At 42.5% G+C, this 72089-nt stretch overlaps 2 long non-coding RNA genes across 2 annotated transcripts; both read left to right on the forward strand.

Moving 5' to 3' along the window:
- The first annotated feature begins 30320 nt into the window (after positions 1-30320).
- On the forward strand, positions 30321-45803 carry LOC141081428 (uncharacterized). Its single transcript, XR_012230217.1, has 3 exons — positions 30321-30405; positions 34211-34300; positions 45724-45803. It is a non-coding gene; the product is annotated as an uncharacterized lncRNA (long non-coding RNA).
- Positions 45804-52295: 6492 nt separating this feature from the next.
- LOC141082362 (uncharacterized) lies at positions 52296-56448 on the forward strand. The gene is made up of 3 exons (XR_012230543.1): positions 52296-52332; positions 52790-52945; positions 56163-56448. It is a non-coding gene; the product is annotated as an uncharacterized lncRNA (long non-coding RNA).
- Positions 56449-72089: the final 15641 nt, after the last annotated feature.

The raw sequence follows: 72089 nt of genomic DNA on the forward strand, positions 1-72089 counted from the left end.
GCCGTTGAAATTTCCTGGGGCAGTGCAGAGCCCGAATGGCATATATGGAGACCCATTGGGGTGGTAAATGCTTTTTTCTCCTTGTCTGCCTCTGCCACGGGACCCTGCCAATACCCACTAGTGAGATCCAAGGTGGAAAAGTAGTTAGCAGTTTTAAGTGCAGCTAATGATTCCTCAATTCTAGGTAATGGGTAGGCATAATTTTCCTGTAATCAACACACATTCTCATGGTACCATCCTTTTTCTTTACAAAAACTATGGGAGCTGCCCATGGGCTACAACTGTCTCTGATAACTCCAGCTTCCTTCATCTCTCTCAACATACCTTTAGCACATTGGTGTTGTGTTGGGGGTATAGGCCGGTACCTTTCTTTAATGGGTGGATGATCTCCAGTGGGGATATGATGTTGAACCCCTTTTGCCTTCCCAAAATCTAGGGGGTGTTTACTGAATACCCGCTCATACGCTTTGGTCACCCTGTAAACCCCATTCTTTTGGTGTGAAGGTGTAGAGTCAGTCCCCACCTGCAGTTGCTGGCACCACTCCTCCAGCTGCTTTACAGAGCCGTTGTCCTCCACCTGGTCGGATGAGACCAAGGGCTCTGTTGCCTGCATTGCATTATTACTGACGGTGAGCAGCTTAGCAACTGTGGCATAACGGCATACCGAGGTATTGTGGCCTCCTCCTCCCCACAATTCAAGAGGTGTACAGGTACTCTCCCTTTACGTACCTCAACTACCTCTCTTGCTGTCAGGACAGTGGGCCTGCTATCAGAGTATACTGGCTCTACCAATGCCTGGTAATCTTTTCCTCTGAGGCCTATAGCTGCCCGAGACCAAATCAACATTTCACATCTGGGGGGTATTGCAATGGGGAAAGCATCACTCACACTGACGCTGCCAATTTCTCCGCCAGAGAGTTCTACCTGCTGTTGTTGCGTCATGGCCTTGATCTCCTTCTGCAGGACTCGTTGTTCACTGGAACCAGCAGTCTCAGCCACCTGTTGCAACAAGACAATAACCTCGGAAAGACAATTTTCAATTACATTTGTACCAAGAGTCATCATGGGATTACATTCTCGTCGATCAATGTCCACAACTATCAGACCTTGAGATTTTATCTCTACCTGACCCACTTTAACAGTAATCACTTTACATTCTATCTGCGGCAAAGACTGACCATTACTGGCAACTACTGTCAGTTCATCAGTTGGGCCACGGGTAAGTTCAGAGTCAGCCCAATACCGCTTGTAAAGGATATACGGCATAGTGATCACCTGAGAGCCAGTGTCCAGCAAAGCGTTCATGGGGATGCCGTCAATCACCACTGGAAGGACTGGTCTCCCTCCAACATACTTGGCTCCCCAGTTCCTTGGGCCTTGTGGTCCTACTCCTGGGGGTTGGCCCTCTGCCCCAGGGGTTACTCGTTTAAAGGACAGAAACTTGCTGTGGCAGCGACGACAGATGGGACGTCCATCCTGGTCATAGCGATCGTTGTTTCTTCCTCGGAGTGGCGGAATCCTCTTCTTCCAGAGCCACGGGACATCCTCTGGACTGGAAGCAAGCTGGATCTTCTCCTTGGAGGACACCTGCAGGGACTGCACAGTTTTAGTAAGTGCAGCCATACCTTTGGTCAACTCCTGGACCTGAAGACGCAGCTCTTCAGTTGGGTCTTTATCCAGAGTCTGTACATCAGCCTCCACAGGGATGGAAGGAAAAGATGTTGCTTCCTGGTGGTAGGTGATCGCTGGGTGCCTAGGGGGCGCTGGACGGTTGACAGTTGGTTCCTGCAGTACCCGGATAGCCCTGTCCTTGAAATCAGCAAGGTCCAGGTCAGGGTTTTGTAGGGTTATGATGTGCAGCTGCGCTCTGTGGGTACTAGATAGGAGTCCTACAATGAACTGCTCCTTTAACAGTTTGTCTTCCTCTTTCACACTTTCAGGATCAATTTGCTTGATGGCTCGCAGCGCCTCCTGCAGGTTAAGGGCATAGTCCCTTATACTGTCCTGCACTTTCTGTTTACATCCAAAGAACCTCATCTTGATTTCAGCTGCAGTGCGAGTGTCAAAGGTGCTCCTTAGCTTAGCCAGGATCTTCTTAACAGTCTCTTTGTCAGTGTCCTGCCAGGCTTTTACTTCTCTCTGTGCTGCACCTGTTAGCTGCCCAATAAGGATGTTCACCTTCTGGCTTTCAGATGTCAGGCTGCTCCCAGTATGTAAGGCATAGACAGCGGCATTATGGGGACCGCTGCAGCGGGCGCTATTTCTTGTGGTGCCCGGGATGCAGTACTGGCTGCGGGGTTCAGCGACACTGTGGGGTCTGTGGGGGCGTCCGCCATTGCATCGGCGCTTGCCTCAGAGATTCTCCTTCCCCCCTAGCTAAGGGTTGCCAGGCCCCGGGGTTGAGCGGCTCACCGGCTGTAGGCCTCAGCTCCTCCCTTCTCGCACGCTGTCCTCTCTTCCCGCGTGGCACTTCACTTCTTTGCGCTCTTCGGCAGGCTCCGCCCACAAAGGCCCGCCTCTGTGGTCTATTTACAAGGAATGGGTCACCCACTCCATCGTAGGGTATCAGCCTAGTCGCAGTGCAGGGTCAGTTTTCCCCCTCATACCCTAGTCCTGTAGTGCAGAACCGTAACACATACTTCTTCCACTTTCACAGAGAGTACCGTTCTTTCTCTCTGCAATGCCATTTTGTTCTGGGTTGTATGGAATGGTAGTCTGTAACACGATTCAGTCCTTTTTCAAAATGATTTGCACCTTACCACTTGTATATTCGGTTCCATTATCTGCATGCAGGTTTTTTGGCATTCTTCCAAATTTGTAAAACACTACAGCAAGATATTCTTCAAGTTTCTGTGGAACTTCATCCTTACTGTGAAGCAGGTAGGCAACTGTATATCTGGAGTAGTCATCAATAAATGTGAGAAAATATCTCTTCTTGCTAGGAGTTTGAACACACATTGGACCACATACATCTGTATGTATCAGATCCAGTGACTGTGTAGATCTAGTGGTGCTTATTTTAGGAAAGGATTTTCTGGACATTTTCCCTTTAAGACAGCTAGTTAGAATTTTGCATTGACTTATTATCTTTGATTTTGAACTAGAATTTTTTCTTGTTTGAGGACCAATATTACGGACAAAAAACTGGCACAGCAATGGGCTCCAATATGTCTCCACTTTATGCGACCTTATACGAACATCTTTATGGCAGATTTTGAAGAAACATATGTCTATACCAGACCTTGGCAAAGTGCAGCCTGCGGGCCACATCTGGCCCTCTGGCTGTCTAAGTCAGGCCCGCACACGAGACAGCCATGGGGCTGGAAACCAGATGTCCTTGGGCCGCACCGTACCCGCCCGCTGGCTCTCTCCATTGTCTCCCTAGGCACAGTCAGCATTAGTGAAGGGGGGCATCTGGCCACTTCCTCTGCCAATCAGCGTGTGAAACAGCTGATGCGATGATGTCATTTAATCGCATCAGCTGTATACCACCAGAGATTCGGAGGCAGAGAGAGGAGCAGAGCGCTGGGGAATGGGACCAAGGTCTGTGGGGTTTTTTTTTCATGTGTATGAACATGGGGGTGACAGACAGCACATGGGGATTCTATGGGGGTGACAGACAGCACATGGAGATTCTATGGGGGTGACATACAGCACATGGGGATTCTATAGGGGTGACAGACAGCACATGATGATTCTATGGGGGTGACATGCAGCACATGGGTATTCTATGGGGGTGACATGCAGCACATGGGGAATCTATGGGGTGACATGCAGCACATAGGGATTCTATGGGGATGGCATGCAGCACATGGGAATTCTATGGGGGTTACATGCAGCACATGGGGATTCTATAGGGGTGACATGCAGCACATGGGGAGGCTATGGGGGTGACATATAGCATATGGGGGGGCTATGGGGGCATCGTGCTTGCCATTGGGAGGCTATGGGGTATCATGCTGCACATGCGGAGGCTATGGGGGTGACATGCTGCACATGGAGAGGTTATGGGGGCCTCATTCAGTATATGGGGAGACTGTGGGGGCCTCATGCAGTATATGGGTAGGCTGTGTGGCGCCTCATGCAGTATATGGGGAGACTGTTTGGGGCTCATGCAGTATTTTCGGAGGCTGTGTGGGGCTCATGCAGTATATGGAGAGGCTGTGTGGGGCTTATTCAGTATATAGGGAGGCTGTGTTGGGCTCATGCTGTATATGGGAAGGCTGTGTGTGGCTCATGCAGTGTATAGGAAGGCTGTGGCTCATGCAATATATAGCAACGCTGTGGGGGGCTTATGCAGTATATGGGGAGGCTGTGGGGTCTCATGTAGTATATGGGGAGGCCGTAGGGGCCTCATGCAGTATAATGGGAGGCTGTAGGGGCTTCATGCAGTATATGGGGAGGCTCTAGTGGCCTCATGCAGTATATGGGGAGGCTGTGGGGAGTCTCATGCAGTATATGGGGAGACTGTGGAGTTATATATAGGGAGGCTGTGTGGGGCTCATGCAGTATATGGGGAGGCTGTGGGGACCTCATGCACTATATGAGAGGCTGTAGGGGCCTCATGCAGTATATGTGTCATGATTCAGGACGGGGTTTCGCTTTGGCCCGTCCTGGTCAGACAGGGCGTTAATTGTTTCTGCCTCTCTCTGGCAGAGGGCGGCTATTTAATGCTCACTGGACCTGTGTCAGTTATACTCCTGCCCTCGGCTGAGTTAAGTGACCTCTTGTATACGTGTGCCTTGTGCCTGATAACTTGTTGCTTGTTTGGTTGTGATTCGGTTCTGTCCCTGTTACGAGTTCTGCCTGACCCTCTTGTACTGCGCTACCTCTCGTGTATGACGCTCTGCTTGTGACTCGACTGCTCTCTGCTCGTCCCTTTGGTACCGCACCGCCCTCTTGTGTATGACCTTTGGCTTCGTCTGACCTCCCATCTGCTTGTCCCTCCTGTACCTCGTTCGCCCGTATTGTGTATGATCTCTGGTTTACCTGACTGAGTGTTCTTCCATCTTAGCAAGCAGGACGTTAAGCCCCGCCCCTTGTGGTCACATGACCGTAGGTCCCGTGCCTGCTTGCTAATACTTCAGCGTGCAGATCCTGTGATCGCTGGTCAACTTTTAACCCTTATAACTTCCTAACAAAAAAAAAATTTTGTTTCCAAAATTGTGCTGATGTAAAGTAGATATTTTATATTTTTTTCACAAATAAACTCAAAAATTATCGACCTAAATTTACCACTTACATGAAGCCCAATATGTCACGAAAAAACATTCTCAGAATCGCTACGATGCGTTGAAGCATTCCTGAGTTATTACCTCATAAAGGGATATTGGTCAGAATTGCAAAAAAAGGCTAGGTCATTAAGGTCAAAATAGGCTGAGTCATGAAGGGGTTAAAGGCAATTAAAATAAAATAAATTAAACAAAAAAATATATCTATACATGGTGGTACATGAACACTATATGGCAGTATTTGAGCACTATGTAACAGTATGTGAGCACTATATGGCAGCATGTAAGCACTATAACATGGTATATGAGTACTATATGGCAGTATATAAGCACTATATGGCAGTATATCAGCACTGTATGGCAGTATATGCTCTCTATATGACAGTATATAAGCACTTTATGGCAGTATATGTGCTCTATATGACAGTATATAAGCACTATATGGCAGTATATGGTGGTATGTGAGCACTATATGGTGGTATATGAGCACTATATGGCAGTATGTGGGCACTATATAACTATATAGCAGTATATGTGCTCTATATGGCAGTATATAAAGACTATATGGCAGTATATAAGCAGAATATGGCAGTATGTGAGCACTATATGGTGGTATATGAGTACTATATGACAGTTTATGAGCACTATATGGCAGTAGATGGGCACTATATGGCAGTATATGCGCCCTATATGACAGTATATAAGCACTATATGGCAGTATATAAGCACTACATGGCGGTATGTAAGCACTATATGGAGGTATATGAGCACTATATGGCAGTAAATGAGCACTATTTGCTGGTATATGAGCACTACACCATGTTCCAAATTATTATGCAAATTGGTTTTAAGTGTCATAGCTTTTTTTTTTTTTTGAATGAAACCCTTTGATGCTATTGTGTCTCAGGATTCTTTGGATCACTGAAATCAATCTCAGATACCTGTGATAACTACACTGGGTGCAGAATTATTAGGCAAATGAATATTTTGATCACATCATTCTTTTTATACATGTTGTCCTACTCCAAGCAGTACAGGCTTGAAAGCCAACTACCAATTATGTAAATCAGGTGATTTGCATCTTTGTAATGAGGAGTGGTGTGGTCTAATGACATCAAAACCCTATATAAGGTGTGCTTAATTATTAGGCAACTTCCTTTCCTTTGGCAAAATGGGTCAGAAGAGAGATTTGATGGACTCTGAAAAGTCAAAAATTGTGAGATGTCTTGCAGAGGGATGCAGCATTCTTGAAATTGCCAAACTTTTGAAGCGTGATCAACGAACAATCAAGCGTTTCATGGCATATATCAAACAAGGTCGCAAGAAGCGTGTTGATAAAAAAAAGGCGCAAAATAGTTGCCCATGAATTGAGGAAAATCAAGCGTGAAGCTTCCAAGATGCCATTTGCCACCAGTTTTGCTATATTTCAGAGCTGCAACGTTACTGGAGTATCAAAAAGCTCAAGGTGTGCCATACTCAGGGACATGGCCAAGGTAAGGAAGGCTGAAAAATGACCACCTTTCAACAAGAAACATAAGATAAAATGTCAAGACTGGGCCAAGAAATATCTTAAGACTGATGTTTCTAAGGTTTTATGGACTGATGAAATGAGAGCGACTCTTGATTGGCCAGATGGATGGGCCCGAGGCTGGATCAGTAAAGGGCAGAGAGCTCCACTCCGTCTCAGACACCAGCAAGGTGGAGGTGGGGTACTGGTATGGGCTGGTATCATCAAAGATGAACTTGTGGGACCTTTTCTGGTTGAGGATGGAGTGAAGCTCAACTCCCTGACCTACTGGCAGTTTCTGGAAGACACCTTCTTCAAAGCAGTGGTACAGGAAGAAGTCGGTATTGTTCAAGAAAAACATGATTTTCATGTCGGACAATGCTCCATCACATGCATCCAAATACTACACAGCGTGGCTGGCCAGTAAAGGTCTAAAAGAAGAAAAAATAATGACATGGCCCCCTTGTTCACCTGATCTGAACCCTATAGAGAACCTGTGGTCCCTCATAAAATGTGAGATCTACAGGGAGGGAAAACATTACACCTCTCGGAACAGTGTCAGGGAGGCTGTGGTGGCTGCGGCACGCAATGTTGATCATAACAGATCAAGCAACTGACAGAATCTATGGATGGAAGGCTTTTGAGTGTCATCGTAAAGAAAGGTGGCTATATTGGTCATTGATTTTTTTTGTTTTGTTTTTGAATATCAGAAATGTTTATTTCTAAATTTTGTGTTGCTCTATTGGTTTACCTGGTGAAAATAATCAAGTGAGAGGGGTATATATTTGGTTTTTATTAAGTTGCCTAATAAATCTGCACAGTAATCGTTACCTGCACAAACAGATATCCTCCTAAGATAGCCAAATCTAAAAAAAACCCACTCTAACATCCAAAAATATTAAGCTTTGATATCTATGAGCCTTTTGGGTTGATTGAGGACATAGTTGTTATTCAATAATAAAAAGAATCCTCTCAAGTACAACTTGCCTAATAATTCTGCACACGGTGTAGTTTGCCATGTGAACCCAGTAAAAGGAAAACTGGATGTTCCACACTATTAAGCAGGCCAGAGTTCTCAAGTAATATGGGAAAGAAAAAGGATCTCTCTGCTGCTGAAAAGCATCAAATAGTGCAATGCCTTGGTTAAGGGATAAAAACGTTAGATATTTCCCAAAAACTTAAGCGTGATCATCGTACTTTTAAGAGATTTGTGGCTGATTCTGAGCACAGACGTGTTCGTGCTGATAAAGGCAGAATGAGGAAGGTTTCTGCCAGGCAAGTTCATCGGATTAAGAGAGCAGCTGCTAAAAAGCCATTACAAACCAGCAAACAGATATTTGAAGCTGCTGGTGCCTCTGGAGTCCCTCGAACATCAAGGCGTAGGATCCTTCAAAGGCTTGCTGTGATGCATAAACCTACTATTTGGCCACCCCTAAACAGTGCTCACAAGCAGAAATGGTTGCAGTGGGCCCAGACATACTTGAAGACTAATTTTCAAACAGTCTTGTTTACTGATGAGTGTTGAGCAACCCTGGATGGTCCAGATGGATGGAGTAATGGATGGTTGGTGGATGGCCACCATGTCCCCACAAGGCTGCGACGTCAGCAAGGAGGTGGAAGAGTCATGTTTTGGGCCGGAATCATGGGGAAACAGCTGGTAGGGCCCTTTAAGGTTCCTGAAGGTGTGAAAATGACCTCTGCAAAGTATATAGAGATTCTGACTGACAACTTTCTTCCATGGTATAAAAAGCAGAAACGTGCCTTCAGGAGCAAAATCATCTTCATGCATGACAATGCACCGTCTCATGCAGCAAAGAATACCTCTGAGTAATTGGCTGCTATGGGCAAAAGGAGATAAACTTATGGTGTGGCCACCATCTTCCCCTGACCTCAACCCTATAGAGAACCTTTGGAAAATCATCAAGCAAAAGATCTATGAGGGAGGGAGGCAGTTCACATCAAAACAGCAGCTCAGGGAGGCTATTCTGATTTCATGCAAAGAAATTCAAGCAGAAACTCTCCAAAAACTCACAAGTTCAATGGATGCAAGAATTATGAAGGTGATATCAAAGAAGGGTTCCTATGTTAACATGTAACTTGACCTGTTAGGATGTTTTGGCGTTAAATAGCTTTTTCGTTCTGTGAATGTGACCTCCTAATGCTGCAAATTTCACAAATGAGCATTTTCAGTTCTTTAAAACATATCAAATGTTTAGAAATTCTACATTTTTAGTTTTTATTCATTTTGGAGCATATACTGTGATCATTGGGAGGTTTCTTCAATAAAATTCGATGTATACTCTAGTGGGTGATGACTTTTATTAGACTGAGGCCGGGGTCACACTGGCGACAAAAATGGACGAGTGCAATGCGATAAAAAACGCATTGCAATCGTCCCAATGTTAATCTATGGGGCAGCTCCCATCAGCCGATTTTTCCTTGGCTGTTTTCCTCTGTTCGAGACAATTGCAGCAAGCTGCGATTGTCACTGATTATCGGATCGGACTCACCAATGCAGATCTATGGGTGAGAGAAAAAATCAGATTACATACGGACTAGAAGTGTGACTTGCGAGAAAATTGCACCTGGTGTCCTTTAACAAAAGCCGGCAATTCATTTTGCAATACAGTAAAATCACACTGACATGTTTAATAATGATACGAAAGAATAGATATATACACAGTGCTTGAGAAAGGTCTGCACTCAAGACCGAAACGTCGCCATATGGGCTATTAACTAACACTTCTTTCTAAAATTTCATATGGTGTGCTGCCTCCATCTTTTTTTATTTCTATTTACAAGGATTGGTACATGCCTGGGATGCTTTGCACCCTATTTTTTCCTGTGCTGTTGTTTCTTATTTTATATATATATATATATATATATATACATATATATATATACAGTGGGGCAAAAAAGTATTTAGTCAGTCAGCAATAGTGCAAGTTCCACCACTTAAAAAGATGAGAGGCGTCTGTAATTTACATCATAGGTAGACCTCAACTATGGGAGACAAACTGAGAAAAAAAAATCCAGAAAATCACATTGTCTGTTTTTTTTTCATTTTATTTGCATATTATGGTGGAAAATAAGTATTTGGTCAGAAACAAAATTTCATCTCAATACTTTGTGATATATCCTTTGTTGGCAATGACAGAGGTCAAACGTTTTCTGTAAGTCTTCTCAAGGTTGCCACACACTGTTGTTGGTATGTTGGCCCATTCCTCCATGCAGATCTCCTCTAGAGCAGTGATGTTTTTGGCTTTTCGCTTGGCAACACGGACTTTCAACTCCCTCCAAAGGTTTTCTATAGGGTTGAGATCTGGAGACTGGCTAGGCCACTCCGGGACCTTGAAATGCTTCTTACGAAGCCACTCCTTCGTTGCCCTGGCGGTGTGCTTTGGATCATTGTCATGTTGAAAGACCCAGCCACGTTTCATCATCAATGTCCTTGCTGATGGAAGGAGGTTTGCACTCAAAATCTCACGATACATGGCCCCATTCATTCTTTCATGTACCCGGATCAGTCGTCCTGGCCCCTTTGCAGAGAAACAGCCCCAAAGCATGATGTTTCCACCACCATGCTTTACAGTAGGTATGGTGTTTGATGGATGCAACTCAGTATTCTTTTTCCTCCAAACACGACAAGTTGTGTTTCTACCAAACAGTTCCAGTTTGGTTTCATCAGACCATAGGACATTCTCCCAAAACTCCTCTGGATCATCCAAATGCTCTCTAGCAAACTTCAGACGGGCCCGGACATGTACAGGCTTAAGCAGTGGGACACGTCTGGCACTGCAGGATCTGAGTCCATGGTGGCGTAGTGTGTTACTTATGGTAGGCCTTGTTACATTGGTGGTTCTGGGATTTTTGCTCACCGTTCTTGTGATCATTCTGACCCCACGGGGTGGGATTTTGCGTGGAGCACCAGATCGAGGGAGATTATCAGTGGTCTTGTATGTCTTCCATTTTCTAATTATTGCTCCCACAGTTGATTTCTTCACTCCAAGCTGGTTGGCTATTGCAGATTCAGTCTTCCCAGCCTGGTGCAGGGCTACAATTTTGTTTCTGGTGTCCTTTGACAGCTCTTTGGTCTTCACCATAGTGGAGTTTGGAGTCAGACTGTTTGAGGGTGTGCACAGGTGTCTTTTTATACTGATAACAAGTTTAAACAGGTGCCATTACTACAGGTAATGAGTGGAGGAAAGAGGAGACTCTTAAAGAAGAAGTTACAGGTCTGTGAGAGCCAGAAATCTTGATTGCTTGTTTCTGACCAAATACTTATTTTCCACCATAATATGCAAATAAAATGAAAAAAAAACAGACAATGTGATTTTCTGGATTTTTTTATTCTCAGTTTGTCTCCCATAGTTGAGGTCCACCTATGATGTAAATTATAGACGCCTCTCATCTTTTTAAGTGGTGGAACTTGCACTATTGCTGACTGACTAAATACTTTTTTGCCCCACTGTATATATATACTGTATATATATATATATATATATATATATACTGTATATACATGTCATTGAGACACACATATACAGTATATATATTTACATTTCATAGAGTTCTACATAGTAGAATAGCCGTTAATTCAATTGCTGGCTTCTGCTAAATCATTCCAAAACCCGACATGAAATGACACATGGTTTACATACAGTAAACCATTTCATGTATTTTTTTATATGTCCCTGACTAATAATTAGATGAGGGTTTGTGTGCAAAATTTGGGACTTGCAGGTGTTCAATTAAGGGGTTAATTCATTGAAAAAAATTGCGTGGGCTCTCGCGGCAGTTTCTCACCAAGAGAGGAAAAGCCAGTAAGTGAGGGCAGATTTTAATAGCCTTGAGAGGGACCATTGTTTTTGGCCCCCCTGGCTACAAAAATCTGCCCCCAGCCACCCCAGAAAAGGCACATTTATAAGATGCGCCTTTTCTGACACTTATCCTCTCTCATCCCACTCCCGTGTAGGGGTGGGATATGGGGTAATATTAATGGGTTAATGTCACCTTGCTATTGGAAGGTGACATTAAGCCGGATTAATAATGGAGAGGTGTCAATACGACACCGATCCATTATTAACCCTAGACTAATAAAGGGTTAAAAATCACACAGACATTAATTAAAAAAATCTTTTAATGAAATAGACACCAAGTTTTTGACAAGATTTATTCCTCTGCTAATAAAAAAACCCCATCAACCTGTAACAAAAATAAAACAAAAAAGCATCACTATCCTTACCTCTCCGATGGTCAGTCAGGTCCCTCGCTGCAATCCATCAGAAGGGGTTAAGTGTTTTAGAACGGGACCGATGCTAATGTGACCAGCCCGCTCGAAACCACTGCCAGAATGAATTAGTTCCTCTCTGCGCAGCCTCCCTGGCTGCCTGGAGATGAACTAATGAGTGTGGGAAAGTTTCTGCATTTTCTCCCACGCTGTCAGTTCACCTCCGGTCAGCCAGTGGACTCCGCACAGCCTCACTGACATCACTGGCTGACCTGAGGTGAACTGATGAGCGTGGGAAAAAATGCAGAAACTTAACCCCTTAATTTAACACCTACATGTCCCAAATTTTGCACACAAACCCTCATCTAATTATTAGTCAGGGACATATAAAAAATACATGAAATGAAATGGTTTACTGTATGTAAACCATGTGTCATTTCATGTCGGGTTTTTTATTGATTTTACAGAAGCCGGCAATTGAATTAGCGGCTATTCTGATATGTAGAACTCTATGAAATATAAATATATATATATATGTGTCTCAATGACATGTGTATATATATATTTGTATTCTATGTGTCTATATCTATTCTTTCGTTTGTGTTTTAACCTGTCATTGGGCTCCATTATATGTCCATTTTGCAAGCCGCCGTCAAAATCTCGCCAGATAGATGTCATACGGATGTCAAAATCGCATCCTCGCATGAAAATCGGATGACAGACGGATCACTGTTAATGAAACATTTGTCCGATTGTGGTCCGTCAAAAACAGACCAATTTTTTTGACATTGTATGTGACTCCAGCCTGACTGTCATTTGCACTGACCACTTAGGAAAATCAGAGAAAAATATAATTTGCATAATAATTTGGAACATGGTGTATATTTCAGTATGTGGGCACTATATGACAGTATACTGTATAAGCACTATATTGCGGTATGTGAGCATTATATGGTGGCATATGAGCACTATATGCTGATATGGTGGTATGGCAAATGTAGAGGAAATATATATATATATATATATATATATACAGTATATATATATATATATATATATTAGCTGAAGAGCCTGGCGTTGCCTAGGCATAGTAACCAACTGTGGTTAGTTATAACAAATTATTATGATTATATTGCACATAAAAACATTTCACATAATATATTCAACACTACAGATTTGCAACACAAATTAGCTAAACGATTATCCAAGTATTGATATGCAAATTGCCTCTTCAGAGAGAAAGAGGACTTTTACTCTACAGCGCCACCTATTGGTAGTAGCGATCCTACAAGTCACAATCAACCCTTTAACGAGTCTTGTAATATGACTTCGGATAAAAGCCAAATCAGAATCTCAATTTGCAGACACGGTGTTTGGAGCTATTGGCTCTCGTCAGTGCAAAGTATGAGATCTGATTTGGCTAGGTGAGAGGCTCTGGAGTATTGATTGAGTATCCCAGTATTGATAGTATTTTATTTTCAACTCATTCAAGATTTTTGGTTTTTCCTTTCGGTGCAAAGATGAACAGATTTTTGGCAGTTCCAACTCTTGAACAGACCACGTATAGTTGATCATGAGAAAAGCATGGAGATTGCAAATCAATCCCTACTACTTTCAAGGACTGTCCCTGAGCATTGTTAATGGACATTGCAAATAGCAGTTGAACTGGAAAATAGAGGCGTTTAAAATCAAAAAACAAATCAGATGGAATGAGTGGAATTCTTGGAATGAAAATGTCCTCTCCTTTGGCACATCCTGTTTCTGAGCTGTGTATCTAACCCTATCCTGTGTGATAATGTCTGCTGAGCTGTGTACCTAATCCTCTCCTGTGTGATACTTTCTGCTGAGCTGTGTATCTAATCCTATCATGTGTTACTGACTGCTCAGCCATGTATCTAATCCTATCCTGTGTGATACTGACTGCTGAGCAGTGTATCAAATCCTATCCTGTGTGATACCGTCTGCTGAGCCGTGTATCTAACCCTATCCTGTGTGATACTGACTGCTGAGCCGTGTACCTAATCCTATCATGTGTGTTAATTACTGCTCAGCCGTGTATCTAATCCTATCCTGTGTGATACTGACTGCTGAGCCGTGTATCTAATCCTATCCTGTGTGATACTGACTGCAGAGCCATGTATCTAATCCTATTCTGTGTGATACTGTCTGCTGAGCCATGTATCTAATCCTAATCTGTGTGATACTGTGTGCTGAGCTGTGTATCTAATCCTATCCTGTGTGATACTGACTGCTGAGCCATGTATCTAATCCTCTCCTGTGTGATACTGACTGCTGAGCCGTGTATCTAATCCTATCCTGTGTGATACTGATTGCTGAGCCATGTATCTAATCCTATCCTGTGTGATACTGACTGCTGAGCCGTGTATCTTTTCCTATCCTGTGTGATACCGTCTGCTGAGCCGTGTATCTAACCCTATCCTTTGTGATACTGACTGCTGAGCCATGTACCTAATCCTATCCTGTGTGTTAATTACTGCTCAGCCGTGTATCTAATCCTATCCTGTGTGATACTGACTGCAGAGCCATGTATCTAATCCTATTCTGTGTGATACTGTCTGCTGAGCCATGTATCTAATCCTAATCTGTGTGATACTGTGTGCTGAGCCATGTATCTAATCCTATCCTGTGTGATACTGACTGCTGAGCTGTGTATCTAATCCTATCCTGTGTGATACTGTCTGCTGAGCCGTGCATATTTTCCTATCCTGTGTGATACTGACTGCTGAGCTGTGTATCTAGTCCTATCCTGTGTGATACTGACTGGTGAGCTGTCTATCTAATCCTATCCTGTGTGATAGCGTCTGCTGAGCCGTGTATCTAACCCTATCCTGTGTGATACTGACTGCTGAGCCGTGTATCTAATCCTATTCTGTGTGATACTGTCTGCTGAGCCGTGTATCTAATACTATTCTGTGTGATACTGTGGGCTGAGCTGTGTATCTAATCCTATCCTGTGTGATACTGTCTGCTGAGCCGTGTATCTATTCCTATCCTGTGTGATACTGACTGCTGAGCCATGTGTCTAATCCTCTCCTGTGTGATACTGACTGCTGAGCTGTGTATCTAATCCTATCCTGTGTAATACTGACTGCTGAATCATGTATCTAATCCTATCCTGTGTGATACTGGGCTCCCCCTGCAGTCTGTGTCAGAGTGTGGTCTGTGTTGGCACGGTAATAAATTGTGTTATTTCCAGCTTTACAGAAGGATGGTAACACCATAGAAATGATAAGAATAATTGGCCAAATTGTTTGGTGAATTGGAATGCGTGGGGTTAAAATTTCGCCTCACCACATAGCCTATGACGCTTTCGGGGTCCAGACATGTGACTGTGCAAAATTTTGTGGCTGTAGCTGCGACGGTGCAGATGCCAATCTCGGACATACACAGATACATATATACAAACATACACACGCACACACATTCAGCTTTATATATTATATATATATACTAGCTGAAGAGCCCGGCGCTGCCCGGGCATAGTAACTAACTGTGGTTAGTTATAACAAATTATAATTATCCTCCATCCCATAGTCCCATGCCCATATACCCATCATACATATCCACCATCCCATAGGCCCGTGCCCATATACCCATCAGACATATCCTCCATCCCATAGTCCCATGCCCATATACCCATCATACATATTCTCCATCCCATAGTCCCATGCCCATATACCCATCATACATATTCTCCATCCCATAGTCGTGTGCCCATATACCCATCACACATCCTTCATCTCACAGTCCCATGCCCATATACCCATCATTCATATCCTCCATCCCATAGTCCCGTGCCCATATACCCATCATACATATCCGCCATCCCATAGTCCCGTGCCCATATACCTGTCATACATATCCTCCATCCCATAGTCCAGTGCCCATATACCCATCACACATCCTCCATCCCATAGTCCCGTGCCCATATACCCATCATACATATCCACCAACCCATAGGCCCATGCCCATATACCCGTCATACATATCCTCCATCCCACAGTCAAGTGCCCATATACCTATCACACATCCTCCATCCCATAGTCAACCATTATGACATCATAATGAGCGGCGGGGCTTGATGACATCAGCGTCGCCATGGCAACCATTGTGACATCATAATGAGGGGCGGGGCTTGATACGCACACACTGTTTCCCCATTATGTAAATAGGGGCATTATGACATCATAATGATGGGCGGGGCTTGACACGCACACACTTTTTTCCCAGTATGTAGATAGGGGCAAAATTGTTTGGTGAATTGGAACGCGCGGGGTTAAAATTTCACCTCACAACATAGCTTAGGACGCTCTCGGGGTCCAGACGTGTGACTGTGCCAAATTTTGTGGCTGTAGCTGCGACGGTGCGGATGCCTATCCCGGACATACACACACATACACCCATACATACATACATACACACTTTGAGCTTTATATATTAGATATAAATATTCACTTATATTTGTTTTTTTGTGTATTCTATGAGTCTATTCACACAGGACTCAATTTGTCAGTAGGTTTTATTGGCCATTACCATATCTGAGCTATTTCCTCCAAATAGCCCTTTGATCTCACAGAACTTTCACACCACTTATGTGATCTTACCTAATTAAGGATTCTCTCTTCTAGCTCAGTATTTGTTTATTGAAATGTCCGTGTATCACACCAGCATGTGCTTTAAACTGTATATAAATAAGGATTCTTCAAATATTTTGTTATATCAGCCTGATGAAGAGACGTAAGTTGTCTCGAAAGCTTGCTTTGTACCATCTTCTACAATTATTTGTTAGCCATTAAAAGGTATCATATCCACAAGATTCCTATTTTGTTTCTCTCACTGAGAGCACTTTATATATTTTTCTGTGTATAAACATTATATTTGAACATGGTATGCAGTGATATTATGGTCTTAAAAGAAGAGGTTGGACAATTATTTTTTTTTAATTAAGATATCTTTATTTAGCTTGCAAATCGCAGACAAATCCGCATAGAAAACTGCATGAAAATCCGTATCAAATCCGCATTAAAAACGCATCAAAAAAGCGCGGATTTTCTACTGCGTTTTCTGCCAAGATAGGAAGAATCCGCGCAGATTTTTACAAAGGCAAATCCACAATGTGTGCACATACCCAAAGAGTGAAAAATGTAAAGGTGTCTGAATACTTTCCATTCCCACTGTGTGTATATGGATATATATATATATATATATGCACATATATACCCTAATACCGTCACTTCCAAATCTACAATAACAAAATTAACTACTAGCTGTCACCATCAATCGTTTACACAGGCTGATGGGACACCCGTTACAAGTAGCATAGTGGCTTCAGGGGTGCGGTTTACAGAGCAAGAGAAACAGAGGTATTCAATTTTATTTAATCCGAAAAGGTAAGCAGTGCTTATAAAAATATATGTAAAGATGATACAAAATGGGAACAAAACAGTACGGTATACACAATTACATGACATAAAAGGGATAACAAAAGAAAATTACTAAACCTGTGTCATGGAAATGGCTCAGAGCTTAGTGGAGGGAGGTACTACTTAGTAAAATGGACATAACCACAGCAAGTTGCACCATCCAGGATTGACAAATGACAAAACCAAAATTCTGCTATTTATTAGATCAAGGTTACACTCACATACCTCCCCTTTGTAATCTCATGTGGAGGCTGGTTGTGGGATATGTTAGGTACTTTAGAATTTTATGAGATCCCCAACTTAAGCGGGAATCACACATAGCAATCTCGCTAGCGAGATCGCTGCTGAGTCACAACTTTTGTGACACAATAGCGATATCACCAGCGAGATCGCTGTGTGTGACAGCGATCAGCGACCGGCCGCCCTGCCAGTATCGCTGATCGCTGCAAGAAACCTCTGGACATATTTTTCATCGCTGGTCTCCCGCTGGCCAGCACGCATCGCTGCGTGTGACAGGCGGGAGACCAGTGATCAGCTGTAAAAAATAATAATAAAAAAAAAAATATTGTTATTCTCACCTTCCGACGTCCCGCGCAGCCATTCTGCCTCTCTCCACGCTCCCGGTCCCAGTGATCCTTTGCACGAATGACCGCGAGATGTTGCGCTGCCGCGAGACCATGGCATTCTCGCTGTCATTCTCGCAAAGGATTACTGGGACCAGAGCATGGAGAGAGGCAGAATGGCTGCACGGGACGTCGGAAGGTGAGAATAACAATATTTTTTATTTTAATTCTATTTTTTTACAGGGATATGGCATCAGCGCTAACGAACACAGCGATGCCGGGCGCTCGGCATCGCTGTGCTGATCGCTGGTGAAGCTGTCTGTTTGACAGCTCACCAGCGATCACATAGCGACTTACCAGCGATCCTGACACATTGATATCGTTGTCGGGATCGCTGGTAAGTCGCTATGTGTGACTCCAGCTTTACTGAATAACTTTGCCCATGGAGGTGCCAAGCAGTAGATTTTGTCATCATGTTTTTTGATCGCAATTTTACCTGTAAATAGAGATGAAACATGGCGTGGATAGCACCATCCATCTGACCAATATTAAGTTGGAGGGATTTTGCTGGCTTTACAGTGATGTGAGTTAATGCGTTATGTTCATTTCTTCGCTATGATGCAAAAAATATATCTCCCAGAAATATTGGATCAATGCAAATCCTAATATTCATCATTGACCACTGGCTCCAAAAGGTCTGTGATTCATGCTTTGATCAGAGGAATTGTATGCCTGTTAAGTGTACTTCCCTGCCTCTTGGTGTCTTTTTACCATAGCAAATCTCCTGTTGCAATTATCTGGTCACTGCAGGAGGCCCTTTCTTCAATGGAGGGTGGTGTCAGCTCTCTCAGTTCCCTAGTTATAATTAATTTCTCTCTTGCCTAGTTATAATTAATCCCATATGTTCAATGAGACGGCAATATACCATATGTTCAATGAGATGGCATTGCTTCATTATACACTGCTCAACAAAATAAAGGGAACACTTAAACAACAGAATATAACTCCAAGTAAATCAAACTTCTGTGAAATCAAACTGTCCACTTAGGAAGCAACACTGATTGACAATCAATTTAACATCCTGTTGTGCAAATGGAATAGACAACAGATGGAAATTATTGCCAATTATCAAGACACCCATAAAGGAGTGGTTCTGCAGGTGAGGACCACAGACCACATCTCAGTACCATTGCTTTCTGGCTGATGTTTTGGGCACTTTTGAATGTTGGTTGTGCTTTCACACTCGTGGTAGCATGAGTGGACTCTACAACCCACACAAGTGGCTCAGATAGTGCAGCTCATCCAGGATGGCACATCAATGTGAGCTGTGGCAAGAAGGTTTGCTGTGTCTGCCAGCGTAGTGTCCAGAGGCTGGAGGCGCTACCAGTACACCAGGAGACATGGAGGGGGCCGTAGGAGGGCAACAACCCAGCAGCAGGACCACTACCTCAGCCTCTGTGCAAGCAGGAACAGGAGGAGCACTGCCAGAACCCTGCAAAATGACCTCCAGGAGGCCACAAATGTGCATGTGTCTGAACAAACGGTTAGAAACCAACTCAATGAGGATGGTCTGAGTGCCGGACATCCACAGATCGGGGTTGTGCTCACAGCCCAACACCGTGCAGGACGCTTGGCATTTGTCACAGAACACCAGGATTGGCAAATTTGCCACTGGCGCTCTGTGCTCTTCACAGTTAAAAGCAGGTTCACACTGAGCACATGTGACAGAGTCTGGAGATGCCATGGAGAGTGATCTGCTGCCTGCAACATCCTTCAGCATGACCGGTTTGGCAGTGGGTCAGTAATGGTGTGGGGTGGCATTTCTTTGGAGGGCCGCACAGCGCTCAATGTGCTCGCCAGAGGTAGCCTGACTGCCTTTAGGTACTGAGATGAGAACCTCAGACCCCTTGTGAGACCATATGCTGGTGCGGTTGGCCCTGGGTTCCTCCTAATGCAGGACAATGCCAGACCTCATGTGGCTTGAGTGTGTCAGCAGTTCCTGTAAGATGAAGGCATTGAAGCTATGGACTGGCCCGCCCATTCCCCAGACCTGAATTGAGCACCACAGACTGCCAGGATTTGGCGGATGCTTTAGTCCAGGTCTTGGAAGAGATCCCTCAGGAGAACATCTGCCGCCTCATCAGGCCATGCCCAGGCATTGTAGGGAGGTCATACAGGCACGTGGAGAGGCCACACACACTATTGAGCATAATTTCCTTGTCTTGAAGCATTCCCACTGAAGTTGGATCAATCTGTAATGTGATTTTCCACTTTGATATTGAGTATCATTCCAAATCCGATCTTCATGGGATATTAATTTGAATTTATATTGATCATTTTTATGATTTATTGTTCTCAACGCATTCCTCTATGTAATGAATAAAGATTTGCAACTGGAATATTTCATTCAGTGATATCTAGGATGTGGTATTTTAGTGTTCCCTTTATTTTTTTGAGCAGTGTATTTCTTTAATTATAGCAGATGTCAATCAGTTCAGCTTGACTTTACAATAAAAAGGAGCAGGGCTATTCCCTTATTTTCCCTCTTTTACAATTCATGTAGTTTCTTATTCATTCATGATAAATACTTGTTTTTACATACATCATATTTCTTTCCTTATCAAGTCAAACTGATTTTCACACCTTGCTTGTCATTTTATGACTGTGAATAAACTGAATCAAAAAGTTTGCTCTGTGAGAATTTACAGGATGTTTTTTTATAGGAATGCACTTCAAGAACCCTTTAAGGCCGTGTTTTACACAATTTTTTGTCAAGTATGAACAACAATGTACTGACTGGCCATAGCTCTTCTGACCCTAACACAACAGCCTTATAGGCTTATATGAGGTAGTTGAGTGTTACTTACAAAGGAGTTGTTTAGGATCAGAAAAAAAGATTTTGGAGAAACAGAGACACTTCTAGAAGAAAAGTCATTGTCTTTTTCCCGCACAATTCCTTTAAGTTAAATATTGGAAAAAAAACTCTTTAAATGTTGACTTAATTTTGTAAAATCAGAGCATAGTTCAGCAAGTGCATGCCAGTTCCCAGCATGAGTCACTTCACCTTATAGGCCTTTGCTTGACCCATATTCTTCAGTGAAATTCCTGCCTGTATAACACTTTTTGTTAGATACATTATTTACTCATCACTTTGCAATTCTTGGTACTTTCTGAAATGTTCTCAGTGTAATCCTAGCTTAGGTAAATAGGTAAACCCAAGAAATTTTTACCCATTGTTGTAAATAAATTATTAAACCCCTCTACCATTGCGTGAGTTTATAGCACAAGAGTTACATACCACCCAACATTTGCATCCCGGTTTGGAGGGAGATAATTTTAGGATCCACTTTGAAATGCCTCAGAGTTGTCCAGTTTTATCATCTTTTGGTATGGTGCGGGGGACAGTCTTAATAAAAAAATACAATTATTAAAGCGGTTGTCTCATTCTGTGAAATGGGTAACATTGCAAAGTGCTTGTAAAAACATGTTATTAAAAATCCTGTCCATTCTGTTTACTGCTTAGGCCTCTTTCACACTTCAGTTTTTTGCATCAGTTGAAATCCGCCAAAAAGTCAGACAAGCGGATCTGTTCTCAACTGATGTGAACGGATGGCACAGGATCCGTTTTCAGACGGATCCTGAAAATGAGGAAATTTAAAGGAACCGCTGGCCGGGAAGGGGAGAGAGAGAGAGAGAATTTTTTTGTTTTTTGTCCGGCACCCAGAAAGAATTTCGGGTTAAATGAGTGTCTGGAGGATCCGCCAGAGAAAAAAACGTTGCAAGCTCCGTTTTGAAATCTTTGAGGATGGTGACGGACAGCAACTTTTGGCGGATCCTCAAAAAAAACGGATGCAACGGACGGCAATCCGTCACAATCCGCCATTAATGGAAGTCAATGGGGGAAAAAAACGGATCCTCAAAAGAAAGTTGAGGATCCGTTTTTTTCAAAACCTGGCGGATTGTGACTGATTGTAAAAAACGGAAGTGTGAAAGAGGCCTTAGGATTAACTGAATCTTTAGGAACACACCATGCCCCAGCAAGCTAAAACCTGGGAAAGGACAGAGTGGGGACAGTTGAGAGGCCTAGTTGTTTTTTAATTTCTATTGTGTTTATTATCTCTGTATTATTGTGATGGGGTATGCGACAGAGCAGGAAGAGACACCAGGCCGATAAACAATCCAACGAGATTTATTGGAACAGGGAACAGGGGCAACACAAATGAAAGTAATTCTGTAGCGTCCGAAATTAGTCCACAATGAATCCACAATGCGTTCACACAAAGAGAGCATATCTGGGGGTGCCACCCGGTAATCCGACACCAGGGAAATATAGAAATAGTCCTTGGATGAGTTCAATGTATCCAGCAGATAAGGGACACAACCCAGTCCCACGTGGCAGCTCTAACAATGCGCACGGTCACGGGGATCTCGCCTGAGCCTAAGATCCCAGCCCTTTGCAAGTCACCACACAACTGACTCGGCCAAAACATGAGTCTATTGTCCTGTGTCCTGGGATCAGCCCATTGATGGGGGAGGTTCACACCAACTTTTAACATGTAGCTACACTGAGAACTTTCCAGAAGCTCCATTCTGTCTTACAGGTTTTGTTTATTGGAAGAGTCTCATGCTGAGAAGAGCAAAGACTAGGTGCAGTACAAGTGAGGTGGACCTAGGGCTGATTACATTACAGTCCAGGAACAAAGGCCGGGGGAGGGACACTCTTTTACAATTATGAAATAACTGTGTTTATTATTTCTGTACAGTGACATCACTGGGTTTACTGGTTCTGTATTGTGAGATCACTGAGTATTATTCCGGTACTGTGATATCACTTTATTTATTATCACTGCATTGTAACATCACTGTATTTAATATCTCTGTATCATGACATCACTGTGTTTATTATCTGTGTATTGGGATATCACTTGGTTTATTGTCTATGCATTGTGAGATCACTGAGAGATATTTATTATCCCTTTACTGTGCCATAGCTGTGATTACTATTCCTGAACTGTGACATTGCTGTGTTTATTCATCTCTGTACTGTGACATGACTATAGTTAATATCTCTATACTGTAACATCACTGTGCAGATTATCTCTGTACTGTGACATCATTATTTATCATCCCTGTGTTTACCACGCTAAACAACACTATGTTTCGCATCTCTGTTCTGTGCTATAGATATGTATGTGTTTATTATCTCTATATAGTTGCATCACTTATTATCCATGAATTGTGACATTGCTGTGTTTATCATCATTGTAACATGACATTGATGTGTATATTGACCCTGGACTGTGACATTATTGCTTATGTGTCACGATGGTTTTGGTATTTTGGGAGCTAACCGGGTCCATAAAATAAGGGGCACTCTAGTCTATCCCTCTCCCCTGAAGGTGGAGACGCTGGGTTCTCATGCCTTGTACGCTCCTATATCAACCGTATCTGTCCCTTAACCCCACCCAGGGGAGTGGGAAGTTAAATTGTATTGAAACACACTAACCAGATAAACAAAGGAAGATGGACAGGGATACAGTTGTGGCCAAAAGTATTGACACCCCTGCAATTCTGTCAGATAATACTCAGTTTCTTCCTGAAAATTATTGCAAACACAAATTGTTTGTTATTATTATCTTCATTTAATTTGTCTTAAATGAAAAAACACAAAAAGAATTGTCCTAAAGCCAAATTGGATATAATTCCACACCAAACATAAAAAAGAGGGTGGACAAAAGTATTGGCACTGCTTGAAAAATCATGTGATGTCTCTCTAATTTGTGTAATTAACAGTACCTGTAACTTACCTGTGGCACCTAACAGGTGTTGGCAATAACTAAATCACACTTGCAGCCAGTTGACATGGATTAAAGTGGACTCAACCTCTGTCCTGTGTCCTTGTGTGTACCACATTGAGCATGGAGAAAAGAAAGAAGACCAAAGAACTGTCTGAGGACTTGAGAAACCAAATTGTAAGGAAGCATGAGCAATCTCAAGGCTACAAGTTCATCTCCAAAGACCTGAATGTTCCTGTGTCTACCGTGCGCATTGTCATCAAGAAGTTTAAAGCCCATGGCACTGTGGCTAACCTCCCTAGATGTGGATGGAAAAGAAAAATTGACAAGAGATTTCAACGCAAGATTGTGCGGATGTTGGATAAAGAACCTCAACTAACATCCAAACAAGTTCAAGCTGCCCTGCAGACCGAGGGTACAACAGTGTCAACCCGTACTATCTGTCAGCGTCTGAATGAAAAGGGACAGTATGGTAGGAGACCCAGGAAGACCTCACTTCTTACCCCGAGACATAAAAAAGCCAGGCTGGAGTATGCCAAAACTTACCTGAAAACGCCTAAAACGTTTTGGAAGAATGTTCACTGGTCAGATGAGACAAAAGTAGAGCTTTTGGGGCAAAGGCATCAACATAGAGTTTACAGGAGAAAAAAAGAGGCATTCAAAGAAAAAAACACGGTCCCTACAGTCAAACATGGCGGAGGTTCCCTGATGTTTTGGGGTTGCTTTGCTGCCTCTGGCACTGGACTGCTTGACCGTGTGCATGGCTTTATGAAGTCTGAAGACTACCAACAAATTTTGCAGCATAATGTAGGGCCCAGTGTGAGAAAGCTGGGTCTCCCTCAGAGGTCATGGGTCTTCCAGCAGGACAATGACCCAAAACACACTTCAAAAAGCACTAGAAAATGGTTTGAGAGAAAGCACTGGAGACTTCTAAGGTGGCCAGCAATGAGTCCAGACCTGAATCCCATAGAACACCTGTGGAGAGATCTAAAAATGGCAGCTTGGAGAAGGCACCCTTCTAATATCAGGGACCTGGAGTAGTTTGCCAAAGAAGAATGGTCTAAAATTCCAGCAGAGCATTGTAAGAAACTCATTGATGGTTACCGGAAGCGGTTGGTCGCAGTTATTTTGGCTAAATGTAGTGCAACCAAGTATTAGGCTGAGGGTGCCAATATTTTTGTCTGGCCCATTTTTGGAGTTTTGTGTGAAATGATCAATGTGTTGCTTTTGCTTCATTCTCTTTTGTGTTTTTTCATTTAAGACAAATTAAATGAAGATAATAATACCAAAGAATTTGTGATTGCAATCATTTTCAGGAAGAAACTGAGTATTATCTGACAAAATTGCAGGGGTGTCAATACTTTTGGCCACAACTGTAAATGAAAATATTAACCATGCAAAATACACACACCAAACAAAAAATGAGGTACAAGGAAGTTTAAGGAAGGAGAAACTAAATAGGAGAGGATGAGGAAGTACAAACAGACAAAACGCCAGGCAACAATCCAACTCCAACCATGAACCTCCAACCCCAGAACCAGGCAGTAAGAATTAACACTGGCAATCCCTAGGTACCAGAGGCACGCATATAAAGCAGAGGTAAGTGGCCAACACTGAGCAGCTGAGACAATCAAAGTAGGAAAGCTCCAGGGGTTTCAACTGAACAGATTAACCCTTGCAATGCAAGCAAGGAAAATACCTGCACGGGTGGGGAACCTCCAGACCACGGGCTGTAAACAGACCCCAACGTCCTTTTTTTCCAGGGCATATACCCGGGGACCGCAGAGCTTTGACCGGCAGAACGCTAGCTGCCAGCTCTTTAATTACTACTGCCACTGCGTGCACATGCAAGCAGCATTCACTACTGAACGCTGCGGAGCGTGCAATGAAGGCTTACATCCTATGTGGGTGTGGTCAGCACAGACTGCATCTAGTCCCACTGATGACAATAGCAGCGGCTGCCACAGCCCCGCCTATGATATGTATGCCCCTGTGTCTTCTGTGATGGTAATGCCCTCAGCCACTCCCATGATGTTTCTAGCCCCTGTTCTAGTGTATATCTGCCACCAGCCCCTCCTGTGATACATATATGTCCCAAGCCCCTACTGTCATGTACGGTATATATTTGCCTCTAGAGCCTCCTGTCATGTTTGTGCCCCCAGCTGCACCTGTGATGACTATCGCTTTAGTATCTCCTGTGATATATATGACCCAGCCCCTCCTTGATGTAAATGCTCTCGGCATCTCCTATAATGTATATGCCCTCAGCATCTCCTGCAATGTTTGTGGCCCAGCCCCTCCTATGATGTATATGCTCGCCACGATTATGACTGTTCAAGTTGAAACGCGTCAATACCAAAACACTATCCTGTTTGTGACCTGATTTTAGGGAAAGTGGCTTTTTGTTATTTGTATTAAACTAGCTGAAGAGCCCGGCGCTGCCTGGGCATAGTAACTAACTGTGGTTAGTTATAACAAATTATAATTATCCTCCATCCCATAGTCCCATGCCCATATACCCATCATACATATCCACCATCCAATAGGCCCATGCCCATATACCCATCATACATATCCTCCATCCCATAGTCCCATGCCCATATACCCATCATACATATTCTTCATCCCATAGTCCCATGCCCATATACCCATCATACATATCCTCCATCCCATAGTCCCATGCCCATATACCCATCATACATATTCTTCATCTCATAGTCCCATGCCCATATACCCATCATACATATCCTCCATCCCATAGTCCCGTGCCTATATACCCATCATACATATCCTCCATCCCATAGTCCCATGCCCATATACCCATCATACATATCCTCCATCCCATAGTCCTGTGCCCATATACCCATCATACATATCCACCATCCCATAGTCCCGTGCCCATATACCCGTCATACATATCCTCCATCCTATAGTCCAGTGACCATATACCCATCACACATCCTCCATCCCATAGTCCCATGACCATATACATATCCGCCATCCCATAGTCCCGTGCCCATATACCCATCAAACATATCCTCCATCCCATAGTCCAATGCCCATATACCCATCACACATCCTCCATCCCATAGTCCCGTGCCCATATACATATCCGCCATCCCATAGTCCCGTGCCCATATACCTGTCATACATATCCTCCATCCCATAGTCCAGTGCAAAAATATACCCATCACACATCCTCCATCCCATAGTCCCGTTCCCATATACCCATCATACATATCCTCCATCCCATAGTCCGGTGCCCATATACTCACACACATCCTCCAATCCATAGTCAACCATTATGACATCATAATGAGCGGCGGCGGGGCTTGCAACCTTTGATGACATCAGCGTCGCCATGGCAACCATTGTGACATCATAATGAGGGGCGGGGCTTGACACGCACACACTGCTTCCCCAGTATGCAAATGGGGGCATTGTGACATCATAATGAGGGGCGGGGCTTGACGCGCACACACTTTTCCCCCCAGTATGTAGATAGGGGCAAAATTGTTTGGTGAATTGGAACGTGCGGGGTTAAAATTTCGCCTCACAACATAGCTTAGGACGCTCTCGGGGTCCAGACGTGTGACTGTGCCAAATTTTGTGGCTGTAGCTGCGACGGTGCGGATGCCTATCCCTGTCATACACACACACACACACACACACACACACACACACACACACATACATACATACACACTTTGAGCTTTATATATTAGACTAGCTGAAGAGCCCGCCGCTGCCCGGGCATAGTAACTAACTGTGGTTAGTTATAGCAAATTATAATTATCCTCCATCCCATAGTCCCGTGCCCATATACCCATCATACATATCCACGATCCCATAGGCCCATGCCCATATACCCTTCATACATATCCTCCATCCCATAGTCGAGTGCCCATATACCCATCAAACATCCTCCATCCCATAGTCCCATGCCCATATACCCATCACACATCCTTCATCCCATAGCCCCATGCCCATATACCAATCATACATATCCTCCATCCCATAGTCCCGTGCCCATATACCCATCATACATATCCGCCATCCCATAGTCCTGTGCCCATATACCCATCATACATATCCTCCATCCCATAGTCGAGTGCTCATATACCCATCATACATATCCGCCATCCCATAGTCCCATGCCCATATACCCATCATACATATTCGCCATCCCATAGTCGAGTGCCCATATACCCATCACACATCCTTCATCTCATAGTCCCATGCCCATATACCCCTCACACATCCTCTATCCCATAGTCCCATGCCCATATACCCATCATGCATATTCGCCATCCCATAGTCGAGTGCCCATATACCCATCACACATCCTTCATCTCCTAGTCCCATGCCCATATACCCATCATACATATCCTCCATCCCATAGTCCCGTGCCCATATACCCATCATACATATCCGCCATCCCATAGTCACGTGCCCATATACCTGTCATACATATTCTCCATCCCATAGTCCAGTGCCAAGATACCCATCACACATCCTCCATCCCATAGTCCAGTGACCATATACCAGTCATACATATCCTCCATCCCATAGTCCAGTGACCATATACCAGTCACACATCCTCCATCCCATAGTCAACCATTATGACATCATAATGAGAGGTGGGGCTTGCAACCTATGACGACATCAGCGTCGCCATGGCAACCATTATGACATCATAATGAGGGGCGGGGCTTGACACACACACACTTTTTCCCCCATTATGTAGAAAGGGGCAAAATTGTTTGGTAAATTTAAACGCGCGGGCTTAAAATTTCGCCTCACAACATAGCCTAGGATGCTCTCAGGGTCCAGACGTGTGACTGTGCCAAATTTTGTGGCTGTAGCTGCGACGGTGCAGATGCCAATCCCGGTCACACACACACACACACACACACACACACACACACACACACACACACACACACACACACACACACACACACACACACATATACATACATACACACTTTGAGCTTTATATATTAGACTAGCTGAAGAGCCCAGCGCTGCCCGGGCATAGTAACTAACTGTGGTTAGTTATAACAAATTATAATTATCCTCCATCCCATAGTCCCATGCCCATATACCCATCATACATATCCACCATCCAATAGGCCCATGCCCATATACCCATCATACATATCCTCCATCCCATAGTCCCATGCCCATATACCCATCATACATATTCTTCATCCCATAGTCCCATGCCCATATACCCATCATACATATCCTCCATCCCATAGTCCCATGCCCATATACCCATCATACATATTCTTCATCTCATAGTCCCATGCCCATATACCCATCATACATATCCTCTATCCCATAGTCCCGTGCCTATATACCCATCATACATATCCTCCATCCCATAGTCCCATGCCCATATACCCATCATACATATCCTCCATCCCATAGTCCTGTGCCCATATACGCATCATACATATCCGCCATCCCATAGTCCCGTGCCCATATACCCGTCATACATATCCTCCATCCTATAGTCCAGTGACCATATACCCATCACACATCCTCCATCCCATAGTCCCATGAACATATACATATCCGCCATCCCATAGTCCCGTGCCCATATACCCATCAAACATATCCTCCATCCCATAGTCCAATGCCCATATACCCATCACACATCCTCCATCCCATAGTCCCATGCCCATATACATATCCGCCATCCCATAGTCCCGTGCCCATATACCTGTCATACATATCCTCCATCCCATAGTCCAGTGCAAAAATATACCCATCACACATCCTCCATCCCATAGTCCCGTTCCCATATACCCATCATACATATCCTCCATCCCATAGTCCGATGCCCATATACTCACACACATCCTCCAATCCATAGTCAACCATTATGACATCATAATGAGCGGCGGCGGGGCTTGCAACCTTTGATGACATCAGCGTCGCCATGGCAACCATTGTGACATCATAATGAGGGGCGGGGCTTGACACGCACACACTGCTTCCCCAGTATGCAAATGGGGGCATTGTGGCATCATAATGAGGGGCGGGGCTTGACGCGCACACACTTTTCCCCCCAGTATGTAGATAGGGGTAAAATTGGTGAATTGGAACGTGCGGGATTAAAATTTCGCCTCACAACATAGCTTAGGACGCTCTCGGGGTCCAGACGTGTGACTGTGCCAAATTTTGTGGCTGTAGCTGCGACGGTGCGGATGCCTATCCCGGACATACACACACACACACACACACACACACACATACATACATACACACATACATACACACTTTGAGCTTTATATATTAGATTTACTTGCCCGGGCCAAGGGGCTTGCTTGACCTCCAAAACCTACAACGGTGGGCTCATCTATTTGTCTACTATATTATGTATATGTTACAGCCCCAATGTCTCCTATGTGATGTAAAAAAAGTAATCTGTGTCTCCTATGTGATGTACATACTACATATTCCTCCCTGTCTTGTTCTAGAAATGTAACATGAATTTCCCACTGTGAGAAGATCTGCAGTGTAATATACATCTCTGTTCAGAACGTACTGCTGTGAGTTCTTTTCAAAATTCATCACAAAGATATGACTGTGTTCCAGACTGACACAAATCTGGAAAAGCAATTGTGAGTAGCAACATTATCAACACCACATAACATCGTCGCACCAAAGAGAAGCAGTTTCAGCCATAAAATTAGTGATGTGTTAATTACAGTGAAGGAAATAATTATTTGATCCCTTGCTGATTTTGTAAGTTTGCATACTGACAAAGACATGAAAAGTCTATAATTTTAAGGGTAGATTAATTTTAACATTGAGGAACAGAATATCAAAAATAAAATCCAGAAAATCACATTGTATAAATTATATAAATGTATTTGCATTTTGTAGTGAGAAATAAGTATTTGATCCCTCTGGCAAACAAAACTTAATACTTAGTGGCATAACCCTTGTGTTAGGCGTCAGGTTTCTGCGTCTGCTCTGCAGGAATCTAGAGCCTCACATTCTGCGGTCTCCTGCTGTCTTTCTACTACAGAGGAGATTACTTTGCAGCAGACCGCTCCAGAGACTAAGTCCCTCTGTGCTTCTACTGGGCATGCTCACGAGGCGATCTCCCATTAGAGATTGGGAGTCATGTGCCCAGGTCCTATTCCAGATCTCATTGGTCCATCCTGGAGATCTGGAAGGTCCCGCACGGCTATAAAAAGTGCGCATGGCCATTCCGCCATGCGCTAGTATAGACTATACTGCTATGTGTGAATGGTGACAGATGTATGACTCTGGTGACTGACTCATTTGAAACCCCTTCCCTCTGATATTACACATGGTGATAGGGAATTAGTTTAGTAGTCAGCACCAGTCAGTGGCAAGCCTTAAGCCACTGTGCTCACCGCACCACTATGCTAGCGTCCGACATCGCGCTTGCCTTCCAGCCTTGTCGTCGAGCGGCAGTGTCCTACGCCGGGCTGCAGTTGCAGCCCCCCTTGGTGTCCGCAGTAGCGACGCCGCACACACGGTAGGTCTAGAAGGACGCACCTCCTCTGTCTTAGGGCCTGCTCCTGTGACCAGATAACGTGTGTGCATTTTAACTGAACTCTGTGACACTAACAGGTTCAGTGTTCTTTGTGTTTTTGTGTTGCGGCATCTCTGTGACTCAACAGAGATTGCTCTGCGCACCTGGGTGAAGTTTATCCCCGTGCGCACCTCCGCCATATTGCTCCTGCCACCACTTAGCAGCGGTTATATCACCTACTGCACGGTGGACCCCGAGCGACGAACGCACTTTATTAGTTTTTTTATTTAGTGCGTTCCGCCGTTCCTAACACCTTGTTGACAAGCACAGCAGTCAGACTTTTTTGTAGTTGATGATGAGGTTTGCGCACATGTCAGGAGGAATTTTGGTCCACTCCTCTTTGCAGATCATCCCTAAATCATTAAGATTTTGAGGCTATCACTTGGCACCTCGGAGCTTCAACTCCCTCCATACGTTTTCTATGGGATTAAGGTCTGGAGACTGGCTAGGCCACTCCATGATCTTAATGTGCTTCTTTTTGATCCACTCCTTTGTTGCCTTGGCTGTATGTTTTGGGTCATTATCTTACTGGAAGACCCAGCCACGACCCATTTTTAATGTCCTGGCAGAGGGAAGGAGCATGTCACTCAGGATTTTACGGTACATGGCTCCATTCAATTTTCCCATTGATGCGGTGAAGTAATGCTGTGCCCTTAGTAGAGAAACACCCCTAAAGCATAATGTTTCCATCTCCATGCTTGACAGTGGGGACAGTGTTCTTTGGGTCATAGCCAACATTTCTCTTCCTCCAAACATGGCTAGTTGAGTTAATGCCAAAGAGCTCAATTTTTATCTCAACTGACCACAGCACCTTCTCCCAATCACTCACAGAATCATCCAGGTGCTCATTGGCAAACTTCAGATGGGCCTGCACATGTGCCTTCTTGAGCAGGGGGACCTTGCGGGCACTGAAGGATTTTTAAACCTTTACGATGTAAAGTGTTACCAATGGTTTTCTTGGTGACTTTGGTCCTAGCTGCCTTGAGATCACCCTCCGTCAGGAACAATGGTTCTGACAGGCGCAGCTCTTCTACTTTCATTTCTCCCTTCTCACCAGATTTTCAGGAAACCCCCTCCCTCTAGATAGTCTCCTGGCTCTAGCTGCTGTGTGAAACCTGATACCACAGTTGGTCTGCAGAGCTTCAGGAAGGAAGATATAGCTGTGCTGGCTTCTCAGGCTCATTGGTCCCAAACACATCACACTTTATAAGGATGGTATGTAATGTTTTTAGTCATTACTATTGTTTATTTAGCTTGTTTTATGAATGGATAGAGAAAGGTTTGTGGATATTTCATATAAATAAGGCAGATTTTCTTACAAATGAAAGTGTACTTCTCAGGAGTTTTGAAATTTGTGTATATCAAAGTTATTACTTTTATGTTGAGTAAATGGGTTTGTTTTGCACCTGATAATGTGTAGTCTCTTTTATTACATCCCTATGAAGGTCTCTGATCACTTTTAGATCACTGAAATTGAGAAAATTAGATATTCTAGGCTTTTTTCTAGCCTGCGCTTGACAGGCACATTGTTCCATTACGAGTTAGTGCGAATATTGTTCCTGACGGAGGGTTAACAAGTTTACCTGTGTAGTTTTAGGCTGATCTCTCACCTTCTTCATGATCAAGGATACCCCACGAGGTGAGATTTTGCATGGTGCCCCAGATCGATGTCTATTGACAGTCATTTTGTATTGCTTCCATTTTTTTTACTATTGCACAAACAGTTGTCTCCTTTTTACCTTATGCCTTACGTATGGTTTTGTAGCCCATTCCATCTTTGTTATGGTCTATGAACTTGTCCCTGACATCCTTAGAAAGCTCTTTGGTCTAGCCCATGTTGTAGGGGTTAGAGTCTGACTGATTAATTGAGTCTGTGGACAGTAATCTTTTATAAAGGTGACTATGTAAGACAGCTGTCTTTAATGCAGGGAACGGGATATGGGATCAAATACTTATTTCTGACTGCAAAATGCAAATAACTTTATATTATTTATCCAATGTGATTTTCTGGATTTTATTTGTGATATTCTAGCTCTCAATGTTAAAATTAGCCTGCCCTTAAAATTATAGACTGTTCATGTCTTTGTCAGTGGGCAAATTTACAAAATCAGCAAGGGATCAAATACTTATTTCCTTTACTGTAAATGTTTGTCTAAATATAGCAGGATAAATATCAAATTGAGCATTTTGTCCGACCCCTAATGGATAGTATAAATATCCAAATAGCCCACAGAAGAAAAAATCTTTCCCACTCATGATGTATATGGAGCAAAAACAAAGGATTGGTGCTGTATAAGACACCACAGGGCACTTTGACGTTGGAGTTTGTGTAGAAATGGGACAAAAGTGGGGACGTTGCTCTAGAAGTGATCAGCCATAGGTGTCTGTGTGTTACATTCTGCCGAGATTCTACTGGAAAACGTCTGCACAAGGTAATGAAGAAAGAACATGAGTGTCTTTTATTGGAAATGTCACTGGTATATCACAGGATTTACTGTACACACAAATATGTACTATACACACACACACACACACACATAAATGGTCTTCAGAGCTCCTGTGTATAACTGGTGTTTGCCAAAAAATGGTCACTGTGTATTTTCTTCGTCTTAGTTACAGTGGTTTTTGTTATAGATCAGTAAGGTGGTATTATTGAGTCACCTCTGTATGTGTTGGTAATAGTCTTAGTGTAGTGTTATTATTTGTATCTGCTTACAATCTATGAGGTTGCATAATAACCAATTATATATTGATTGTGGGTGCACCTCGGTATTCAGATGTGTAGTGTAAAAGAATCGGAAAAAATGGCGAATGTGCTCTGGAAGCTGTGCTTTAGGTAACTTTGTTATTTCATGCAGAGATGAGTCCTGGCTGGAAGAAGTGATGGCAGTCTGTGCTGGATGAAAAACAAAAGCAAAGATGAAGGACTTCAGCTAGAGATGTCACTGGTGAGTCAGTGTGTTACCTGTATACTGACACTATACTGTTGTGAGTTCATTCTCTGGTTCACCAGTTGTGAGTTCTCCTTCCAGACTCCGTCTGGTGGTAACAGGAGGTAGAGAGGCTAATTTGATCGGTGGAAATCTGCCACCTGAGAATGAGGATGACGATTGGATCTCAGGAGTCTCAGATTGGATTTAAGACAGCCGACGCCCTATTCAGTTGCTGGTGATTCCTTCTGGCTTGTCAGCTCTTGGTTTTCAGCTCTGTTCCAGTCATCTAAAGCTAAGTTTTTCTCCTAATGTTCCAACTTGATTTTGTTGGTCTATTCAGTTTTTTGGTGTGGTCAGCCAGCCCCTGCTGGGGGCTGTGCTGAATTTCCACTCTTATTTATCAGTATTTTGCCAATTGGCTTTTTGTCCCTTACTAGTTTGGTCTCTTTTTGCTCTGTCTCAGAATATTTCAGAGTGCTGATATAGTGGGAGAAGTCTAGTGACTTCAGGGTTAATTATGCTATCAGAAGTGTTGGACATTATTTTTGTAGGGTTTTTTGCAGGTTGCAGACAATGTCTTTTCTTTCCTTTCCTCTCTAGTTAGTTTGGGCCCCATCGTTTGCTCAGCCTATTTTCCTGCCTGTGTTTGTGCCTTCATCTTGTTTCACCGTCAATACATGTGTGGGGGCTATCTATTCCTTTGGGGTCTGCTCTGGGGCAGTTAGTTTTCCCTTTTCTTGCTTTAGGCTTATTTAGTCCTCCGGCCGTGACGAGGCGTCTAGGAACATCGTAGGCACGCTCCACGGCTACTGCTAGTTGTGTTGTAAGATCAGGGATCTGCAATCTACATAGTTACCAACCTCTCTGGTTTTCTGTGACTTAGCTTGTTGTGCTTTTTTCTCCTCGGTGACCCATTCATAACACTATACACTGTATACTATATACAGAGATCCTGTGTATAATGTTACTGGCAGTGGTGATTGCTGTATTACCTGTACACTGACACTTTATACAGAGCTACTGTGTATAATGTCACTGATGATCCCTGTATTACCTGTACACTGACAGTAAATACAGAGCTCCCGTATACAATGGCACTTAGTATTGTTTTTTTAATTAATGATCAGTATTGTAGTATTCAGTCACTATGTGGTGGTAATATGTGGTCTGATCATGGTGTGGCGGTATTTGTTCCTTGTATGTGGTATTATTCGGTCACTTTGTGGTGGTAATATGTGGTCTGGTCATGGTGTGGTGGTGTTAGGGCTGGCGGAACGCACCACATAATAAAGATGGTAATAAGGTGCGTTCGCAGCCCGGGGTCCACCGTGCAGGGGTGGTAACCTGCTGCTCAGTAATGGCGGATGCTATATGGCAGTATACTCTAAGAATACACGCGGGTTATTGTCACCCGGTGTGTACAGGGGCGGACTCTGTTGCTTCACAGAGCCGCACTACCGCTGAACATAAACGCCGGAGCCTGTTTGTGCTCACAGAGCTCGGCTAAAAGAGCGCACAGTGTACGGCCACAGAACTCTACCCCAAGGACATGGGGTTAGAGTCCTTCTAGGCCCACTGAACACGCGGCGTCGCAGCCGTGAGTGCCACTATAGGCGATGGCTATGGAGCACATGCACTGAGGCGTGCCGAGTACCTGGTGAGGCCTGATGCCTGACTCAACCTCAGACCTACCTATGCCTAAGCCTGGGCGCTAGCAGGCTAGGCTGCACAACACATGCGTACCAAGGGTAGGGGTTTCTTAATAAGTCATTCACCAGAGACATTCATACGTGCATACATCACTCACTCCACATAGTCTGTAAATACAGTCTATCCTAGCGCATGGGCGAGCGGCCATGCGAACCTTTTATAGCCACGGGCGTCCAAGACCTTCCTGGTTTCTCGGATGGGCCAATCCGAACACGAGCAGGACCTGAGCATGAGACCCTCGATCTCCAGTGGGAGATCACTCCACGGGCATGCTCAGTGGCCCGACATGAGGACTTAGTCCCTGGAGAAACTCGCTGCGGAGCAGCATGCATTGTCATAGCTGTGCCAGAGGTGGCAGCAGCAAGCAATCCCACGGAGTTGGCCTGGGCAGAGCGCCGGGACCGACGAATCTGCTGAGCAGGCTCTACTGCGGCTGAAGAAGAATGGGAGACCGCTGGGTGCAAGGCTCTGGATTCCTGCTGTGCAGTGGCAGGAACCCGACGCCTAACAGGCGGTATTTGTTTCTTGTATGTGGTATTATTCGGTCCCTATGTGGTGGTAATATGTGGTCTGGTCATGGTGTGGCGCTATTTGTTTCTTGTATGTGGTATTATTAGGTCACTATGTGGTGGTAATATGTGGTCTGAGAAAAATAAGTCAAAATAGAATTTTTAAGGTCAAAAAATCAAAAGAAAATTCTTAAGAAGGACCTCAGAGAATAATTTCAAGATAGAAATTACAATTTAACCTTTATTATACTAATTAAGACAAGACTATACCACGCATTAAACCCAAACAACCTTGCTGGCTACCATGACCCTAAACAATCAACAGCTATTTACAATGCTGCCTACCAGCGGAGGTTGGCACCCTAAACATAAAACGAGATTGGCGCCCCCGCTCCTCGGAGGCTGTCCCTAATGCTCCTAAATGTCCCTATGTTGGTGCATCACATGGTCACCCATTTATACATAGAAGGGAGCATATAGGGGTTGCCAGTTTGGAATAATCGTTGAGTAGGCAACAATAGAAAAGTATGTGCAAAAAAGGGTGAGATGGCAACACAACAAAAGTGACATGTACAAACAATGAAAGTACCTCACTATGCTGTTCCCTGCTGCTGTATAACCTTCCTAACAGTAGAGGTTGGCTTGGCACCCTACTGGTCAGCAGAATGGCGCCATCGCTCCATGGCGGCTGTCCCTTGAATGCCCTAATCTGTCTCAAGCCTTGAAACAAGGGTAGCCAAATAAACAGTAAATAAATTGATTAGTGTGGAAGGTGTCAGAAAACCAAATAAAGTTCCGCATTGAAATATACAGTATTAATCAAAATATGTTAACAGCCATAGGGGTACTTATGCTCCCATATTTCTGTGGTAAGCTTTGTTCTGCTCCCATATCTCTGGAGTAAGCTCCATTCTCCTCCAAATCTCTGGAGAAAGCTCGGTTCTGCTCCCATATCTTAATAGTAAGCTCGGTTATGCTCCCATATCTCTGTATTAAGCTCCGTTCTGCTCCCATATCTCTGTAGTAAGCTCGATTCTGCTCCCATATCTCTGTATGAAGATCAGTTCTACTTCCATATCTCTGGAGTAAGCTCCGTTCTGCTCCCATATCTCTGGAATAAGCTCTGTTCTGCTCCCATATCTCTGGAATAAGCTCTGTTCTGCTCCCATATCTCTGTATTAAGCTCGGTCCTGCTCCCATATCTCTGGGCTAAGCTCTGTTCTGCTCCCATATCTCTGGAGTAAGCTCTGTTCTGCTCCCATATCTCTGTAGTAAGCTTGGTTCTGCTCCCATATCTCTGGAGTAAGCTCGGTTCTGCTCCCATATCTCTAGCAATATCTGTTCTGCTCCCATATTTCTGTAGTAAGCTCTGTTGTGCTCCAGTATTTCTGTAGTAAGCTCGGTCCTGCTCCCATATCTCTGTAGTAAGCTCGGTTCTGTTCCCATATCTCTGTAGTAAGCTCAGTTCTGCTCCCATATCTCTGTAGTAAGCTCGGTTCTGCTCCCATACCTCTGCAGTAAGCTCGGTACTGCTCCCATATCTCTAGAATAAGCTCGGTTCTGCTCCCATATCTCTCAAGTAAGCTTGGTTCTGCTCCCATATCTATGCAGCAAGCTCCTTACTGTTCCCATATCTATGTACCAGCCTGTTTTTAAAGCCTGTTATCTCTGCTGCTTTATTGCAATGGCCAGATATAAGCAGGAAAAAGGAGGGCGACCGCAACTCGAGGGCCAATGCCTTGTGATTGCCCCCCAGGCTTAAAAGTGCCAGCCAGCCCCTGCCTGTACTGGTGATATATATCCTCCCTCATTGGAAGCACCTCATTAACTCGTACCTATAAGGGAAGCCTTTCTGGCAACTATTTGCCCTCGATTCAGTTCCCTGACTGACCTGGGGCAAGTGGTGGCCCCAGAGGGCCGATCCCTGCTGGGCCCTTCTCTCCCCTCCCCTGAGGTGTGCAAAGTTGACACCCCCTTCCCCTGTTCGATCGGTCACAGGCGCATATACTATTCTGGTACAGGGGACCTTTTTTGGCTTTGTCCCCCAGTGCACAGCAGTACCCCAACTCAACCTTGCTCGCATCTGGGTTGAAGTCAGTCTGTGCCTGTCACTGTTCGAGCCACATGCCCATCCTTCTAGTTCATCAAGAGTCACTCTTAGCTCATCAGTCCATAAAAGCTTTGAAAAGCTGTCTTCGGATACATTATTTTTTGACCCAATCTTGATGTTTTAACTTCTGTGTCTTGCTCAGTGGTGTTGCGTTTTAGCCTTCCTTATCTTGGCCATGTCTCTGAGCACTGAACACCTTGTACTTCTGGGCATTCCAGGGAGGTTGTAGTTTTGGAATATGACAATGAGGTCCTGGTCACTTCATGTTTGATTCTGCTGAAATCTTTGACAGTTAAAGTGAATCTGTCAGTAGGATCAAATCTCCTAAGCCATCTATATGGGCATGTAGGCCATATTAGGTCACAGCAGGCTGAATAAAATGATACTGTTATGAGTGGCGGAAGGCACTAAAAAAATAAATAATTAAAGTGCCTTCGCCACTCGGGGTCCACCATGCGGCAGATGGCAAAACCGCTGCTAAGGGAGGCAGAGCACTACAGCGGTAGTGTGCACAGGGTTGAACTGCACCTAGTGCACTAAAGCAAGCTCTGTTAGGACTCACAGAGCTGCACAAATAACATAAATACAAAAACGCTGAGTTTGAGTAACCTTCTCAGATACTCAGCGGCACACGTACGGTAGTCAATAATCGGAGTAGTTAAAAGACGTCACTACACCCGAGTGGACTTACCGTTGTAGGACGTGTGCACGGCGTCGCAACTGCGAACGCCAAAATGACTGCAGGCGCAAATGCAGGACGCTGACTGCTGCAACAGGTGATGCTTGAGCGCGCTGGCGCTGGCGCAATACTGGCTGTACCCAATCACTCACACAAACGTAATATCAGAGGGAAGGGGTTTCATAATAAGTCATTCACCAGACCAAGCATCCATCACCAAGCACACAGCAGCAAGTATAGAAAATACTAGCGCATGGCATAGCGGCCATGCGCACTTTTTATAGCGTACGGGACCTGCCAGAAATCTCCAGAGCCCTGAGCTGAACCAATGGAATCAGGAGCAGGACCTAAGCACCTGACTCCTGAACTCCAATGGGAGCTCATTCCATGAGCATGCTCAGAAGCTGGCTGAAAGGACTTAGCCTCTGGAGACAAATGTGAGGATCTGGATCTCTGCATATGTATGGCAGGACACAGATTCCTAACATTACCCCCCCCCCTAAGGCCCCCTCCTCCCTGAGCCTTCAGGGCGAATACCCTGTGCCCTACGGTGGAATAGGGCTCAACCTCGTCCGAGGGCGAGCTTGGTGTCCCGGTAGGAGATACAGTAACCCGAGACACCTGGAAGGCATCAGAGGAATCAATGTCACCAGGTTTCAAGAGGGACACTTGGGAGATAGTAGGAGCAGGAGTGACAGGGGCACGCCGCCGCGTGTCGGCAGATGTCACCACCCTCTGCCTAGGAGGGTTAGGCTGAGCACATAAGGTGCAAGCCTGAATAAATTTTTTTATGTCCCGAGCTCTATGGGGCCACCAATACGCACCAGCCAATAGTTTTGAGACCTGCATATAGCCCCGATGGTGGGGCGTGTTAGGCGCATGCTCCCAGGCGAGCACCTGAGCCCTAAGATGAGGAGGGACAAAGGTCTCGATAACCGGTCCAGACTCTAACCTTTGCGGGGAGCCGGTTCCGGAGAAACCGCACCGACATGATGACAATCGCAGATGGATTCTTGTTCAGAGTCTGGATTAACGTTGGTACAAGACACCTCCATGGGCTCAGGAGGTAGAACCTCTGGCTCGTCTAGCTCAAGGGGAACGAAAAATTTGGGAGCCGAAACGGATTTGCGCTTGGAGTGAGCCCGCTCCATACCGCGCTCCGAAAAACGGAGGTCGATACGTGAGGAGACTGAGATTATCTCCTCCAAGCTGGTAGGTATCTCTCTAGTTGAGAGAGCATCTTTCACATGCTCCGCTAGACCTCACCAAAAAACGGGGATTAGGGCCTTGTCGGACCATTCCAACTCGGACGCCAGTGTTCGAAAACGTACGGCGTACTGGCTGACCGAGAGTGACCCCTGAGTAAGGGCGAGTAACTGCAGGGACGTATCATGCGTGACACGAGGACCGAGAAAAACTTGCCTGATGGCAGTTAGCAGGTTAGCAACGGTCCGAATCTCGGGGTCGCCACGCTCCCACAGAGGCGTAGCCCATTCCAGCGCCTTGCCCGACAAGAGGGAGATAACAAAAGCCACCTTAGCCCGCTCCGTATGGAATTGCGCTGCCAGCAGCTCTAGGTGTATCGAGCACTGGCTGATAAAACCCCTACAGGAGGCGCCATCCCCAGCATATTTATCAGGCAACGGGAGGCGGGTAACTGTCGGCGCAAGGGTGGACATGGACATACGCCCTACCGCATCCGTAAGTGCCTGGACGGCAGCATCTGTAGCCTGCGCAGCTGCGAGAGACCTCTCCAGGGTAGCAAGACAAGCCTCGAGCTGACGCACAAGCTGTAACAGCTGCTGCTGATCTGCCATCTCTTAGCCAGACCCTGGCGCTAGTATTATGTTATGAGTGGCGGAAGGCACTAAAAAAATAAATAATTAAAGTGCCTTCGCCACTCGGGGTCCACCGTGCGGCAGATGGCAAAACCGCTGCTAAGGGAGGCAGAGCACTACAGCGGTAGTGTGCACAGGGTTGAACTGCACCTAATGCACTAAAGCAAGCTCTGTTAGGACTCACAGAGCTGCACAAATAACATAAATACAAAAACGCTGAGTCCGAGTAACCTTCTCAGATACTCAGCGGCACACGTACGGTAGTCAATAATCGGAGTAGTTAAAAGACGTCACTACACCCGAGTGGACTTACCGTTGTAGGACGTGTGCACGGCGTCGCAACTGCGAACGCCAAAATGACTGCAGGCGCAAATGCAGGACGCTGACTGCTGCAACAGGTGATGCTTGAGCGCGCTGGCGCTAGCACAATACTGGCTGTACCCAATCACTCACACAAACGTAATATCAGAGGGAAGGGGTTTCATAATAAGTCATTCACCAGACCAAGCATCCATCACCAAGCACACAGCAACAAGTATAAAAAATACTAGCGCATGGCAGTGCCATGCGCACTTTTTATAGCGTACGGGACCTGCCAGAAATCTCCAGAGCCCTGAGCTGAACCAATGGAATCAGGAGCAGGACCTGAGCACGCTGATGAGGAAATGTTGCACAGATGGATTACGGCATGGGACGCTATGGATTCTTTTAGCTTCAGACAGGTGAAGTAAATTGTTTTTTATTTTGTTTTTCAACAGGGGGCAATGCCTTTAAGGGTTAGGTGCTAAGGTGAGTATAATGTGTTTTTTAATTTTATTTTTCATTTTGCACTCAGTGTAGACAGTGGGGGCTGAATACAACTCTCAACATGGTCCCCTGCTCTCGCTGATAGAGCGGATTATGGGGATTATGTGAGCTGTCTTCAGCACCTGGCGCCTGAGAACAGCGCAAACTGTGATGGGTTTTCTCAGATGCCAGTATGTGCGATACTGATGCGGCACAAGGTTGGCACATGGGTGGCACATGGTTGCCACATGTGTAAAACACATGAGCACACAGACATCTTCAGTACAGGATTTCCAGTACTGGAAATATCAGGATGTGTGAAGGAGGCTTTATCTGCAATCCAATGTCTTTTTCTAGAGAAATCCACATTTTTTCTTATATGTAAATGAGCTGCTAAGACTATGGGGAGGACGCTGCCTGGAGGTAACTCTGCTTCCAGAGCTTATATTACATGAAGGGAACGTTACCAATGTGAGACAACTAACTAACACAGAACATGAGAAATGAAATTTGTCATCTTGCAATCACAATTTTTGCTGCTCTCGGAGCTCTGTTGTATTACAACAATATTACAACCCAGTCTGAAATGGACGCTGAAGCACTTAGTGGATCCTGCAGATGTGTCAGGTATAATCACACACAGCTCTGCAGTGTGATCAGGAGAGCAGGGAGGGCCATCACACATCACACTGGTAACTCCCCCTTCATGTAAAATAAGCTCTGGAGGCAGAGTTATCTTACAGGCAGCATCCTCTTCATAGCCTGGAAGAGCTCATTTGCATAAAGTGATAAAAGATGATTCATCAGCAACTAGGCATCTGATATGTGGCATACAGGTATCCCTCTTTTCAGCAGTCTAAAGCCTGTATGCCCATGTTAATAGTTTATGACCCGGTTGACTATTTTCAGCAAAACTTTGGATGGTTCTGTGATGATGCCCCAATATGTTGGCAATTTCAAGAGTGCTGCATCACTCTGTAAAACATTTAGGGTGTGCACACGTTGCAGATTTTGATGCGTTTCCACAGAATTTTTGGATACCCGGAATTGCATCAAATCCGCAGTGTAGTGCACAAGCAATGTTAGTCAATGGAAATTACAGAATTGCTGTGCACATGCTGCGGAAAAATACGCCAGGACTTGCAGCGTTTTATTTTCTGCAGCATGTCAATTCTTTTTGCGGATCTGCAGTGTTTCTGCACCCATTGACTTCCCGCAGCAAAACCACAGGTGTAAAAAGATTTGCGGTTTTGCTACAGAGTTGCGTGCGAGGAACGCTGCAGATCGGGATGAAGAAGAGTGTGTGGGTGCAGTGTGGGTGGAGACTATGTGCGTGTCTGTCTGCGTGGGTCTACGTGTGTGTGCGGGTCTGTGTGTGTCTGTGTGTGTGTCTGTGTGTGTCTCTGTGTGTCTGCGTGTGTTCCTGTGTGTGTGCTGGTGTGTGCCGGTCTGTGTACACAGGCATCGTCTGATGGGACCACTGCTCCCATCCAGTTATGAATGCTGTCACATATGACAGTGACAGCATTGCCGTTGATGGACAGTAGACCCATCAGATGATGCATGTGTTCAATAGTAAAAAAATATACAACATACAGTACATACTCACCAATCACCTAGTCCCTGAAGCCCTCGTTCTCCTGTAACAAAAATAAAATAATAAACCAACCTATACTTACCTTTCTGCCATAGTCCATTTAATAACGAGTGTCCCAAGACGATCTCCCAATGTCACTGTTCTACAAGGCCCACCAGCATGCACTGTGTGGAGGCAATCCTCCGTGGTGTATCCCTCCGCTGCCGGCAGAGGTCACCTGAGTTCATGCTGTCACCGGCAATGCTGGTGTGAGAAAATTCTCACGCAGCGTTGCCGTAAAGTGAGAGCCTGAACTCCAGTAACCTCTTCAGTAATACACTGCAGGAGCCATTACCTCCTGTCAGTGCATCGTGGGAGGTCTATAGAGCGGTCACATCTCCCAAAGTGACAGCTCTATAGGGGAGATCTTCGTGGGACACTCATTATTAAATTGATTGCATCGGAATAGGGAGTATTTGTGGTGGTTTATTATTTTATTTTTTTGCAGGTGATCGAGTGCTTTGCAGGGATTAGCAGTACAATAAATATGGGAAAACTGTGTTTAGTGTTATATTTCATTAAAAGACTTTATTTTGTCTGTGTGTTTTTTTAACCCTTTCACAACTATAGGATTAGTAATGGATAGGTATCTCATTGACATCTCTCCATTACCAAGCCAGGCTTACAATACAAAGGTGACATAATCCCCCAACTATTACCCCATATGCCATCACTACAGGGCAGTGGGAAAAGAGAGGGTAAATGCCGGAATTGGCGCATATCAGAGATGCGCCATTTCTGGGCCGGCTGTGAGCTGGCGTTTGTAGCCAAGGGGGAGGCAATATCCATGGCGCCTTCCTAGGCTATTGATATCAGCCCGCAGCTGTCTGCATAGCCTTTTCTGGCTATTAGTTATAGGGGGATGCCACATCACTTTTTGGGGGGTTTCCCTATAGCCAGTAAAGGCTAAATATACAGCTGCGGGCTGATATTCATAGCCTGGGAAGATCCATGGGTATTAACCCCTTCCTAGGGTATAAACATCGGCCCCCAGTCGCTGGCTTTCCCTCTCTGGTGCAGAAAATTGCGCCAGAGCCCACACCATTTTTTTTCAATTTTTAAAAAAAATTAATCAGATATTGTGTTTAAGGCCGGGGTCACACTTGCGAGAAACTCGTACGAGTCTTGCACTTCAATACCTGGAACTGATGCCAGCACTCAGGACCAGAGTGTGCAGCTGCATGTATTTCTATGCAGCTGAATGCTCCAGTCCGAATGCCGGCGGCAGTGCCGGGTGCTGAGGTGTGAGACTCGTGCGAGTTTCTCGTAAGTGTGACCCCGGCCTAACGCAGATTTTGTGTGTGTGTGTGTGTATTTATTTATCTCTTAATGTACCATTTTATTATGTTTATTACTAAACATTGGGCTTGGTATTATCTATCTATCTATCTATCTATCTATCTATCTATCTATAGATTATCTATCTATAGATACATCAGCTATCTATCTATAGATCTATCTATCTAGCTATCTATAGATATATCTAATCTACTGTATATATCTGTGTGAGTAAACATTATTCTTCAATGGAGTATGAAAAAGAAGAATTTGGACAAGGAAATGACATCACAATTCTTTTTTTTGTTAAATAATAGATCTTTATTTAGCTTACAAAAGCGCATACAAATCCGCATGAAAAGCTGCAGAAAAAATGCATATTTTTAACTGCGTTTTCTGCCAAGAGATGCAGAATCTGCACAGAAACTTCCACAGGCAAATCCGCAACGTGTGCACATACCCTTAACAATTTGACTTTTCAGAGTCAATAAAAAATTTTTTGGCCCATTCTGCCTGAGGAAAACAAGCTGCCTAATAATTCTGCACACCTTGCTAAAGGATGGTGATATCCTTATGCCTCACTCTCCATCACTACACAAATACATGTCACCTGATCTGCTTCATCCATCAAGTATTCAATTTTATACAGAGAGGAGTTGGAAAATCTGCATAAAAATCATAATATGGTCAAAATACTCACTTTCCAATAACTGTGCACACAGTATAGTGATATTATTGGTAACACTGGTTTCGGGTTTGCTCAGTAACAGTATAGTGATAGTATTTGTTATCTGGTAACTGTATATGTATTAGAAATGTTATTAAGAAAATGGACTTGTCACTGCACTTATTAAGATATTTATATTTTATATCTGTATTTTTTTTTTTACAGGGGGTGTGCAAGTGAAGAAAAAAGCCACTTACAATATCACAAGGGTCCACACATCTGAGCAACATGCGGGTTGAAGGAACAGGTTAAAATATTGCATTGGGCCTATAAGACTCTAGATAGGCCACTGATGACTGTGTGGTGTCATCCAAGAATTGAACTGGATTATTAACAATTACCTAATGTCCTGTTATTTGCATAAAGTCTAATTATAGTCTGTGCATCCATCTACTTTTTCTCGTCAATGATCTTTTTATTAACAGATGAATCTTTAGTACTTTGTACCTGGAAACATAAGACATTATCAATTATGAAGTGTAAATAAATGAAAAAATGTACTAACAAAAATAATTATAAATAACTGGATGAATATGGATGGAGGAGAGAAGGGACTAGGCTGATGGAAGGAATGAAAAATGTGAAGGTAGGGATAAAGGTATAGAACAGATGTTATTTAGAAGCACAGCTTAGCCAGGACCATACATGGTGAATGGTGTCTATTATACTCCAAACAGTGGCAATTGTGCTATGCCAATAGGTTGCCGTGGTGCCAAGAGCCTACTGAAGTCCCCCATTGCTGTCAACTTGGTACTAGTATGAAGACCTCAAACTAAAAAACAAGGTAGTCACTTCTACTTTACAATAGTGAAATCAATTTGCAGGTTCAAATCACTACAATGCAAAAGCAAACACAAATGAAGCCACCGACAGCGAGTATTATTGGATATGCAAACACTGATTATATGGATTTTTTAAATTGCATTATCTCTGTATTTACAGGTCAGAATAGCTTAGACTCATTCAGCATTTTCATGTTGACACAGATGGCATTAGGCTGGTTTCATATTTGTGTCTGTGTGTGCAGCATTTGATCCGCATGCATACATATATTTAACATGGTGTACGCAGGGGCATGCGTTCGCATGCTTTTGCGTACGCATGCATCATTTCGAGGTGCGCGGCGAACGCAACATGTTGCATTTTTTGAGGCGTCAAATATGCACAGGCATGCGCATGCAGATGAGTGCGTTAAAAGACGCATTACCGTCTATGGGAACACATTGGTACGCAAGGACATGCGTACGCATGCGTTCTTCAAAGTGTAAATAGAAATCCCATTTTTGTCTGATGTCATATCGAAGGCATGCGCATAAAGAACGCATACAAATGCATGCACACACAGCGTTTTTCCGTCATGCGTAAGATGATGCACATAAAAAACGCAGCGTAAACATACATTTTGCACGCGCTTGCAGATGATACGCTGCAGACTCAAATGCTAATGTGAACCTAGCCTTACATTAGCCTTACATTATGTATGTCTCATAAAAGAGATTCTAAAATAAGAATGAGTATAATAGTAGGATGAAACCAGTGGTTTAATTGGAAACTTTTGGTCCTAATGCAAAATCTCCAACAGGACCCATAACTGTTACAGACATTTAATATTGATGATCTTTTCATATGGACCAAAAGAACCTTTGATCGAATTGACTCCAGGGCCCAGGTGTGATTGTAACACCTCTAGCTATAAGGGTATGTGCACACGCTGCGGAATGCTCTGCGGATTTGGCCGCGCGGATTTTGTAAAATCCGCAGGTAAATCTGCAGGTCAAAAGACCTGCAATTTTACCTGCGGATTGGACTGCGGTTTTGCCCTGCGGTTTTTCATCTCCACAATGGAGGAGATGGCAAACCGCAGCGGAATCTGCAGAAAGAATTGACAAGTCAATTCTTTCTGCGGTTTTGAAACCGCAGCAAATCCGCACGGAAAATTCCGCAGCGTCTGCACAGCGTTTTTTTTTCCATAGGGTATAAAGGTACTGTACAATGCAGCAGAAACTGCTATGGATCCGCAGCAGAATCCGCAGCGTGTGCACACACCCTTATACTTACTTGAAGGCAACACTATTAGCTCTTTCAATGATATTCTGACTGTGAGCTTAGAACTTGTTGCTCAAACCTGACCCTGCACCAACCAAATAGCACTGAAGTTTGAGTTCACAGTTGGTAAATCACTGTTGGTAAATTATTCAAAATTGAGAGTTCCCAATGGTTGATACCTTTTAATGGATAACTAAAAGGTGGTAACAAATAGTAAGCTTTCAAGACTACTCAATCTTTTCATCAGGCATAGTATGCTTGATGAAGAGACCTGAGAAGTCTCAAAATTGCTATTTGTTACCATCTTTAAAGTTAGCCATTAAAAGGTATCAACCATTGGGAACTCTCAGTTTTGGATAATTTTCTTTCTATTGGCTGACACAGTACAAAGGTATATTTTTCCTGTATCAAAATGCTACTTGGTTCTCATAGTGCTGCCTCCTGTCATTACCCCATGACAATATACAGTGCTATATATTTTATAATCCTTAACATACGAGTGGCAGGGCACTGGTTTCCAGCACAAGGGGAAACTTACCATTAAGGTAAGAATTGGTGCCTGCTTGTAAAAGCTGGAGGATGGAGGACACAGAACAGATGCAACCTCCACCCAGAATTAGGGAGTCGGGCAGTGGCATCACCTGTGCAGAGTATTGTGCTTTCACCAGCACTGTTGGTGGTCCTGCTATAGTGCCACCCTCTCATAAAACCTGTATTGTATCTGAGGTGAGATGCTCATCTTGGCTCATCGCAGTTGCAGCCATGTTCTTAACACAGGGAGTAATGTGGAGATTTGCTTACACTAGCATTTTATTTTCCATTCTAAAACCCTTGTCTGATAAAGTATCATCTCAGGTTGTTCTTGGGTCAATTTCTGACATAAATTGTAGTAAACCTGTGAGGTAGCAGTTGCACATATCTCATCCTGCAAAAATGGCAAGAGCTAAAATAGGTGAAGTTTTACACAATAAAAGTGGCATAAAGTCAGTAATAACCCCCCACTCACCCCCATACAGTAATCTATACTTTCCAACAAGACTTGCAATCAATGCTACAGTGTAGCAACTTTTCTCAGCCAGAGATTGTCAAGTAGGCATTTCCTTCTACTTTCAGTGTGTCGACACAATACCAGGAAGTAACGACCAGCCGAGATCAGATATGTATCAGAATGGGACCTGCAGCGAATCTGAGAATGTATCACTTCTTTAATTTTTTAAACAAGTTTGCGCGCTTTGAAATAACACTTTATATAATGTGTAAATGTATCCTATCAAAAGCCTTGTGATAGAATTTGTAATTAAGGTACTGCTTTCGGCCAAAGGGAAGAGTGAACTTATCTCAAAATATTTATACTTTTTTTATCCAAGCTATGAAGATAAAGAACAAGCAAAACTAATCTTACAATTACCATAAGTGCACATTTAAAAAGGGTTGGGCAGGTCTTTGAGAACTACACTATACAAGGTTACTGGTATGAAAATGAATCTGTCAGCTTCAAAGGAAACAGTCACATCAAGAAATGATATTTACCTGCAGATAAAGGGTTAATCTGCAGGTAAATAGCGTTTAAATCCTCTTTAGTTGGCTCCCTGGAGCAGAGGGCACAGGGAGAAAATGAAGCTATATCCTACCTGTAGCTGCTCACTTCCAGTCATTTTGGCTTTTCATGAAGCTGTTACAGTCACCGCTCACTGTACAGTGAACACACCAATAATTACTTTTATTTGAATCATACTCATTGAATGAAAACCTGATCTGCAGTGTGTGTGCAGCGTATGTGTGCAGAGCAGGTTGTCAATCAAAATGCCAGGGAGTGATTACAGCTGCGCTCACTGTACAGTGATTAACTGCTCCCTGCACCACCCCGACGGCTGGAAACAAGCAGCTGTAAGGAGAATAAAAAACTTAATTATTTCTCTCCAGCTGCTGCACCAGTAAGTTGGCTACTGTGGGGTATTGTCAAGAGGAATCTATGGGGTATTGTCAAGAGGAAGATGAGAGACACCAGACCCAACAATGCAGATGAGCAATAGGCTGCTAACAAAGCAACCTGGGCTTCCATAACATCTCAGCAGTGCCATAGGCTGATCGCCTCCATGCCACGCCGCATTGATGCAATAATTGATGCCAAAGGAGCCCCGACCAAGTATTGAGTGCATTTACTGAGCGTACATTTCAGTAGGCCAACATTTCTGATTTTAAAATCATTTTTTTTTTCAAGCTGGTATTATAAAGTGTTCTAATTTGCTGAGATAATGACTTTTGAGCTTTCACTGGCTGTAAGCCATAATCATCAACATTAACAGAAATAAACACATGAAATAGATCACTCTGTAATGACTATATAATATATGAGTTTCACTTTTTGTATTGAGGAAGCAAAATAAATTAACTATGAACTGCTAGTAGCCAAACACCTTCATTTTTTGGCCACTCTAATATGCTGTGGTTACATAGGTTTACCAATGTAAAATATTATTAAATTGACTCATATCATTTATAGGATAAAAGCAAAATTTACCAGAAGAGTTAATAACCCCTCACCACCTTGCGATTTTCTATTTTGCGCTTTCCTTTTTTGATTCCCTTCTTCCAAGAGCCATAACTTTATTTTTCCAATAATATGGCCATTTTATGGCTTGTTTTTTGCAGGACGAGTTGTACTTTTGAATGACACCATTGATTTTACCACATAGCATACTGGAAAACTGGAAGAATATTTCAATATTTGGAATTGCAAAAAAAGTGCAATTACACAATTGTTTTTTTATTATTTACCAGGTCCACTAAATGCTAAAACTGAAGGGCCATTATGATTCTACAGGTCAGTACAAATACGCAGATACCAAACACGTATAAGTTCTTTTTTATTTAAATAGTGAAAAAAAATTCCGAAATTCATAAGAAATTTTTTTCTGTCTATGTAGCTAATTTCCAAGACCCATATAGTCTCTATTTTTCAGGATCTGGGACTGGGTGATGGCTTTTTTTTTTTTAACGCTATTTACCAAGTGGATTAATTTTCTTCTGCTTTTGATAAATCAGACATTTCTGAAAGCAGCGATACCAAATATGTTTTATTTATTTTTTAAATTTTTTTTTAACTTACTGGCTTCAATAATCTCCTAGGAGACTTGAAGCTGTGATGATTTGATTGCCTATGCTACAGATAACAGGGCTTCAGCACTGAAATGTGTAGCAGAAATCACAATCATATGAGATTCACAATGACAGGCAGGGGTGTATTCTGCAGACCCCTGGATGTCATGACATCGGCGCCCCGTGATCACATGACTGGGACCCAATGGGTGGGATGTGTAATATTCTTCTTGCCGGTATGTGAAAAATGTCACTGTCAGTGATTGAAAGTGGCAGGTAACTGGTTACCAGCCACGGGTGAATCTCAGATCCACCTGCGGCTGTTAGAGGTGCATGCCAGCTAATAAGATCACCTGTCATGTACAGGGAAAGATGCGTGGTCAGTGTCGGAACCCACATCAAAGGCAGAGACACGACCTTGGACGTACTTATATGTCCAAGGTCGTGAGGGAATTAAGCTCCATGTATTCTATCACTGAATTAAATGAAGATTATTGACAGAAAAGAGATTTGCATCATTGTCTTTCAGTCCTGAGGTGTTGCCTACAAATGCCATAACATATTCATGTTCTCCCCATGTTTGCTTGGATTCTCTCCAAAACCACCAACATACACTAACAGATTGATGGGATCCTTATGAAATTTTCACTATTATAAGTGGGAAAGAGTTTGCACTCTAATGAAAGTAATTACAATCTGTAGAGTCCTGTTAGCAATATATATATATACATAATTAGTATGTTATTATGTAGTAATGTTCCAATGAGTATTGTATCATACACCATAGCTCTAGGTGAAGGATATTGTGGTGAAACATACCTTATTTCTCATTTCTGATAAAATCTTGTAGTTACCCTGGTAAATCTAAAAGTGGGTCAGCACACACGATGATAAGATTGCTGTGGTGAATGTTCTTTATGATCATAGGTTTTTTTGTGGTAAATGTTCTGTTTATGGTTGGATCTTACTACCTTAAGCAATAAGTTTTAACTTGAATTGAATACCTTGGGAAAAAAAATGTTAAAAAAATCTGGGTCGCCTATAGAGATGAGCAAAATCTTTGTATTTTCAGAAAAAAACTTGTAATGTCTTAAGTGTGGAATTTTGAATTTACTTTCTATTTCTTTTTCAATCTGATACGGTCATTGCCTTTCCATTGGCTCCTCAAGTAATGATGCTTTCATGTGATCAAGCCTTTCCACCACCCACGTAAGTTTGACAGCATATGTATGTGTATATAAAAACACAAATGCTGCCAGAAATAATTTATCCAAGGTTAAACCCTCTCTGTCATATCATCCAAAATGAAGATAAGCTATTTGCTTTTCTTGAGCTGCTTTTTTTATCTCTCTATCTATGATGTCAGAGGGAATGTTAAAATTATAATAGAGGAATTCCAAGAACACTTCAAAACATTTGTGAGCCAGAAGCCATCTAACTTGGTAAGTACAATGATCAGGCTTTTAGAACATCATTTTACTGCTTTGTGTTAGAATTACATATTAATATTATAGTTAACATTGATATTTTAGAGTTCTTAGCATTGAATATTATATTATATTTTTACCATTCTGATTTTTTTTGTACTTTCAGAGCTGCATTGATTTTCTAAAGAATTTAAATCACCCGGTAAGTCTAATTTGACTTAATCACAAAACCTATAATATATATATTTTGCTTAGTCATTAAAAGCAATTAAATATTGAGTTTTTGACAAAATTAATGATTTCTCGTTGAATATAAAGTTTTTCTTTTTTTGTGAGCTATAGTACATGCCAGAACATGAAGTAACAGTACTGTACCGCAAAGTGGCTGCGTAGGAATTAGGATATCGTGTTGTATGTTTGTCATAACAAAATGACCAAATCAGAGCTCCACCAAAGAGGAAATGGTGATGTTATCTGTCACACCAGGGCTGAGGAAGCAAAAGTCTGTGGAACACCAGTTACAACACTTCTGTGTTAGTAATGTGGAGATGACTACTACTCTCTAGGATATGGGAATTTTTTTTGCAAGTACACTTAACATGCACAGTATAAAGAACTTCTCTTATCGAAACTATTTTTTTTTTGTTTATTTCAATTAGTGCCCATGTGCCATCAAGCAGCTGACGAATATTCAAGACTTCCTCCAAAACCACAACTCTACTGAAGCTGTCATGATGAAAAAGAATCTTCAAGCCTTAGCAGAGTTCATAAAATCGGACAAATCAACAGCTCAAACCTCGCGATCAGGCAGACGGGTATGTTCTATGTTCGGAGATTAAAGATGATCTGCATATTTTAGCATAAAGTATATAAGTATATATATTATGCCGTATGTCAAGTTGACCCTAATGTCATTGTTTCAATGAGTTTATATTAATTGTACATATTATTCATTATTTCATATATTATTATTATTATTATTTCCCAATTGGTAATATTTCCATAAAAAATTTTTAATTCACATGAGACTTTCTTAGAAAAAATAATAGTGCTAAATTAGATAGGAAGCTATGGACCTAAAATATGCAATATTGGTCTTATATATCAATAGATCAGAGAAAATTATTCCCTGCTAACAGCAATCCAATAGTGTATAGCTTCATTTGTATTGCAGTTAAAAAAATGACTGGTTGATGCCAGTATCAACCAGTCATTTTTTGTAACTGCATGGTCACTTTTCTTGAGAATATTGAAAGATAAGTTTGTAGATAATAAACGGGGTCAAAATTAGTTGAATTTTCATTAGTTAACCGAGAACTAGTATAATAATGTTGGTAATGCTTATATTTTCATTGTGTCATTTCTATATTCAGAAGGTATTCAGTAATGAAATGGTTAATAGAGAAATAAAAGTGCATAAATTAAATTATTAAAGTGTTCCAATGTACTGTTACTGTAAAGGTTCCATACACCCTAGATAGCTGTAGGCCAACCACCATCTCTCCCAACACACCTGAGAACTGATGTGAGGGGAGTGGAGAAAGCCACTGCTAGACCCCGTTGTCACCGACTTATCTCCCGAGAACAAAAAAGGTATTAGGCACTTGAATTGAAAATACATAATCCTACTCTTGGCTGACATCGTCTCTCAGGAGAGAGTTAAGATGCCGCAATGCAATTTAAATGGTTGGTCACTTCTGCCAAAAGTGGCTTTGTCCAACTTTTGTGTGCATGGGGGTCTTGTTCCAACAGTAAATCTGAACAAAGACATTGAAAAGTGAGAGTGGTCAGAAATGTTCATCTTTATTTTAATATAGCATATATTAACCATCATTCACATGTTTTATCATACAGTTTAAAACAAAAAGTGTGTAGGCAGAAAACTCCATGAGTAAAACTTAAACGTTAAGCGTTAGATACATAAAAACATAATTGATTTTATGTACCTGGGGAATTTATTGTATTTTCTTAGAACTGTTGACTTAATGAATATTTGCTTGCTTTAATACATGGAGCTTATTGCATTGTTATCATAAGAATGAGATCGACACTGGGGAAATTTGACCTTTTATGCAGCTTTGATTATGTAGCTATTAGGGCAAGTATACATGTTTTAACTGAGAAATGACCAATTGGCACCCTTAAGTGGTAGACTGGTCCATAATTGACCCTGTAATCACGCTTATAAATAGCAGTGCAGAATCCAAAAATGCAAAAGGAGAAAATTGTCAGAAACATTTTGACTCCCCTTAAAGGTGGCAAAGATGATTTATTACCTTTTCTGTGCTTGATCGCTCAGCACACAATGTTCATAGAGCCATAACATGCTTTACTTTATCTTAGTACAGTCTTATTCTATTTCTGTTTTTTTAGAGGAATGAAAACTTGGAGTCTGAAAATTGCACTTGAATTTTTTTTCAATAACAGTAAAAAGAGGGATACACATAATAAAAAGCATGCAAAAAAACTCTAGAAAAGTGCGTAAAACTTGTTCAAGCTAACGAGGATTGGGTTATAGATGTTAAGCCCACATGCAATGAATAGAGAAAAACTAAGTGTGTCTGGTCATGTAAAAAGAAAAAACATACCCTGGTACTCATGTGGTTAAGCAATTCAGTTTAGGGAATTTCTTGAATAAACATCAAGATTACAAGTAAGTGTTAGGTCAAAAAGGCAGCCTGCCATAGTACACACTTCTGCTAATGTCAACAGAAGTGGAATGTGCCTGTCTAAAATATGCAAAGTAACAATGAAGATAAAGCACAGGAAGATAATCAAGATTCTAATAGTGCTCTGCTAGATAATTATATGAAAGACAGTTAAGGCCCCTTTACATTTAGCGATGCACCAGCGATCCGACCAGCGATCCGACCCGGTCAGGATCGCTGGTGCATCGCTAAATGATCGCTAGTGAGCTGTCACACAGGCAGACCTCACAGCGATGCAGCAGCGGCACAGCGCACGATACTCACCTTTCACACACAGCGATCCTGACGTCCTCTCGTCCGCGTCCACGCGTCTCTCGTCGGCGCCAGCAGGAAGCCCAGCAGGAAGCTGATGACGAGAAATGGAGCCGGACGTTGTCGCGCGATCAGCGATGGACAGCGGGGGAGCCAGTCGGAGGTAAGTATCACACATAGCGATATCGCTAGCAATATCGCTATAACGTCACAAAATTGTCACACTAGCGATATCGCTATGTGTAAAACCCCCTTTAAACAGAGTGAAAGAGAGATCAATAGATAGATAGACAGATTGATATATATGGGATAGATATATAGATCAATACATAGATACATAGATAGATATGGGATAGAAAGCTTTTTGTGAATGTGTTGCACATTAACATTAAGTCAAATAATGTTATGTCAATTTGATTTGTAATGCAAAGAGTAAAGTAAGAAGCATAAAAAAAATAAAAGCGCTAAAATTCTGGAGACAATAATTGTGAATAACTAATACAAAGTATAGGTGACAACTAGTGGATAAGTGGAGGTCCAACTGCTGGGACTCCCACCTATCCCAAGAACGGGGCTCAGTAATGCCCCAACAGAATGTAGTGGCGACTACGAATGTTCAATCATTTGCAATGTTCATTTTAATGGGACATATCAGATCCTCATTCTTGGGACCGTTGGTGGTGGTGGTGGTGGTGAAAGTCTACTCAGACTCACCAATTCACAAGTTATCACCTTTCCTCTAGAAAGATAACTTTTTTAATGATGGTAATAATCTTTTAAGTAAATTCTATATGGTTTCATAGGCCATCACTGCAATAATGACATCTTGAAACCTTTGTCCTTATAAATGTCTGTTTCTATTGTATGTAACCGAAATGGGAACATTACATATTTCTTAGTGTAATAAAAGTACTTGATAGCTGTCAGTCCACCTATTTACTCTTCATCTAGTATTCTGAGAAATTAAATGTTCTCTTAGCAAGCCTTAAAATAAAGTGAATGAATAAAACACCTTATTTTATATTTTTTCTTCCTCTTTTCATTCATTTTTTACTTCTATTTATCAATCTAGGAAGAATGCAAGTTTTTGTGCTGGAATCCCAAGAACACAACAAGAAAAGTAGAAGATTTTTTTGGAAGCCTCCATAAAAGAAAGTGTTTCAAAGATTCAAGATAATAAATAATGTTTACGGTGTATGATAACATGAATGGTACAAAACAGCTCTAGTTTAAATATTAAGTGTTTTCATCATATTCCTCTTTACCCTGTGGAAACTTGACTGGTTAATATTTTTTGATTTTTTAAAAATCTTTTGGAACCTTTGTTTCATAATGAAACATATTGTATTATCACAGAAATATTAAATAATAGGTTATAAAAGTGTGAAGAAAGGGGTTGCCTCATGTAGACAACCTCTTTATGAATAAAGTTGAGACTGGAGATCAACCGATAACTGATTGCCATAGCAATAACGTTATTATATATCGTTATATATATATAAAATAATAATATTAGATCTGCAAAGTAATTTCCAGCAAACAAAATTGTGTAAAATTATCCATCACTGTTCATCTAGCACTAAAAGAACAACATAAAGAGCTTCACAGTAGCTTATGGCCTATACAGGCAACACTGAGGATTAAGCCTTTGATTTTGACTAGAATAAAGATCATATTTTGACCGCTTATTTCATGTTGAATTGTAAACATTATTTTTATACAAGGTACAATACTTCTGAAATGCCAATAATTACAGATTGACCACTTTTTGCTTGTGTTTAGAGCTGCTTTTAGATTTTTCTTTTGCTTATACGGATATTTTTCTTTTATATTTAATGCCGCCATGATGAACGACAATATACTTGACAAATATTAAGATTATTATTTATTTATTTATTGTTAAAGTTAATAATTTATCATTATTTGTAATTTAAGTTATGTATTTATATATTTATATATTATTTATTAACTAGGAAATAGTATTCTAATGTCAGCTGAAAAAAACAGTACAGTACATTGTCTAAATTATATGATGTTATTTCTATTTTTTTATTAATTTATTAATTTTTTTAATGCTGAATGGTGAACTGACATTTTGTAAACCATTGATTAGTATAATAAATATTAATTTCCAACAAAAACTTTTTGTATCAGTTTTCATTCTTTTTTTGACCTAGGTATTTTAGGTTTTTGTTTTATTTTTTTTTCACCAGAAATTATGCTATAAGTTCCTAATACCTGGGGATTGCTGAACTTTTTGCACAAAACAAAAGGGTAATTCCACTGGATTATATTTATGGCCAGGGGTAGGGTCGTGTGATCCCCTTTACATTGTTAAATTGCCATTGTGGCTGAAAGAGGAATACTACTTTATTGGCATATCTTCTGGACATGCCATTTATTATGCTTATTTATATAGCACCATCATATTCTGCAGCACTTTACAGTCATCATCATCACTGTCCCTGATGGGGCTCACAATCTAAATTCCCTATGATTCTGTCTTTAGAATGTGGGAAGAAATCGGAGAACCCGGAGGAAACCCACGCAAACACGGGGAGAACATGCAAACTCCTTGCAGATATTGTCCTTGGCAGAATTTGAATCCAGAACCTCAGCGCTGTAAAGCAACATTGCTGCTAACCACTGAGCCACTGAGCCAATGTATGGCCGTAATTTGAATAACCCTCTCAAGCTGTCTTCACGGTGGTGAATTTGTCAGTAATGTTCTCATGTATGAAACGAAGAAATGTCTTATTAAAGGGTTATTTTCAAGGTAGTATGGCATCACCTATAACTATAATAGAGGTCAAAGTATTGATCCCTAGCAGTCTGATGAGTGATCCCTGTGGATAGTGAATCATTTACTATTTTAGAAATAACTTGTTAAAAGATCCATTAATTTAAATACATTTTAAAGCTCTTGTAAGTTTGCTTCAGGCAGTTCTACCTAGTAAAAAAGAAAGTTTGAAAGTTTGACGGTGGCAGTTGAAAAAGTTTTTTTGAACATTTGTCTACCCTGTTTCTAACTTTAGATTTCCCTTGTAACTGGTCACAGTAGTCCAGACTACAGGGAAAATATTACTCTGTTACGGTATTTGCCAAAAATTATACTCCCCAGCTCTGACATGGAGAATGCGGCCAGTGATCACATGATTCATTACAAACTCACTGGGGCGGACACAGGATGTAAAATTTCAGCATACTGTACCCTATACTGTACATTGTCTTATTCACTGCATAAGTGGTAACATCCACCTCTGCCTTCTTTAGAAGTTGTTCAACTGTCATAACACAGTGAATATGGATGTTCAACTTTTAATAGGATTGTGTGTGTGTGTATTTTTACAGAGTTTTATAGATTGTTCTAAGGGCCAGTTCTCTGATTTTGTAGTGACTGAGGCTCTAAGTAAGGCCACGTTCACACGTTCAGTATTTGACTAGTATATTACATCAGTGTGTGTAAGCCAAAACCAGGAGTGGGTGATAAATACAGAAGTGGTGACGTGTTTCTGTTATACTTTTCCTCTGATTGTTCCGCTGCTGGTTTTGTCTTACAAATACTGAGGTAAAATACTGACCAAATACTGATAGTGTGAATGTGACGTTACTTGCATTCTTTCATTTACAGTTATAGAGTTTAATAATAAAATGTTTGCTTTTTTCCAGCTGCCATTAGAGGAAACCAGAAGTTACTGCATGACGATTTATTAATAAATTCAATGTGAGCTATAGGAATCTCTACAGCAAACCCCAAGCAGTAGCAGCATGAAGAGAAGACTTTGCACTTCAGAGTTCCATCCATCCACTTTTAACTGATATGTTGTTAATAGTCAAAAAAGGCAAAAAAGTTCAGATAAACTACCTGTTTCAGTGAAAAAATAAATGGAAGTAATTAGGATGACACCTGAGTAAAAAACGCTGTTTCTTTCAGATGTTAACACTCACACAGATGTGTAGCCTAAAGGGCATGTCACACTAAGAGATATCGCTAGCAATATTGCTATAACTAGTGACGTTATAGCGATATTGCTAGCGATATCGCTATGTCTGATACTTACCTACGACCCGCTCCCCCGCTGCTTATCGCTGATCGCGCAAGAACAGGCTGGACTGTTTCTCGTCGTCAGCTTCCTGCGGCGCTTCCTGCTGTGACGACGAGCGACGCGTGGAGCCGGGCGGGAGGACGCAGGATCACCTGGTGTGACAGGTAAGTAGCGACCCCCGTCCCCAGCCATGTCGCTAGTGAGATCTGCCTGTGTGGCAGCTCACTAGCGACCACTTAGCGATGTACCAGTGATCCTGACCGTGTCATATCGCTGGTCGGGATCGCTGGTACATCGCTAAGTGTGACAGTACCTTAACAAAAATGAAGATCAGACATGTGTGAAATTTAAAGGACTTTATTCTAGGTGTCTGTGTGATTATGGGGTTAGTAATGGGTGCATCTTATTGATGCCTTTCCATTACTAACCTCAGGGCTTGATGTCACCTGACAATAAAAAGGTGATACACCTAAATAAAATGGGAATGGTTGGTGATATCAACTTCCTGTTTGTGGCGCATTAGTATATGGGAGGGGGAAAACTTTTCAAGATGGGTAGTGACCATGGTGGCCATTTTGAAGTCAGCCATTTTGGATCCAACTTTATTTTTTCCAATGGGAAGAGGGTCATGTAACACATCAAACTTATTGAGAATTTCATAAGAAAAACAAAATAGCCAACTTCAAAATGGCCGCAATGGTCACCACCCATCTTGAAAAGTTTCCCCCCTCCCATATACTAATGTGCCACAAACAGGAAGTTTATATCACCAACCATTCCCATTTTATTTAGGTGTATCCATATATATGGCGCACCCTGTATATTTATATTGCATAGATAGATGGAAGAAAAGCCGGCAATTCATCTTCCGTGTACTGTAAAATCACATCAGGAGCCAACAGGATAGAAGAGATTGATTACATACAGTAAATACACATAGAGTAGATATTTATATAGATGTCAGTGTCACATTCTATTAGTACAGTGTGTGTGCATCTTACTGTACATGTATTTAATTAATAAAAGATTATTTTTCTGAAAGAAATGGCATGTGCTCCAGCTTAAATTTGTTAACCAGCAGAGGGAATGGGCAAAACAAAGATTGGAACAGGACCCTCAGTTTACACAGGACATTTTGTTCAGTGATGAGGCAAACTTTTTTGGGTGGGCCATTTATATGGTGACCATTCTCTTGCGTGTAGGGTGTCTTGCATTGAAATCTGCTGCAATGACCCGGGTACTGCGTTCACCACCCATCTTGAAAAGTTTTCCCCCTCCCATATACTAATGTGCCACACACAGGAAGTTGATATCACCAACCATTCCCATTTTATTTACGTGTATCCATATACATGGCCCACCCTGTACATATATATGTGTGTGTGTGTCACTGATATATATATATATATATGTATTTTATGTGTACATATCTATTCTATTCTACCTGACACGATGTGATTTTACTGTACGCGGCACATGAAGTGCCCGCTTTTCTCGCAACCATTCACTTCTATTGTAGGATGCGATCCGATTACTGATTACAATTGCAGCATGTTGTGATTTTTTTTCTAGTCCGATTGTGATCCGATCCAAGTGAGGAAAAAAACGCAGATGAACACACAATGATAGAATAACATTGGTCCAAATGCAATACGATTTTTTATCGTTCCGCATTCGTCCAATTTCATTGCAAGTGGGAATGATCCAATAGGATGGCATTCATAGGAGTACCTTAATGACAGGCACAGAGGTCTTCAACAGGCTCATGGCTGTCATAGCAATCTATAAGAGCTTCGCGAACACATCACTGGTGCGCCAATGGGCACATAGAATGATGTGCCACCATACTAGTGTGCATTAAATACCACTGTCACAGATTGACAGTGCCATTTAGCAAGTTAACAGCAGCAAGTGTAGCCTTCCTCCAACCACAGCTGTAAAAGGCAGATAATGGCTAAATAATTCAGCCACAGTCTGCCAGGAAAGATGCGGGCTTACAAGCCAGTCAACTTGTGGGTCAATACCACATTTATTTACCTTGTCTATAGTTTACTATTTTGCATATTAAAAACATTTAAAAAATAATTTGTGTTCCATATTTTGAGAGTCATAACTTTTTTTCCTTTGACAAAGCTGTGTGGGACTTCAGTTTAAATTGCTACATTTTTGCCTTTTTAGTCATTGAATAAGTTACACTAATCTCATGTTCATATAATGATTGAATGGTTTAGTTGGAAGGGACCTCAAGGGTCAGTGTCTAATCCTCTGCTCAGTGTAGGATTCACTAAACCAGGGGTCCTCAAACTACGGCCCGCGGGCCACATGCGGCCCGCCAAGGACTTTTATCCGACCCCCCGCCAGGCCGACATTGAACTCATGAACTGCACTGCAGTTCAATGCCGGCGGGCCCTGTAATCGCGGGCAGGATGAGGCGCCGAGGAAAGGCATTACGCAGCCCTCCGTATGCAGCAGAGCACAGTGCACACAGGCGGCGTGATTGTCATCACGCCGCCTGCGTGGTCTGATGATGTCATGCCGCCTGTGTGCCTGTGCAGGAAGACTGAGATGAGCATGTGCCTCTTCAGAGCAGCGGGGGACATAGGTGAGTACTTTTTTTTATGCCGGGTCCTATTGGGGTCATTTACCTGCCTAATGGGGACCCGTGCTACCTAATGGGGACATTTACCTGCCTATTGGGGACCTGTGCTGCCTAATGGGGACCTTTGCTGCCTAATGGGGACATTTACCTGCCAATTGGGGACCTGTGCTGCCTAATGGGGACATTTACCTGCCTTTTGGGGACCTGTGCTGCCTAATGGGGACCTGTGCTGCCTAATGGGGACATTTACCTGCCTAATGGGGACTGTGCTGCCTATTGGGGACATTTACCTGCCTATTGGGGACCTGTGCTGCCTATTGGAGACATTTACCTGCCTATTGGGGACCTGTGCTGCCTATTGGGGACATCTACCTGCCTATTAGGGACTTGTGCTGCCTAATGGGGACCTGTGCTGCCTATTGGGGACATTTACCTGCCTATTGGGGACCTGTGCTGCCTATTGGGGACATTTACCTGCCTATTGGGGACCTGTGCTGCCTATTGGGGACATTTATCTCCCTAATGGTAACATCTACCTGCCTATTGGGGACTTGTGCTGCCTAATGGGGACCTGTGCTGCTTAATGGGGACATTTACCTGCCTATTGGGGACCTGTGTGCCTAATGGGGACCTGTGCTGCCTAATGGGGACCTGTGCTGCCTAATGGGGACATTTACCTGCCTATTGGGGACCTGTGCTGCCTAATGGGGACCTGTGCTGCCTATTGGGGACATTTACCTGCCTAATGGGGACATTTACCTGCCTATTGGGGACCTGTGCTGCCTAATGGGGACCTGTGCTGCCTATTGGGGCCATTTACCTGCCTATTGGGGACCTGTGCTGCCTAATGGGGACCTTTGCTGCCTATTGGGGACATTTACCTGCCTATTGGGGACCTATGCTGCCTATTGGGGACATTTACCTGTCTATTGGGGACCTGTGCTGCTTATTGGAGACCTGTGCTATCTATTGGGGACATTTACCTGCCTTTTAGGGACCAATGCTGCCTATTGGGGATTCTTGCACCACACCAGTCTGAGCCTGAGGTAAAAGTGGAGTTCCACCAAGATGGGCACTGGTGAGGCTGCATTGATAGGCACTGATCAGGCTGCATTGATGGGCACTGATCAGACTGCAATGATGTGCACTGATCAGGCTGCGCTGATGGGCACTGATCAGGCTGCATTGATGGGCACTGATCAGGCTGCGCTGATGGGCACTGATCAGGCTGCATTGATGGGCACTGATCAGGCTGCATTGATGGGCACTTATCAGGCTGCATTGATGGGCACTGATCAGACTGCATTGATGGGCACTGATCAGGCTGCATTGATGGGCACTTATCAGGCTGCATTGATGGGCACTGATCAGACTGCATTGATGGGCACTGATCAGACTGCATTGATGGGCACTGATCAGGCTGCATTGATGGGCACTGATCAGACTGCATTGATGGGCACTGATCAGGCTGCATTGATGGGCACTTATCAGGCTGCATTGATGGGCACTGATCAGACTGCATTGATGGGCACTGATCAGGCTGCATTGATGGGCACTTATCAGGCTGCATTGATGGGCACTGATCAGACTGCATTGATGGGCACTGATCAGGCTGCATTGATGGGCACTGATCAGGCTGCATTGATGGGCACTGATCAGACTGCATTGATGGGCACTGATCAGGCTGCATTGATGGTCAGTGCAGTCTGTATGTCTCTGTGTGGGCAATTGTATTGCTGGTATATTGTTTTTGTAGTGCTGTATATATGTTGGTGTTTTACTAATAGCAATTTTGAATCCCTAGGAAACAATGATATCAAGAAAGAGAAAAAATTGACTCGAAGTGTAGGATATTCGAAGAACCCCCCAAAATCGGTAAGTTTGATGATTTAACTTCATTTTTAATATTGTATTTGTTCCTATTTTTGTTTTATTACTTCTAAATAAGATATGTGCAGTGTGCACAGGAATTTATTCATAATTTTTTTTAAACTATATTCCGGCCCTCCAATGGTCCGAGGGACAGTGATCTGGCCCCCTGTTTAAAAAGTTTGAGGACCCCTGCACTAAACCATCTCAGACAGATGTCCGTCCAGCTTCTGGCTGAAGACTTCCATTGACGGAGAACTCACCACCTCTCGTGGCAGCTTGTTCCATTCATTGATCACCCTCACTGTCAAATAATTTTTTCTAATATGTAATCTGTATTTTCTCCCTTTCAGCTTCATTCCATTGCTTCTAGTCTTTCCTTGTGCAAATGAGAATAAAGATGATCCTTCTACAATGTGACAGCCCTTCAGATATTTGTAGACAGCTATTGTCTCCTCTTAGCTTTCTTTTTTGCAAACTATAAATTGCCATTTTAACTGGTCGTTATAGGACATATTTTGTAGTCAGCTCACCATTCTGGCTCTTCTAAGCATACATTGTGTGGATATAGATCTCAACATAGGTTTTTATTTTCATGGATAAGGTGATCGTTGATAATTTTGTATATAGTGACACTGATTCACGTTTGTTCAATAAGCATTACTACTTACAAACCACATTTCTATGGTGGTTCATGGATATATTCAGAGCATGATCATGCTCTTTCCTCCCTGCATAGCAGAGCTGTGCAAGGAATAGCTGCGCTGTGGCTCAACATGGCTGTTGGGACAATGAGGGTGTATTGAGAGTATGTGAGGGGTGTTTTATAGGCAGGGTCATAGGTGTATTTTTTTAATTAATTTGACAGGGTCATTAGGTGCAATTGCAGTTGCTATTAATGAGATCTTCAACATAGAATAGCTGAAATGTGCTACAATTCAGCTGTCAGATGTTTTGATAGACAGAGTCATTAGGAGCATCTAAGTATGCTCAACCAACAGCATTTAAAGTTTTTGAGGACAGATCCAGTTAAACTAGAGGATAAGAGAGCCCTGGGGGGGAGGAGTATCATTGCTGGGGTAGTATTGCAAATCAGTACAGATTTAAAAATAGGCTGTATTTGCACACATGGTTAATTCTGCGTACTGAAAACTGAGACAACAGTGTGATTTTTGGAATGACTCTCTATCTGCATTCCCCAGATATGATGTAACTAGAGACCTCCACGGTGCTGCAACATGATGTAGCTGTTTTCATTATATTAAATTTAATTGTTTTGCATAAACACATTTCACACCACTTAGCACAAGAAGTTTGCTCAGACTGACTTTGCTACATTTAGGTGAAAAGTTCATGCAGACATACTGTATTTGTGAATGAGACTGTAGCGCCACTTCTATGTATGTACTGATTGAATGTAGATCGGTAAAATGAAATGCTATTGAATTCAAGGTTGTCCACATTCCTAAGGATACTCATAATTGGCTGAGAGACTACTGGATTCCAAGCTGTGTTGCAGAAGCATTCTAAGCAAAACCCTTTCATTAAGACCACGTTCACATCTGTGGTATGGCTTTTGTTCATAAAGGATTCTATTATGCAATGCCACAGTTATAGTACATCCAATTTTTTCTTTACATTTCTCCATCGATATCAGAAAAAAAGGGTATATAAAAATGATGTAAAAACTAGGTCTCATGCATTATAAAAAAAAGAGGCAAAAATCATTGAATGAATGAGAATTTTCTTTTTGATCTTTTAAAACCTCTTGTACAAAATAAAAACGAAAATGCGCCTGATCAAGAGCAGGAAAAAAAGGAATCATCCCAAACAGGTTAATGTAATAGGAATTAGTAACACCTGTTTACCTGCTGGCAATAAATACAATACACAACATAAGCATGTATCCATGTTATATATTTGTGAATGTAGTATTAGCCTATGTTCACACCATGCTTTTATACACTTAGACACTTTTGTGCTGTTTTTAAATTAAGGATTTTATTATTAAGGGAAAGAGAAATCCAAACCTACAGGGCCCTGTGTGAAAAAGTGATTCCTTCACCCCCAACTTCTTTACCCCTCAAGGTGGTTTGCACATTAATGACGAGGCCAATTTTTACAATTCTGACCACTGTCACTTTATGAGGTAATAACTCTGGAACGCTTCAACGGATCCCACTTATTCTGACATTTTTTTTTGTGACATATTGTGCTTCATGATAGGTGGTAACATTTCTTTGATATGACTTGTGTTTATTTGTGAAAAGCGGACATTTGGCAAAAATTAGGAACATTTAGCAATTTTCAAACTTTGAATTTTTATACCCTTAAATCAGAGGGATGTGTCACACAAAATAGTTAATAAATAACATTTCCCAAGTGTCTACTTTACATCAGCACAATTTTTGAAACAACATTTGCTTTGGTTAGGAAGTTGTAAGGGATAAAAGTTGACCAGCAATTTCTCCTTTTTTCAACAAAATTTATAAAGCCATTTTTTTAGGGACCACATAGCATTTGAGGGGTCTATATGATAGAAAATACCCAAAAGTGACATTATTTTGAAAACTGCAACCCTCAAGGTTCTCAAAACCACATTTAAGAAGTTTATTAACCCTTCGGGTGCTTCACAGGAGTTTTTGTAATGTGGAAAGAAAATGAACATTTAACTTTTTGTTTAAAAAAAATTAGCTTTAGACCCAATTTTTTTTATTTTTACAAGGGTTACAGGAAAAAATGGACCCCAAATTCTGCTGAGCATGCTGATACCCCATATGTGGGGAAAACCACTGTTTGGGCGCACGGCAGGGCTCGGAAGGGAAGGAGCATCATTTGACTTTTTGAATGTAAAATTTGCTGCATTCATTAGTGGACGCCATGTCCTGTTTAGAGAGCCCCTGATGTGCCTAAACAATGGAAACCCCCACACAAGTGACCCCATTTTGGAAACTAATGAGAATATATGTATAACTTTTGAGGCACAGTGCAAAACTCAGAAGGGAAGAAGCACCATATTGGAGTTCAGATTTTGCTGGAATGGTATGAGGGTGCCATGTCACATTGGCAGAGCCCCTGAGGTGCCAGAGCAACAGAAACCCCCATATGTGAACTCATTTTACAAACTACACTCCCCATGAATTCATCTAGGGTTGCAGTGATCATATTGACACCACATGTGCCTCATAGAATTACTAGTTTTTGCATCGCCATATTTTGAGAGCTACAGAGGCTTGTTTTTTAGGGGACGAGTTGATATGTTTATTGGTACGATTTTCAGACACATGTCATTTTTTGATCGCTTCCTATTCTGATTTTTGGGAAAAAACTAAAGTCAGCAATTCAGGATTTTTTTAACCCCTTCACTACCAAGGGTGGTTTGCACGTTAACTACCGGGCCAATTTTTACAATTCTGACCACTGTCCCTTTATGAGGTAATAACTCTGAAACGCTTCCATGGATCCCGGTGATTCTGACATTGTTTTCTCGTGACATATTGTACTTCATGTTAGTGGTAAAATTTCATTCATCTAACTTGCGTTTATTTGTGAGAAAAACGGAAATTTGGCGAAAATTTTGAAAATTCCGCAATTTTCCAACTTTGAATTTTTATGCCCTTAAATCACAGAGATATGGCACACAAAAAAGTTAATAAGTAACATTTGCCACATGTTTACTTTACATCAGCACAATTTTGGAACCAAAATTTTTATTTGTTAGTAAGATATAAGGGTTAAAAGTTGACCAGCGATCTCTCATTTTTGCAACACCATTTTATTTTTACGGACCACATCATATTTGAAGCCACTTTGAGGGGTCTATATGATAGAAAATACCCAAAAGTGACACCATTCTAAAAACTGCACCCCTTAAGATGCTTAAAACCACATTCAAGGAGTTTATTAACCCTTCAGGTGTGTCACAGGAATTTTTTGAATATTTAAAAAAAATTAACATTTAACTTTTTATCACAAAAAAAATTACTTCAGGTTCAATTTTTTTTATTTTACCAAGTGTAACAGGAGAAATTGGACTGCAAAAATTATTGTGCAATTTGTCCTAAGCACGCTGATACCTGATATGTGGGGGGGAACCACTGTTTCGGCGCATGGCAGAGCTCAGAAGGGAAGGAGCGCCGTTTGACTTTTTCAATGCAAAATTGGCTGGAATTCTGATCGGACGCCATGTCGCGTTTGGAGAGCCCCTGATATACCTAAACAGTGGAAACCCCCCACAAGTGACCCCATTTTTGAAACTAGACCCCCTATGGAACTTATCTAGATATGTGGTGAGAACTTTGAACCCACAAGGGCTTCACAGAAGTTTATAATGTACAGCGGTACAATTAAAAAATCATATTTTTTCCACAAAATGATCTTTTCACCCCCAATTTTTATTTTCCCAAGGGTAACAGGACCCTAAAAGTTATTGTGCAATTTGTCCTGAGTATGCTGATACCCCATATGTGGGTGTAAATGACTATTTGGGCACATGGCAGAGCTCGGAAGGCAAGCAGCGCCATTTGACTTTTTTTGGCTGGAATTGAGATTGGACACCATGTCGCGTTTGGAAAGCCCCTGATGTACCAAAACAGCGGAAACCCCCCACAAATGACCCCATTTTGGAAACTAGACCCCCCAAGGAAGTTATCTAGATGTGTGGTGAGAACTTTGAACCCCCAAGTGCTTCACAGAAGTTTATAACGCCCAGGCATGAAAATAACAAAACATTTTTTTTCCACAAAAATGATATTTTTGCCCCAAAATTTTTATTTTCCTAAGGGCAACAGGAGAAATTGGACCCCAAAAGTTGTTTTGCAAATTGTCCTGAGTAGGCTGATACCCCATATGAGGGGGTAAAACACTGTTTGGGTGCATGGCAGAGCTTGGAAGGGAAGGAGCACCATTTGATTTTTTCAACGCAGAATTGGCTGGAATTGAGATCAGACGCCATGTTGCATTTGGAGAGCACCTGATGTGCGCAAATAGTGGAAACCCCCAATTCTAACCCTAACCCTAGCCCTAACCCTAACCCTAACCCTAGCCCTAACCCTAACCCTAGCCCTAACCCTAGCCCTAACCCTAATGGGAAAATGGAAATAAATACATTTTTTTAATTTTATTATTTTTCCCTAACTAAGGGGGTGATAACGGGGGGTTTGATTTACTATTTATGGCGGTTTTTATGTTTGGCAGCTGTCGCACGCTAAAAGACGCTTTTTATTGTAAAAATAGTTTTTGCATCACCACATATTGAGAGCTATAATTTTTCCATATTTTGACCCACCGAGTCATGTGAGGTCTTATTTTTTGCGGGACGAGTTGACACTTTTATTGGTACCATGTTCGGGCATGTGACATTTTTTGATCGCTTTTTATTTCGTTTTTTGGGACGCAGAATTTACAAAAACCAGCGTTTCATGAATTTCTTTTGGGTGGTGCGTTTACGCCGTTCCGGGTGCGGTAAAATTTATAAGGCGGTTTTATTCTTCGGGTCAGTACGGTTACAGTGATACCTCATTTAGGTCGTTTTTTATGTTTTGGCGCTTTTATGCACTGAAAACAATTTTATATAAAAAATAATTATTTTTGCATCACTTTATTCTGCGAGCTATAACTTTTTTATTTTTTCGCTGATGATGCTATATGGTGGCTCGTTTTTTGCGGGACAAGATGACGTTTTCAGCGGTACCATGGATATTTATATGCGTCTTTTTGATCGCGCGTTATTGCACTTTTTGTTCGGCGGTATGATAATAAATCATTATTTTTTGCTTTGTTTTTTATTTTTATTTTTTAAGGGGTTAGCTTAAGGGGTTAACTATTGGGACAGTTTTATAGGGCGGGTCATTACAGATGCGGCGATACCAAATATGTGTACTTTTATTGTTTTTTTTTTTTTATTATTTCCAAAAAATGAATTTATTGGGGAATATATATTTTTTTTTTTTAAATTTATTTGGCGATTTTTTTTAAATTATTTTTACACTTTTTATTTATTTTTTTTTAACTTTATTACAATGTCCCAGGGGGGACATCACTGTCCAGTGACAGATCGCTGATCTGTCACATCACAGATCACTGTGACAGATCAGCGATCTGTCACAGGCACTGCACAGGCTTCCTCATGCCTGCGCTTTGCAGGCACTGAGGAAGCCAGCTTCCTGCAGGCCCCCGGAGGTCCCCGTCGCCATATTGGATCCGGGGACCTGCAGGAAAGGAGTCCCCCGCAGCATCGCTGCACATTGCGTTGCCGTGGGGGGCTCAGGGAAGCACGGAGGGAGCCCCCTCCCTGCCGATGCTTCCCTTTAACCCCCGGTACACCGCGATCGTGTTTGATCGCGGTGTGCAAGGGGTTAACGTGTCGGGGGCGGTCCGTGACACTCGGCCGCAATCAGCGGCGCTCACCACGTGGGCGCCGCTGATCGCGATGACGTAATATTCCGTCCATGGTAATTAGGTCCAGGGTCACATGGACGGAATATTATGTCAATTGTAGGTAAGGGGTTAATGTTATTCCCCGTGTGGTAAAATTGATAAAACAGTTTTATTCTTTGGGTCAGTACGATTAGTTATATCACATTTACGTAATTTTTTATGCTCTGTAGAAAAAATAATTATTTTTGCATTGCTTTATTCTACTATGACAGCTATAACTTTTTTGTTTTTCAGCTGATGGAGCTGCATGTGGCTTGTTTTTTGTGGGACAAGATGACATTTTCAGTGATGCCATGTTTATTTATATTCATCATTGTGATTGCGTTTTATTCCACTTTTTGTTCGGCGGTATGATGATACAGCATTATTTATTGCCTTGCTTTTTATTTTTTATGGTGTTCACTAAAAGGGTAACTAGTTGGACAGTTTTATAGGTCAGGTCGTTCTGGATGCAGCAGTACCAAATATGTGTAATTTTATTGTTTTTTTCATAAAAATATTTATTCATGGGGACAATAGATTTAGATTTTTTTATTTTTTTAAAATATTTTTATAATGTTTTAAAAACTTTTTCCCAATAAGGAACTTTCATTTTTTGCAGGCTGATTGCTTGTATAGCATAGGGATGCAGGAGCATTCCCTAGCCTTTCTGGAAGCTGGGACCTAGACTCATTGGTCCCTATAAGATAATCGCCGCCATTGGTCCAGCAGCGTTTCATCTTGAGCTACCTCATGCTCTTAAAGTGGTTGTCCTGGCTTTTCACATAATCTCAGTACATATCTGGGCTGCAGAATGGTGACAATAAGTAATTTACCTTCTGTCACCAGTTTGCAGGGTTTTCTAGATATCACTCTCTTGCTTCTGATCAGAACATCCAAGGGGACATCACATCACATCACATCACATCAGTGGCACAGAGCTGTCTCATTCACACAGCAGAGGCTTTGTCACAGAACAGATTACTTCAGTGACTGCCATCCCATGTGCAGATTAGAAGCTGCAGACCCCCATCACTGGCCATCACACAGTCTGTTGTCACTGCTGCCAGCAGCCTGGGACAGTGAGGGAAGGAATTACTGATAATGAGTGTGTTATGTATTGTAATCATGGAGTGGCCCAGAATACAGGACGATTTTCCATCCTCACTAAAGTTTCACTTTCCATAGATCACGGCTCAGTGTGTGTCTGGAGGAGGAGCAGCTGGGTGGTTCTGCTCTTTGCACTGAGGCTGCTAGAGGGGGAGGATTTGTTACTGTGTGAGGAGGGCTTGTTCATGTGGACGGGGAGGGCCTGTTGCCATGGAGGGTGGGGTTGTTGCTATAGAGGGCAGGTTTTTAGTAGAGTAGGAGGAAATGACCAGTTCTCATTTCAATGCCAGAACACCCCCCCTTGGACGCTCTGATCAGAAGCAAGAGAGTGATATCTAGAAAACCCTGCAAAGTGGTGACAGAAGGTAAATTACTTCTTATCACCATTCTGCAGCCCAGATATGCACTGAGATTATGTGAAAAGCCCGGACAACCCCTTTAAGGTCTACAACATTTTTAACAGTGTACACCAAACAGATCAAGGAAGCATAATGCCATAAAATACATGTTGCTTTATTGAAATACATACAAAAGACATATACATGATAAAAAAATGGATATATCGATGGATATCACAAATACATATGTGCTAATCGTATGTAAAAGTACACACCAGAGACAAAGTATCAAAAAGTCATGACAGAGTACATCCAGTATAGAGCATAGGGGATATGCAGAACATGAACACTCATGAGCAGAAAGACTGTGGTCTGCTGCAATAATGGTAATACCTGACAGATATACTATAAGGGCATCCAATATTACAAGATAATATGGTAGATGTAGCCAAAGCACATACCCTACACTAGGAAGGAGGCTCTCAGCAGACTATGTAAAGTGTGACCAGAATCAGTGCATAACACTGCTACAATAGCAGCAGCATAGAGAGCATGTAGTGAAAAGGTGCTAATAGTGTGTATTACTCTACTGCAATAACAGTGACACTAAACAATAGCAT

Source organism: Dendrobates tinctorius, unplaced genomic scaffold (genome assembly GCF_039654945.1).
Source record: "Dendrobates tinctorius isolate UK_male_01 unplaced genomic scaffold, ASM3965494v1 ptg000001l, whole genome shotgun sequence".
Lineage (NCBI taxonomy): Eukaryota > Metazoa > Chordata > Amphibia > Anura > Dendrobatidae > Dendrobates > Dendrobates tinctorius.